This window comes from Piliocolobus tephrosceles, chromosome 13 (genome assembly GCF_002776525.5).
Source record: "Piliocolobus tephrosceles isolate RC106 chromosome 13, ASM277652v3, whole genome shotgun sequence".
Lineage (NCBI taxonomy): Eukaryota > Metazoa > Chordata > Mammalia > Primates > Cercopithecidae > Piliocolobus > Piliocolobus tephrosceles.
This window is the reverse complement of record NC_045446.1, coordinates 13,053,640-13,119,219: the sequence shown is the minus strand read 5'-3', so window position 1 is coordinate 13,119,219 and position 65,580 is coordinate 13,053,640. Positions and strand designations below refer to the sequence as shown.

General features: G+C 37.2%; 1 protein-coding gene across 1 annotated transcript; it reads left to right on the top strand.

Moving 5' to 3' along the window:
* Nucleotides 1–13,362: 13,362 nt before the first annotated feature.
* LOC111544957 (membrane-spanning 4-domains subfamily A member 5-like) lies at nt 13,363–46,443 on the top strand. Its single transcript, XM_023215836.2, has 5 exons — nt 13,363–13,410; nt 20,587–20,730; nt 31,574–31,630; nt 43,637–43,767; nt 46,404–46,443. Exons 1-5 carry the CDS (start codon nt 13,363–13,365, stop codon nt 46,441–46,443), a joined length of 420 nt encoding a protein of 139 aa, XP_023071604.1.
* Nucleotides 46,444–65,580: the final 19,137 nt, after the last annotated feature.

The following is a 65,580-nucleotide window of genomic DNA, read 5'->3' as shown; positions in this document are numbered from 1 at the left end:
TCTAGGCAGTGACTCTGAAAGGTGCACTGTGGCTCTGCTTCAGCCTTCCTTAGCTGAGGTCCCAGCTCAGAGCTACTCACACAAGAACCCCAAAGTGAGACTCACTCATCTCTTGTAACCCAGAATTCTGAGCCTCCCTGATGGCCTTGCCAACCTCTGTCCCACAGCAGATCCCAAGGGGGTCCACTCTCAGCTCCAGTGCCTCTCACTGCAGTGAGAAACTATCCCATCTGTGCTGAGAATCTGCTGGGAAATGAGTACTTGTCTGGGCCAACAAGATGAGTATTCCATCCTACATCACAAAGGAGACCCCAAGGGAGCACAGTCTCAGTTCCAGTCCCTTCTGCTGCAGTCAAGGAACCATCCCATGTTTGCAGGGTCCTCCTGGGAGACAGGTGCCCTCTGAGCCAACAAGACTGAGCTCTATAACCTTTATTCCACCGCAGATCCTGAGGGGCCCCAATCTCAGCTCTGGCCCCTCTCACTGCACTTGAGGAACTATCCTATCTGTGCAGGAACTTGCTGGGTGGCATGCACCCCTCTACACTGAAATTGACCTCCTCATCCTGTGTCTCACTGAAAATCTCAAGGGGGCCCAATTTCAGCTCAAAACCCTCCTGGTACAGTCAGGTAGCTATACCAGCACCCCACCCTCTGTTTCACAGCAGATCTTGAGGGGGGCCAATCTCAGCTCTGGCCCTTCCTGCAGCAGTCAAGAAACTTGCCCACTTGTGCAGGAATCTGCTGGATGATGCATGCTTATCTGAACTGACATGGGCCCACTAGCCTCCTTCTCACAGCAGTTCCCAAAAGGGCCCAGTCTCAACTCTAGCTACTCTTGCTGCACTTGGGGACACAGCCTATCTGTACAGAGACTTGCTAGGCAGTACGCCTATCTGGATCACTGGGTCGGTCATTCAGCATTTTCACACAATCCCAGTACCCTTCTTGAGTCTTTCCCAGGTCCATCTGGATCAGAAAGCTGTGTCAACCTTGAAGTCTTCAAGAGGTTCACAGTAAGCCTGGGCTTAAGGTGTCTTATAATGCTGAGATAGCTGCAGTGGTCACAGGCTCCGGTAAAACAACAGTAAGTCAGCTTAGAATCCCTGGAAATCCCTCTAAAAGACAGGCACAAACAAAGCCAGTCTGTGAAGAATGAAATGAATACCTAATCCCTCAATGCATAGAATAGAATGCTAAGGTGATTGTTAAATTGATATTGTAACTGTGGTGTTTAAACGATTTATATCTTTAGTAAGAAGACTAAAGCCAAAACTATTAAAAATAAGAACATTTAAACTACTAAAAATAAAAATATTGCCTATCTGAAATATCTAAAATATTTAATATTTATATTAAACAACTTGCTATAGTTATAAGATGCTTTATATAGGCATAATGGAAACCACAGAGTAAAAACCTATAATCGATATCCTAAAAATTAAAAACAATGAATTAAAACATGCTACCAGAGAAAACCACTTACACACAAAGGAAAACAGTAAGAAAGGAAGAGAAAAGTTACACAACAACTATAAAACAAGTAGCAAAATGGCAGTAGTAAGGCCTTACCTGTCAATAATAACACTGTTATTAAGTAAATTAAATTATCCAATTAAAAGACATACAGTGGCTGCATGAATTAAAAACAGAACCCAACTATATGCTGCATACAAGAAATTTCCTTCACTTATAAAGACACACACAGATTGAAAGTGAAGGATGGAAAAAGATATCCCATGCAAATGGAAACCAAACATGAACAGGAATAGCTATACTTAGATAATATAAAATACACTTTAAGTCAAAAATTATACAAAAAGGCAAAAAGGCCATTGTATAATGATAAAGGTGTCACTTCAACAATAGGAGATAACAACAGTAAATATGTATGCACCCAACACCAGAGCACCCAAATATATCAGCAAATACTAATAGATTTGAAATGAGAGATATACTGTAATACAATAATAGTAAGGGACTTCAACATCACATTTTTTGCAGTGGACAGATCATCCATGCAGAAAATCAACAAAGAAATATTGTAGTTAAACTACACATGAATTGGACCTAACAGACATTTAGGGAACACTTTGCCCAACTGCTGCAGAACACATATTCTTCTCATCAGCAAATGGAATAACCTCCAGGATAGACCACATTTTAGCCACAGAATAAGTCTCAACAAATTCAAAAAAGTAAAAATTGTATCAGGTATCTTTTCCGACCACAATGGAATAAAACTAGAAATCAAGAACAAGTGGAACTTGGGAAACTGTACAAATACATGAAAATTAAACAATATATTCTCAAACAACCAATGGGTCAAGCAAGAAATTAAGAAGGAATTTTAAATATCTTTGAAACAAATGAAAATGGAAACAAAAGACACCAGAATCTATGGGATGCAGAAAAAGTGTACTAAGAGGGAAGTTTATACTAATAAATAGCTATATTAAATAAATTTCAAATAAGCAAACTAACAGTGCACCTCAAGGAACTATAAAAGCAAGAATAAACCACCCTGAAATTAGTAGAAAGAAAGACATTTCTAAAAGATCAGAGCAGAAATAAGTGAAATGGAGACCAAAAAACAATACAAAAGATCAGCAAAATGAAAAGTTGAATTTTGAAAAGATAAAACAAAATTGGCAAACCTTTAGTTAGAATAAAGAGGAGAATAAAAAGAGAAGCCCCAAATGAATAAAATTGGAGAAGAAAAAGGAAACATTACAACTGAAACCAAAGAAATACAAAGGATCATTAGAGACTATTATGAACAACTATGTGCCAATAACTTGGATAATCTACAAGAAATGGATAAATTTCTGGACACAGAACTATGTGTCCTAACAAGATTGAACTATGAAGAAATAGAAAATCTGAACATGTCAATAATGAGTAACAAGATCAAAGCAGTTATAAGCAGTCTCCCATCAAAGAAAAGTCCAGGATCTGACAGATTGACTGTTAATGTCTACCAAACATTGGAAGAACTAATATCAACTCTACTCAAACTATTTCAAAAAATTAAAGAGGAGAGAATAGTACTCAACTCATTTATAAGGCTAGAATTACTCTGATACCAAAACCAAACAAGAACATAACAAAAACTACAGGCCAATATCCCCAATGAACATAGATGCAAAAATCCTCAACAAAATACTAGCAATCTGAACAACATACTAAGAGAGATTATTTATCATGATCTATTGGAATTCAACCTAGAGATACAAAAATGGTTCAACATGTACAAATCAGTAAACGTGGTAAATCATATCAACAATAAAGGACAAAAACTATATAATCATTTCAATACAGTCTGAAAAAGCATTCAATAAAATTCAACATCCCTTCATGATAAAAACCCTCAACAAACTGGCATAGAAGGAACATACATGCACATGATAAAGGCCATATTGACAAGCCCACAGCTAATATCATACTGAACAAAGAAAAACTGAAAGCCTTCCCACTGAGATCTGTAACAAGGCAAGGATGCCCAACTTTCACCACTTGTATTCAACATAGTACTGGAATTGCTAGCCAGAGCAATTAGGCAAGAGAAAGAAATAAAGGGCACCCAGATTGGAAAGGAAGAAGTCAAATTATCTTTTTTTCCAGATGGCATGATCCTATATTTAGAAAAATGTAAATACTCCATGAAAAAACTCACAGGACTGATACTGATACGAATTCAGTAAATTTGCAGGATATAAAATCAACACACACAAAAATCAATAGTTTTTCTACATGCAAACAACAATCAATCCAAAAAATAAATCAAGAAAGCAATCCCAAGATTACTCCAAGATGGCTGAATAGGAACAGCTCCAGTCTACAGCTCCCAGCATGAGTGATGCAGAAGACAGGTGATTTCTGCATTTCCAACTGAGGTACTGGGTTCATCTCATTGGGACTTGTTGGACAGTGGGTGTAGCCCACAGAGTGTGAGCCAAAGCAGGGCGGGGCATCACCTCACCCGGGAAGCATGAGGGGTCAGTGAAAGGGTACCAGTGCCCAAGCCACCAATGTCAGTACCACCTCAGATTCAGGATTCATAGACCCTCCACAAGTACCAGTGCTTCAGTGAGATATTGCACCTCACTGGAGGGCATTAGCTGTGGGGGGTCCACCCGCAGACCCTGACCCAAACGACGGATGAATAAAATCTACACTGATATACACAGACACTCTGTTTTGCCAGTCCTGCTGAGCGTCCAACCACCTGCACACCAAGAAGGGTTTGTCGCTGTGGCCAGCCCTGAGCAGTTCACACTCCAGGCATTTATTTAGTATACAATAAACAACAAAAGCTCTGAGTCAACACACTTGTGGATAATTAACATGGTTAAGAGAGTAGTTCCAGGAATAATTAAAGCTCAGATACTGCGATCTAAAGTAAACACCATTAGGGGACAATATTCCTGGTCGACCTCCCCCCAAGAGGGCCATCTGGCTCAAAAGTTAGTTAATGGAGGTAGGGTAAACAGACTTAACTGGGGAAGCCTCTATTGTCCCTAGTATTTACCCTATGACCTAATGCTCTCAGGTAAGAACCAGTTGCCTTGAGCCTGTTCAATTATTACAAGCTATGTAACCTTTCGGCCTTCCAACAAGTTTGTGACTATTTCTTGTAACTTTTCCTAATATTTCCCTTTAATATTTCTGCTACCATCCTGAGTGAATTCCAACACTTCAGGCTTCATGTCTATGACCACTCCACAGGTACCACTCAGCAGACTTCAGTGCCAATGCCATTTGGACTTGCAAGTAGGATCCAGTGTCAAGAGAACTCCCATCATTACAACATCAGGATCAAGAAGACCCTAACAGCTACAACCACCATAAACCCCAAAAACTCACACTGCTGCAACAAACATCCACACTATTGCATGCTGAGGATCCATGTAATCTTTGTCAATACCAAACCGAGCTGACAGAGCTGCAAAGAGACTGCACAGCTGTGCCCCTTAGTGATGCCAGAACTTCTGCTGCATCCCACCTAGCAAACACACTTGCACCTCCTTTTTACCCACAGGAAAAGGTGTTTATACACAAAAACTAGCCTGTAAATTCTAGTATAGGTGACTGCTCCACAAATGCAGAGAAATCAATATAAGGCAGTAAGGAACATGAACAACTAAGGAGACATACTACCAAAATAAGTCTCCCAGTAGCTGACCCCAAAGAAATAAAGATATACAAACTGCTTCACAGACCATTTAAAATAATTGCTTTAAGAAAGCTCAGCAAACTTCAAGAAAATATAAACAAGTCAATGAAATAAGGAAAATAATAAATGATCAAACAGATACACTTAACAGAGAGATTAAAATTATTTTAAAACAACAAATTTTGGAGCTGAAAAATATAACAAATGAAGTAAAAAATGCAACAGACTCAGTAATGTGATTGCTGAGTCAAATGGTATTTCTGCTTCTATATCTTTGAGGATTTGCCACACTGTCCTCCACAATGGTTGAACTAATTTATACTCCCACCAAAAGAGTAAAAGCATTCCTTTTCTCTGCATCCTCTCCAGCATCCGTTGTCTCTTGATTTTTTAATAACCGCCATTCTAACTGGCATGAGATGGTATCTCCCTGTGGTTTGGCTTGCATTTCTCTAATGATCAGTGAAGTTGAGCTTTTTTCATATGTTTGTTGGCCACATGAATGTCTTTTTTTGAGAACTGTCTGTTCTTGTCCTTTGCCCAGTTTTTAATGGGATTGCCTGTTTTTTTTTTTTCTTCTTATAAATTTAAGTTCATGGTAGACTCTGAATACTAGACCTTTGTCAGATAGGTAGATTGTAAAACTTTTCTCCCATTCTGTACGTTGTCTGTTCATTCTGATGATAGTTTCTTTTTTTTTTTTTTTTTTTTTTTTTAGATAGAGTCTCGCTCTCTCACCCAGGCTGTAGTGTAGTCCAGTGGTGCGATCTCAGCTAACTGCAACCTCTACCTCTCAGATTCAAGCAATTATCTGCCTCAGCCACCCAAGTAGCTGGGATTACAGGTGCCCACCACCCCACCACCACACCCGGCTAATTTTTGTATTTTTAGTAAAGACAGGGTCTCACCATCTTGGCCAGGCTGGTTTTGAACTCCTGACCTCATGATCCACCTGCCTCAGCCTCCCAAAGAGCTGGGATTACAGGCATGAGCCACCATGCCTGACCTGATGATAGTTTCTTTTGCCGTGCAGAAGTTATTTAGTTTAATTAGGTCCCTTTTGTCAATTTTTGCTTTCGTTGAAATTGCTTTTGGCATTTTCATCATACAATTTTTGCACTTGCCTATGTCCTGAATGGTATTGTCTACAGTCTCTTCTAGGGCCTTTGCAGCTTTGGATTTTACATTTATGCCTTTAATCCATCTTGAGTTAATTTTTCTATAAGGTGTAAGGAAGGGATCAGTTTTAATTTTCCACATATAGCTAGGCAGTTCTCCTAGCACCATTTATTAAAGAGGGAATCTTTTCTCCATTGCTTGTTTTTGTCAGGTTTGCTGAAGATCAGGTGGTTGTAGGTGTGTGGTCTTATTTCTGAGTTCTCTATTTTTGTCCATTGCTCTACGTGTCTGTTTTTGCACCAGTACCATGCTCTTTTGGCTACTGTAGCCTTGTAGTATACTTTGAAGGCAGGTACCATTATGTCTCCAGTTGTGTTCTTTTTGCTTAGCAAAAATTTTAAAATAGTTTTTTCTCTAATCCTGTGAAGAATGTCCATGGTAGTTTAACTGAAATAGCATTGAATCTATAAATAACTTTGAGCAGTATGATCATTTTCACAATATTGATTCTTCCTATCCATGAGCATCGAATGTTTTTTTCATTTGTTTGTGTCCTCTCTAACTTCCTTGAGCAGTAGTTTGTAGCTCCCCTTGAAGACGTTCTTCACTTCCTTTTTTAGTTGTATTCCTAGGTATTTTATTCTCTTTGTAGCAATTGCAAATGGAAGTTCATTCATGATTTGACTCTCTGTCCATGTTGGTGTATAGGAATGCTAGCAATTTTTTCTCACTGATTTTGTATCCTGAGACTTTGCTGAAATTGCTTATCAGCTGAGGAAGCTTTTGAGCTGAGAGGATGGAGTTTTCTAGATATAGGATCATGTCATCTGCAAATAAAGATAATTTGACTTCTTCCCTCCCTATTTGAATATACCCTTTTTTTCTTTCTCTTGCCTGATTGCCCTGGCCAGAACTCCCAATACTATGTTGAACAGTAGTGGTGAGAGAGGCCATCCTTGTCTTGTGCTGGTTTTCAAAGGGAATGCTTCCAGCTTTCGCCCATTCAGTATGATATTGGCTGTCAGTCTGTCATATATGGCTCTTATTATTTTGAGGCATGTTCCTTCAATACCTAGTTTGTTGAGATTTTTTAACATGAAGGGATGTTGAATTTTATCAAAGGCCTCTTCAGCATCTATTGAGATAATCATGTGGTTCTTGTCTTTAGTTCTATTTATGTGATGAATTACATTTATTGATTTGCATATATTGAACCAACCCTGCATCCCAGGGATGAAGCCAATTTGATCACGGTGGATAATCTTTTTGACGGGCTGCCGCTGGATACCATTACTGGGTATATACCCAAAGGAATATAAATCATTCTATTATAAAGATACATGCACACTTACTCAATAGCAAAAACATGGAACCAACCCAAATGCCCATCAATGATAGATTCGGTAATGAAAATATGGTACATATACACCATGGAATACTATGTAATCAAAAAAGGAAGGAGATCATGTCCTTTGCAGGGACATAGATGGTGCTGGAAGCCATTAACCTCAGTAAACAAACACAGAAACAGAAAACCAAACACTGCATGTTCCCACTTATAAGTAGGAGCTGAACAAGGAGAACATATGGACACATTGAGGGGAACAACACGCACTGCATGAAAAATGTCATGGGTGGGGTGGGAGAGCATCAGGAAGAATAGCTAATGGATCTTGGACTTAATACCTAGGGGATGGGTTGATCTGTGCAGTAAACCACCATGGCACATGTTTACCTCTAAAACAAACCTACAGACCAGGCACAGTGGTTCATGCCTCTACTCCTAGCATTTTGGGAGGCCGGGGTGGGCAGATCACGAGGTCAGGAGATCGAGACCATCCTGGCCAACATGGTGAAACCCCGTCTCTACTAAAAATACAAAAAATTAGCCGGGCATGGTGGCACACACCCGTGGTCCCAGCTAATCAGGATGCTGAGGCAGGAGAATTGCTTGAACCCGGGAAGCAGAGTTGCAGTGAGCCGAGGTCACGCCACTGCACTCCAGCCTGGCTAGAGAGCAAGACTCCATCTCAAAACACAAAACAAAACAAAAAAACCTACAAACCTGCACATGTAACCCAGAACTTAAAATAAAAGCTGAAAAAAAAAATTCAATAGAGAGCATCAACAGCAAAACTCATCAAACCCATCTGTGAAGTAAAAGATTACTTTAAAATATACTGATATGGCTTGGCTCTATGTCCCCACCCAAATCACATCTTGAATTGTAATCCCCATGTGTCAAGGGAGGGAGTTGGCTGGATCATGGAGGCAGTCTCCCCCATGGTATCCTCATGATAGTGAGTGAGTTCTCATGAGATCTGATGGTTTTATAAGCATCTGGCATTTCCCCGGCTTGCAGTTCCCTCCTGCCACCTTGTGAAGAAGATGCCTTGCTTCCCTTTCCCCTTCCACCATGATTGTAAGTTTCCTGAGGTCTCCCAAGCCATGCAGAACTGTGAGTCAATTAAACCTCCTTTGTTTATAAATTATCCAGTCTTGGATAGTATCTTTATGACAACGTGAAAACAAACTAATACATATACATTCAGAGGAGAAAAAAAGAATAAAGAGAAATAAAATTTATAGGATTTATGAAACGTACATAACATGTAATGTTATATAATAGAAAACCCAGAAATAAATCCACACATATACAGTCAACTAATCTTCTACAAAGGTGCAAGAATATGCAGTGAGGGAAGGATAGTCTCTTCAATAAATGATGTAACTTGCATAATAAATGGGAAATCTGAATATCCTCATACAGAAGAATGAGACAAAAACTGAAATAGAATATAGAAACCAGAAAAAGAACCACAAAGATTTTGACCTCTACCTTATACCATATAAAATCAATTTCAGATGGCTCAAAATGTAAACAGAACAATAAAGCATTTAGAATATAACATAGAAGTATATCTTTATTAACTTTCGATAGGAAAAAAACTTTTTAACAGGACACACTAAAGATTACCCAGAAAGATAACATTAATAAATTAGATTACATTCAAATTTGAAACTTATCATCAACAGACATCTTCAAATGAATGACAGAAGATAATTTGAATACGTATTCCTGGCAAAAGACTCACATCAAGATTTTTGCAATGGTAAATGAGCATTAAACAGCATTCAACTTAATTAAAAGTGGATACCCAAGTTATAGGTATATTTAAAAAGGCCTTTATGTTTTTCTTTTCTTGGATCTTGTTTTGCTGGAAAAAGGTTTTGTTCTCAGTTGCCTAAATTCTTTTTCTCCATTTTGTCTTGCCACTCGATACACACATGAGAGGCCTTAAGATAATTCCTGGGGTCATTGGACTCCTTGGGAAAAACAGTGAAGGCACCACTCACCCTGTTTTGGGAAGAAATCAGTTTTCGTCATGGAACCCCAGGAATTAAAAGTGGATGAATCTCTCTCAAAATCTGTTTTTGCCTCCCAGTCATGCCTGTTTATTAGAGTCGAAAAGCTGCATGTTTTCCTATATAAAGAAACCCTACTAAGTATTAAGAAATAGACTAATATAAAATTGGGTATAAAACGTGAATAGGTACTTCTCAAATGAGGATCACCAAGTATCCAATAGGCATATAAGAATGTGCTCAACATCATTACCATTAAAGGAAATGAAAAACCCTGAATACAACTCTACTACAAATATGCTAAAATATAAAATTACAAAAACTAAAAACATCAAGTATTAGCGATATGTGCAAGTCTCATATTGTGTATGAGGGAAGCATAAATTGATATTTTTAGGAAGCTGTTTAGCAGAATGAACTATAGCCAATTAAATGTATGCCCCATGATTCAGCAATCACATTCCTAGGTATATATTCCAAGGTATAACAGAAATTAGTCCATATTTGAACAAAAAAAGTTTAGAATGTTTCTAGTAACTTTATTCAAAAATAGCCCTCTACACAAATGATCTCACCTTTAACTTCGAAAATCACCTCTATATACCAAAAAGAACTAGGAAAAGCATCTTTTCTCAAGCCTCCAATTCCTCCACAAACATTTTTCCCTTTTTTACTTTAGGTGCTAATCTCCCTAACTTTGTATAGCTCCACATGTGGTCAGGAAAGAATTCAAAAAGACGTACTCCAAAATACATTCAATATTCACTCACACAGAGAAATGGCAAACAGCTCACTCTGCTTTGATCAGGGCAAGGTGTGGTGGCTCATGTCTGAAATTCCAGCACTTTGGGAGGCCGAGGCAGGCGGATCACAAGGTCAGGAGTTCGAGACCAGCCTGACCAACATGGTGAAACCCTGTCTCTACTAAAAATACAAAAATTAGCCAGGTATGGTGGCATGTGCCTGTAATCCCAGCTACTCAGGAGGCTGAGGCAGGAGAATCGGTCGAATCCGGGAGGCAGAGGTTGTAGTGAGCTGAGATCACGCCACCGCACTCAAGCCTGGGTGACAGAGTGAGACTTCGCCTCAAAAAAAAAAAAAAAAAAGGATTTTCAGTTCTGATACACCAAGTACTTTGTGACATATTTTTTAAGTTTAAATTGCATATAATATAGAGGGTCTATAAATAATATCAACTGACAAGTATATTAATAATTCATAAAATCATGCTATGATGGGTATTTTTCTCTTTTATAAACTTCCTGATATATAAAATACATGTACATAATAATTATAGATCATATCACATATTAAACGTTTTATTTTCAGGCTATGGAAAGGTATTTTATCTATATATAGCAACTTGAATTAAGCACAGAGTCTCACTGGGCATAAAATATTATCTCTGAAGAGTTTTCACAGGAAGCTGAAAAAGTCCGCAGTGACTGTGCACTTTGGTTTTGGTTTTTGGGTTTGTTGTTGTTGTTGTTGTTGTTATTTGTTTACTTGTCTTTTGACTGTTTGCCTGACATTTGGCAGGTCATCACCAGGCACAGGATTAAGGGCACATTGAAATCTGTGGTCTCTCTATTTTATAATTTACTTTACCCCAAAATGCACACCTTAACTATACAGAAAAACAACATAAAGAATAGGGAAGATCAATATTTTGCTCAAACAGGCAACTACCAAATAAAAGGGAGAGTTAAGGACCAGAGCCCAGGTTTATTGATTAGTACCCTTCCCTCTAGACTTTGTGGGGATTAAAAGTAAAAAGACTTGTTAATACTAACCTATTACAGAAGTGATGAAGAGGGCATTTGCTTGATAACGAAGTCTCAGTGGAGGCATCCAGAGAAGCGGCCTGCGGCTGGAGTCAGGCGCAGCGAGTATGACGCTAACATGCGCAGGAAAGCATTCATTGTTCTCACTGCCGTCCTGAGAGACAGCAGGCTCAGAACAGTTTCCAGGCCTGCAGGGTGCCTGTGTCGGCGCAGGTCTCCACGTGGAGTCCCCTGGCGGCAGCTCTAGACCATAACCGCTGCGTTGGAACCTCGCGAGAAGAGATGAGGGTCACTATCCAGGAAACATCTCCCACCAGGGAGGTGCTGCCTCCGCAACTCTGAAGCCGGAAGATCCAGAACTAAGGGCACCAACTGCAGGATCAACTGCAGGATCACACCCCTCTGGCCTTGTGATCAAGTCATTGTAGAGCATGGTCTGCTGTGGACCATAAGTTCCTCTTGTTCGAGTTTCAATTTTGTAAGTTTCTCTTGTTTGCTCCCCAATACAGTGCTATAGGAGGGAGGGTGGGTTTTTTTGTTTTTGTTTTTGTTTTTGCTTTTGTGTTTTTGGCGCTGAGGAAACAGACGTTGGAAGAGTAAATGATGTGAACAAGGTCACGTAAGGTAAGATTTGAACTCATAACTGGTAAGATACGAACTCAAGTTTGACTCTTTCCACTATAGCTTTCAATTTCAAGCTTAATGGGCCATCTCAAAGTTAAACCTTAAGAGTTCATGGTTTATATAAGTGAAAGGAAATGTTTATAAATGAAAAATGTAAAGACAAGATCTTAGACTTTGACAATCTTCCCTTGGAGATTGGGGAGACTGTCAAAACCACATGAGAAAATTTACAAGACAAAGCAATTTAAAAAATGTTGCAAGAAACAAAAGCTATCTCTTATTAGTTTTAGCAAAATGAAGATATATTTGTTATAATATATGAACAGGTATTTTACATAATGTAAGGACCAGAAATCAGCCAGGTTTCTGAAAGAAATTGGAACTAGAAAATGGAAAGCCATCATAATCTTGGGAAGTTCTGTTCTTCCATCTCTGCTTTTCTCTGGGTATCTTCTCTATCCTCTCATTCTCAAAACTTACTTTCTCTACAATTTTGTCCATTAGAGAAGAGCATGGCAATACCACTGCTACTAAATTTTTACATCTTCTCAACAAGAGACCGGCCTGAACAATCTTGGAAAGAGAATATCATGAACTTGCCTTGCTTTAGATGTTTACCTTTGACCCAGTCAGCTAGGATAAAATAATAATTATGGATACTAAATATGGATGCTAGGGAGAATAACACAGGTTATATACAATCTAATGATAGCTATCTGTGAGTTGTAATTTTCTTATCTATTGAACACCCTCTCTGTATTTTTATTGGTTCCTAACTTATGAAGCCCACCTTTCCAGAATATAACATATCACTCTATTTTCCAGCCTCCCCTGCATCTGGTGGAGGTATATGACATGGGTTCTTCCAGTCAGGTACCCCTGAACCAGGCTTTAATTTAGAGGGAAACAATGAGTAAGAGAATAAACCATGGCAACCAAAAGCCCAATTTTTCTGACCCTGTAAGATGTGGGGATATGAGTAATTTCTAGAGGGATTGATGTTATTGGGACAGTCACCATATTCTATTTACTAAAGCCTAATTTAAGGTTTGTAAGTGAACAAACAATTTGAGAGGTAACTAATGGATTTCTCAAGATGGTAATCTTGGTGGTTTCATGCAAAAAGCTCTCAGGGAACAACAAAGTCATGAAAAATAGGCAGCTATAGGTTGGATTTCCCTCTAAAGTTTAAATTTCTTACCCCCCAAAAAATTAACATTAATTGTTTTCATATTTTCCTACAGAAAAGGAACACATTTATTCTTTCATTTCTCTATTGTATCTTAGTGAAAAATGCCACGAACTCGTCTGTGGATAAGAGAGGAAACAAGAATGTTGGGGGTAAGAACTAAATGCCACTTGAGTGAATAAATGATTATAGTGTTGCGATTTCTAAATATAAAAGGGAAGAGACTGTAACCACTTCTATTATGAACTCCTCAAATGGAGGAATGTTAATAGAAGTGTCCTGAAATTGTTATGTAGCATCTGCATTTTTCCACATTCAGCCTCAACACGTAAGCTATTTATCAGGCTCACATTAAATAAAGCAGAAATTATGAATTTATCAGCTACATGTAAATGACCCAACAATGTCTAAACCCACTCATGCTCTCAGAAAACCCTGACTCTGGAAATGGGTAAAGAAATCTCTTTTTGGCATCTATAAATTATTTCAAGCTAAGCTAATGACATGGTTCTAAATGAGATGATCAAATTGTGGAAACTACATTCAGGAGAAGCTGCAGACCATAGAGCTTTATGGACAGTGGTCACAATAGCACTCGTTTCCCAGTCAACTTCATCAAATATGGCAGGTATTCACCCATATTGCTGGATGATTTTGCATTATCCATTCATTGTTGGATGATGGAACCAGATTAGGATTAAACAAGCAGGATTAAAGTTTGGTTCAGGAAAATTCCCAACATCACAAGTATATTATTACTCCCACTTATTTAAGATCTGCCTGATCCTTTGCCAGAATTATACTAAGAGCCTTACATAAAACAAGCAATGAACCCAATATTTTCTCTCCTCATTTTCAAGGTATGATATTAAAGATGTGGATTCCTAACCCCCTTATCCATTTATCTGGTCTTGGTATTGGGAAATAATTAGTTGAAATGTATTTGAAAATAAGTAAATCTGTTATTGTCTATATTACTGTCTTTCTAATGAGATCTACTGTTATCTAAGAAGACACAGAGCTTTGGTTTTATTTCATGCTTTAAGACATTCCAATGACCATTTCTCCCTATTCTTACCACTAACTATATCTAAAACTTTGGATAAATACAAGAAGATCCTGAGAAGTACAGATAAGGAAGAATAAGATTTAGGGAGCTTTGAACCCAGAGAATGATATGTTAGTGAGTTTCCTGGGTTTTCTTTTTATTTCATATATCTCAAAGTGGGTCCCCAGTTGAGATATACCTACTAATGTTTTGAAGCCTGCAATTTCAAAACATAAAATACCTAGGAATAAATTTAACCAAGAAAGTGAAAGGAAAACTATAAGTAAAACTACAGAAGACTGATAAAAGAAATTGAAGAGGGCACAAAAAAACAGAAAGACATCCCATGCTCATGGATTGGAAAAATGACGATCTAACCAAAGAAATCTACAATTTCAATGTATTCCAAATCCAAATACCAATGTCATTTTTCATAGAAATAGAAAAAAGAATCCTAAAATTTGTATGGAATCAAAAAAGTTTTCAAATAGCCAAAGCAATTCAAAATACCTAGAAGAGAGGAACTTGAGACATTTGCAACACATAGAAATATCCTAAATACCCTGGCTTGATCATTACACATTCAATAAATGTAGCAAAATATTACATGTACCCCACAAATATGTACAAATATTATATCACTAAAAAAAATTAATTTTAAAAATAAAAATTTGATTGATATAACTAAGAAAAACAAATATATTAACTCAACACCATCAACCAGTAAAATGTAATTAGTATTTATAGAATATCTAACATCAGAACATATACTCTTTTTTTTCTTTTTTCTTTTTTTTTTTTTTTTACTTTTAGGTTCAGGGGTGTATGTGTGGGTTTGTTATATAGTAAATGGTTATTATGGGGCTTATTGTACAGATTATTTAATCACCCAAGTCATAAGCATAGTACCTCATGGGTAGTTTTTCAATCCTCACCCTGTTCCAAACTTCTACCCTCAAGCAGGTCCTGATGTCTGTTGTTACCTTCTTTGTGTTCATGTGTGCTGGACATTTAGCTCCCACTTATAAGTCAGAACATGCAGTATTTAGTTTCCTGTTCATGTGTTAGTTTGCTTAGGATAATGGCCTCCAGCTCTATTCATGTTGCAGCAAAGGACATGATTTCATTCTTTTTTATGGCTTAGTGTATATGTACCACATTTTCTTTATCTAGTCTACCGTTGATGAGCATTTAGGTTGATTCCATGTCTTTGCTCTTAAGAATACACATTCTTTTTAAGTGTCCATGGACCATTAACCAAATAAACTATATTTTGGGCCATAAAACAAACTTTGAAATATTTAAAAGAATTGAAATCATATGGAATGTGTTCTTTCACCAAAATAGAATCATACTAGAAACCAATTAAGAGAAAGATAACAAAAAAGCTCTAAACTTGAAAATTAAGACACTTCTAAATAGTTAATGCTTTAAAGAGGACATTTCAATGAAAAATTTATAAAATTCAATTAAATTATAATGAAAATACATGATATCAAAATGTATAACACTAAATGCTTACAGAAAACAAGAAAATTGTCAAATAAATACTCTAAACTCTCACCTAAAAAAAAACTAGAAAAAAGAAGAGCAAAATAAACCCAAAGAAATCAGGAGAAAATAATACAGATAAGAAAATAAATCAATAAAATTTAAATTTAAAAAGTAGAGAAAATCAGTACAACAAATAGTTGATTCTTATAAAAGATCATCAAAATCAACAAACATCTAGCAATGCTGATCAAGAAAAAGAAGACAAAAATTATCAAACTCAGAAATAAAAGAGTATACTACAGATAATTTACATCTCAAAATGATATTAAGAGACTGCTATCAGTAACTATAGACACAAATTTGATAACTTTGATAAAATGAACAAATTTTCCCAAAAAGCACAAACTTCAGCTCAATATGAAATAGATCATTTTAATGGCCCTATAATTGTTAGAAAAATTAAATTTGTAATTTTAAAACTCGTGAAAAAGAAATCTCCAGGCCAGGCCTGATTTCACTGAAGAATTCTACCAGATGTTCTTAGAATATTCAACACCAGTTATTTTCAATATTTTTCAAAAAAAAAAACAGAAGAGAATGAAACATTTCCCAACTTATTTGAAGAGGCCAATATTATTCTGATACCAAAAACAAATAAGACAAAGATAGTACAAAAGAAGAAAACTATAGATCCATATCCTTCAGAATATAGACCCAAAAATCATTTATGAAGTATTAGCAAATATAGTTCAACAATATTTAAAAATAGTTTTCTACCATGACTAAGTGAGACTTATTCCAGATATACAAAGCTGGTTTAGTACTCAAAAAGCAATCGATGTAACCCATCATATTAATAGGCTAAAGAAGAAAAATCACATGGATCATGTCAGTTGATGCAAAATAAACCACATTTGACAAAATTTAACATCTATTCATGATATTTTAGAAAGCTCTTAGAATAACAGAAATGTAAGAGAACTTCCACAACCTGATAAAGAACACCCACAAAAAAACTTACAGCTAACATTATATGTCATGTTTAAAAATTGAATTGTTTTCACCTAAGATTGGTAACAGTGCAAAGATATCATGTCTCACCATGCTTACTAGCACAGTACTAGAAGTCTTAGCACAGATCAATACGATAAAAAAGAAAAATAAAAAGCATACAGATTGTAAAGGAAAAAATGAAAATATCCCTGCTTGCAGATGACATGATGATCTATGTAGAAAATCCCATGCAATTAAAAAAAAAAAAAAAAAAAAAGGACTCCTGGAACTAATAAGTGAGTTCAGTAAGGTCACAGGATACAAGATTAATGATCAACATACAAAATTGATTATATTTTTATATAATAGCAATGAACATATGGACAACAAAATTTAAAACACAATACTATTTAAAATCAGTCAAACAAATACTTAGGTATAAAGTTAGCAAGATATGTACAGGACTCATATTTTGAAAATTATACTAATAGAGACTCAGGCAGGTGGATCACCTGAGGTCAGGAGTTCAAGACAAACCTGACCAACATGGTAAAACCCCGTGTCTACTAAAAATACAAAAATTAGCCGGCTGCCGTGGCACATGCCTGTAATCCCAGCTACTCAGGAGGCTAAGGCAGGAGGATTGCTTGAACCTGGGAGGCAAAGGTTGCAGTGAGCCAAGATCATGCCACTGAATTCCAACCTGGTTGACAAGAGCAAAACTTCATCTCCAAAAAAAAAAATAAAATGAAATAAAAGAATTCCAAGTAGGTTATGTAAATGAAAAGACATTTATTGTGACTGAAAATCTCAACATAGTAAACATATTAATTGTCCCAAAATTGACATATAGATTTAGCACAATTCCTATCAAAATCCTGGAAACATTTTTTGTAGATTTAAATAAGATTATCAAAAATTTTTATGGAAAGGTTGAGAAGCTAGAATAGCTAAAACTTTTTAAAGAAGAATAAAGTGAAAGGAATCATACTACCTGATTTTAAGACATGTAACTACAGATATTAAGACTGTGTGGTATTGGTGTAGTAACAGATACACAGATAAATGGAACAGAATACACTATCCATAGGTAGACTCATACAGTTACGGTTGACTGACTTTTTATAAAAGTAATTCAATGGAGGAAGTATAGTCATCTCTAAAAATTGTGTTGGACTAACAGGATAACCACTGGCAAAAAATAAAAGAAAAGAACCTCAAACTAAAGTCTCTTACCTTATACAAAAATTAACTCATAATGAATAATATATTTAAATATAAAATATAAAACCGTAACACTTTTAGAAGAAAGCATAGGAGAAAATACTTAGTATCTAGGACTCTAGAGCTCTTTAACATGACCTTAAAAACATGATCCATCCATAAAAGACACAAATCAATAAATTTTACTTCACCAAAATTAAGTTTTGTTTTGTGAAATACCCTTGTTAGGAAGATGAAGTGACAAGCTACAGAGTAGGAGAAAATGCTTGCTCACCACATCTCTGACAAAGGATTTATATCTAAGAATATCCTTCTTAAAATCCTTAAGACTCAACTGCAGAAAAAACACAAATGATTCAACTTTAAAACCAGCAAAAGACATGAAAAGACATTTCACTGAAGAAGATATACAGATGGCATAAGCATATAGAAAGATGCTCAACAGCATTAGCCACGAGAGAAACGCAAATTAAGACCATAATGAGATATCACTACAAACCTATTAGAACAACTAAAATAAGAAATTGTGACAATACCAAATGCTGGAGATGATGCAGGGAAACTGGATCTCTCTTACATTGCCAGTGAGAATATAAAAATGATATAATCACTCTCAAAAATAGTTTGACATCTTACTTAAGTACTACACATACACTTACCATTAAATTTAGCAAGTGAGCTCCAGGGTATTTATCTTGGACAACTGAAAACTGATGTCTGCAGAATTTACATATGACTATTCATAGCATCTTTCTTTGTAATAGCTCCCAAACTGGAAACTGTCAAAATACCCCTTCAAGAGGTGAATAAACTCTAGTTGTTCATACCATAGACTACTACTCAGAAATTAAAAAGGAGTGAACTACATTGTTACACATAACAACTTGATGAATTTCAAAGGTATTTTGCTGGCCAACAACAAAAAAGCCAATCACAAAAGGAACATACTGAATTATTCCATTTATTTGACACTATCAAAATGATAATAGTGAGGATATGAAAAACAAATTAGTGACTACCAGAAGTTTAGCATTGTTGGGACAATAAAGATATAGCACGAGGGATATCTTCATGGGGATAGAATAGTTCTGTATCCTGATTATGGTTGTGATTATGCAAATATGCTTATGTGCTAAAATGACACATAACTATACACACACACTGTATCGAGGTTAATTTCCTAATTTTGATATTGTCATATAGTTATGTAAGATGTAACCATTCTGAGAATCTGGACTCAGGACACAAGGACCTGTCCATAGTTTTGAAAATTCCTATGAATTTATAATTACTTAAAAATAAAGGTTTTTTTTTTTAATTCCACATCCTTCACTAAACTCAGACTTCAGAGAAAGTCATTGTGTTCCATGTCAAGCAAGGAGATGAAATGTGCACAGCATGTCAGTCAGTGGGAAAAATCCTATCCATTCCAATTTCCCCTTGCTTCCTGCCACAGCCTGTCGGAAGTACCTCTAAATGCGTAGTTTTGTGTTGTCTAGGGGTTAATCTGTAAGTGAAAATAGTATTTTCATAAATTAGCCACTTCTTGGCTCTCCCCAGAATCACACACCAGAACAGAAGCTCATTGCAAACTTCAAGTAAAGGTGTCCATGTTTTAAGAAAATCTGTGAGAAAAATATGTCAGGAATCCACAGACATTGTGAAACTATGGTGGCAGTATGGCAAAAGATGCTAAGTTATGAACTCCAATCCTGCTCCTTCAGCTTTTTCAAACTTAACCCCTGTGCTTACCTGGGGATGTAGGTAGGAAGAGTCAGAATGTTGGTTCATTCAGCTGTGGCAAAAAAAAAAAGCACCCCTGAGAACTATCTACCTGAAAAGCAACTGAAAGGCCCTACAGTGATACGTTAGAGGGCTCTTCATACAACTTAGAATTGTCCTCCTACGGCTGAGAAACTGTCATAGCTGACCTATAACTTCAGTGGGTACGAATTATCTGAGACCTCCACATCAGGAAATAGCCCCTTGGAAGAGTGACAGAAAACCAAGGATCCCAAAGGCTAACTATCCTTTCAAAAGGACCCTCTTGTGAAGGACTCAAGACTATGAGTTATAGATGTTTTGGAGGTGGGAAGAACAAAAGGAACCGAAGTCCAAAACCCAGCTTTGGTAAGATAAGAGGAATCTAGGGAAGGTTAGAAATACCAAGTCTAGTTGCCTGTAGAACATAAGAGTTATATATGCCAGATAATATTGTTGATCTAGGTCAAGAAGTCTTGACCATACAGATCAAGGATTGTTGACCACACAGGGACTGATGACTCTTGAAAGAGATCAGTTCTTCTGGACTCCAGGACTAATGCTATGTAATCTCCTGAACCAATCAGATAAACAGATTCCTAGTATAATTTTGTTGGATATGTACATAGTCATTATATCTACAAACTGCTCTGAAATAATAAAGTCTCCTTATCTGATTTGAATGTTGAGAAATTTAAAATTCTGTTAGGTCATCATCTTCCATCTTCATCTTGGCTTTTTCTTGATGTATATTCCTTTCAAAGGTTGAACTAAAATAATAATTAATGGTAGTGTTATTTTCTTCCAGGCCATACAAATAATGACTGGCATACTTCTTGATTGCCTGGGACTGCTCTGGATGTATTTGTTATTCACACAAATTGTTGCATTTGGAGCCACATATACTCCTATTGCATTACTAACAGCATACCCATTTTGGTCATCCTGGCTTGTGAGTAAATAATCAAATTTCTGATTGTTATTCATTACATTTAATGACTGTGTATCAGTCAAGCAGTGCGCCAGAGACTGAAACTAAAAATGCACAATTTTTATTCTCAAGGAACTCATTTTATCTAGTTGAAAATAATATACCAATATGAAAAAACTTAGATTCTTATCAGTGATATTCTTTAATAATAAGAGTCTTTTGTTAAAAGGCTACCTTATACATTCTTCTAGGATATGAAGAAAAATGATAAGATGCACAAGGGGCATTTTGGGAAAACAGAAAATTGTTGGTGACTATTCAACTGCCCATATGGTATTTATTTTGCCAGTGGGGCAAATAAAAAATGAGAGAGCATAACTGCTGAGGAAATAGTGGGATATATACAATTTGTGTAGGGAAAGAAACATAAAATCTTTGTGTTGTATTCAAGAAGTATTTGGTAAAACTGAACAGAGATTTTAAAATTGAATTTTATTGTGTCTGATAGTATGATGAGTGATGTGCCATTGTCTTTAAAGGGAATATCATGAAGAAGGATATTATGGTGGTTGATGTGCCATGTTTCCCACAAAATCCTGAGTGAAGCTTATTATAATATCACATTTGGAGTCTGATCACTCAACTGGTACTTATTGAGTACCATGATGTGTCAGGCACTGTTTTAGGTGCCTGAGATACATTAGCAAACAAAACAAAGATCCAAGTTCTTATGGAGCTTTTATTTTAGCATGGCATAGTATATTAGAAGATGATAAGGCTATAGAAGCAAAAAGAAAAAGAGTAGGCTAAGGGGGACTGGAATTTTTGGGAAAGTGGCAAAGGGATATAGATTATCATCTAAAATTGGATGGTTGAGGTAGGGCTCATTGAAAAAGTGACTCTATTACTGATCTATTGTTATGCAATAAACCACCAAAAACCCAGTGGCATACAATTACAAGCATTTATTTTTTACTCGTGCAGACTTGGCAGAGATTCAGCTGCTCTTGGCCTGGTTTCAAGCTACAGGACAGGTCCAGATCCACTCCATATGTATCTTATTGCTTTTAGACTAGTGGCTACTAGAGGCATATTCTTCTCACAATGAAAAGTGAGAACACAAGAGGACAATCCTAATCACACAAGACCATTTCAAGCTTTGGTTTGGGTCATGTTTGTTAAAATCCCAGCTAAAACAAATAAAATGATCAAGTCCTAAATTAAAGAGCAGGGAAGCATAATCCAAGCACCATGAGATCATGGCAAGAGTATGAAAATATATTATTATTACCTAAAAGTAAAAAATTGTGACCAACAGTTCAAACTACCATAGTGATATTTGAGCAAGGACTTGAAAAAGTGATGGTTTTGACCACAAAGATACGTTGGGAAAGAACATTTTGGAGAGAAAACAGTCAGAATGAAGTCTTTGATGAAGAGTTCCTAGAAAAATGCAGTCAGTATTTCTGGAACATTTCTGGAACAGAGTGAGCAATCACAATAATAGTAGAAAACAAGCTAGAAAAAAGAATGAGGTGCATGACAATATAGGGCTATGTAAGCCATTGTAAATATTTTAGCTTTTACTGTAAGTGAATTGGAGTTATTATAGTGTTTCATAAATAGAAGTTAAATAATCTGGTTTAGGTTTTAAAAGAATCACTTTGGTTTCTGTGTTGAAAAGAGAATGAAGGGGTCCAAATAGACTTTTTAGAAAGCTACTTCAAAAGTCCAGGTGAGACTCAAACAAAGTTGTTAGTAGTGAAGGTGGTGAAAGTAATTTAGACATATGTTGATGTAGAGCCAACTTAATGTCTTGATGGATTGGGTATGGAGTGTGAAAGAAGTTAAAGACAATGCCAGGGTTTTTGTTCAAGCTAATAGAAGGAATGACTTGACATCAAGTGATACAGGTGAGACTGTACAGAACTGGTTTTCAGAGGAAGACAATGAGTTTGCTTTGACAATATTGAGTTTGAAATGTCAATAGCCTGTTGGATATGGAATGTAGAGTTCAGAAGACAGAATTAGAATAAAAGATACAGAATTGCAGAAAGGACAAGAATTCACCAATCAAGTATCTGCTGCCTTCAAGAGACTCACCTAACACATAAGGAATCACATAAACTTAAGGGAAAGGGGTAGAAAAGGATATTCCATGCAAATGGACACCAAAAGCTAGCAGGAGTAACTATCCCTGTATGAGACAAAACAAACTTTAAAGGAACAGCAGTTAAAAAAGACAAAGAGAGACCTTATATAATAATAAAAGGCCTTGTCCAACAAGAAAATATCACAGTCCTAAATATATATGCACCTAACACTGGAGCTCCCAAATTTATAAAATAATTACTACTAGACCTAAGAAATGAGATCGCAACACAATAATAGGGGGGACTTCAGTACTCTACTGGCAGCACTAGACAGGTCATCAAGACAGAAAATTGACAAAGAAATATGGATTTAAACTATACCCTGGAACAAATTGACTTAACAGATATTTACAAAACAATTCTACTTGACAACTGCAGAATATACATTCTATTCATCAGCACATGGAACTTTCTCCAAGATAGACCAAATGATAGGCCACAACACAAGTCACAATAAATTTAGAAAAATTGAAATAATATCAAGTACTCTCTTAGACCACAGTGGAATAAAATTGGAAATCAACTCCAAAAGGGACCTTTAAAACCAAGCAAATACATGGAAATTAAATAACCTGCTCCTGAATGATCATTGGGTCAACAATGAAATCACAATGGAAATTACAAAATTTTTTGAACTGAATAATAGTGACACAACCTGTCAAAACCTCTGGGATCCAGCAAAGGCAGTACTAAGAAAAAGTTTACATGCCTACATCAAAAAGTCTGAAAGAGCACAAATAGACAATCTAAGGTCACACCTCAAGGAACTAGAGAAACAAGAACAAACCAAACACAAACCCAACAGAAGAAAAGAAATAACAAAGATTAAAGCAGAATTAAATGAAATTGAGGGGGAAAGGCAATACAAAAGATAAATGAAACAAAAAGCTGGCTCTTTGAATAAGTAAATAAATTGATAGAACATTAGCAAGAGTAACCAAGAAAAGAGAGACAATCCAAATAAGCTCAATTAGAAATGAAATGGGAGATATTACAACTGAAACCACAGAAATACAAAAGATAACTCAAGGCTACTATGAACACCTTGTGCACATAAATTAGAAAACCTAGAGGAGATGGAAAAATTTCTGGAAATGTACTACCCTCCTAGATTAAACCAGGAAGATATAGAAGCTCTGAACATACCAAAAAAAAAAAACAAAAAACAAAAAAAAACAAAAGTAGTGAGCTTAAAATGGTAATAAAAAATTGCTAACAAAAAAAAAGCCCAGGACCAGATGGATTCACAGCAGAATTCTATCAGACCTTCAAAGAAGAATTGGTACCAATCCTACTGACACAACTCCAGAAAATAGAGAAAGAGGGAATCCTCCCTAAATCATTCTATGAGACCAGTATCACCCCAATGCCAAAACCAGGAAAAGGACATAACAAAAAAGAAAACTATAGACCAATATCCCTGATGAACATAAATGCAAAAATCCTTAACAAAATACTAGCTAACTGAATCCCACAGCACATCAAAAAAATAATCCACCATGATCGAGTGGGTTTCGCAGGGGATGCAGGGGTGTGTTAACATACTCAAGTCAATAAATGTGATACACCACATAAACAGAATTAAAAACAAAAATCACATCTCAATAGATGCAGAAAAAGCATTTGACAAAATCCAGCGTCATTTTATGATTAAAACCCTCAGCAAAATCAGCATACAAGAGACATACCTCAATGTAATAAAAGTCATCTATAACAAATCTGCAGCCAACATTACACTGAATGGGGAAAAGTTGAAAGCATTCCCTCTGAGAACTGGAACAAGCCAAGGATGCTCACTCTCACCACTTTTATTCAACATAGTGCTGGAAGTCCTAGCCAGAGCAATCAGACAAGAGAAAGAAATAAAAGACATCCAAATCAATAAAGAGGAAGTCAAACTCTTGATTTTTCCTAATGATACAGTTGTATATCTAGAAACCCCTAATGACTCATCCAAAAAACTCTTAGAACTGGTAAATGAATTCAGCAAAGTTTCAGGATATAAAATTAATGTACACAAATCAGTAGCTCTGCTATACACCAACAGCAACCAAGCTGAGAAACAAATCAAGAACTCAACCCCTTTTACAATAGCTGCAAAAAATAAAATAAAATATTTAGGAGTATACCTAACCAAGGAGTTGAAAGACCTCTGCAAGGAAAACTACAAAACACTGCTAAAAGCAATTGTAGATGACAGAAACAAATAGAAACACATCCCATGCTAATGGATAGGTAGAATCAGTATTGTGAAAATGACCATACTGCCAAAGCAATCTACAAATTCAGCACAATTCCCATCAAAATACTACCATCGTTCCTCACAGAACTGGAAAAAGCCAATCCTACAGTTCATATGGAACCAAAAAAAAAAAAAAAAAAAAAAAAAAGCCCACATAGCTAAAGCAATATTAAGCAAAAACAACAAATCTGGAGGCATCATATTACCCAACTTCAAACTATACTATAAAGCAATAGTCACCCAAACAGCATGGCACTGGTATAAAAATAGGCACATAGACCAATGGAACAGAATAGAGAACCCAGAAATAAAGCCAAATACTTACAGTTGGCATATCTTTGACAAAGCAAACAAAAACATAAAGTGGGGAAAGGACACCCTATTTAACAAATGGTACTGGGATAATTGGCAAGTCACATATAGGAGAATGAAACTGGACCGTCATCTCTCACCTTATTCAAAAATCAACTCAACATAGATCAAGGACTTAAATCTAAAAAAAAAATAAAATTAAATTAACATCGGAAGAACCCTTCTAGACATTGACTTGGGCAAAGACTTCATGACTGAGAACCCAAAAGCAAATGCAACAAAAACAAAGATAAATAGGTGGGACTTAATTAAACTAAAGAGCTTCTGTACAGCAAAAAGAACAGTCAGCAGAGTAAACAAACAACCCACAGAGCGGGAGAAAATCTTCACAATCTACACATCTGACACAGGACTAATATCCAGAATTTACAAGGAACTCAAACAAATTAGCAAGAGAAAATCAAACAGTCCCATCAAAAAGTGGGCTAAGGACATGAATAGACAATTCTCAAAAGAAGATATACAAATGGCCAATAAACATGTGAAAAAATGCTCAATATCACTAATGATCAGGGAAATGCAAATCAAAACCACAGTGTGATACCACCTTACTCCTGCAAGAATGGCCATAATCAAAAAATAAAAAAAAAAAAAAATAGATGTTGGCATGGATGCGGTGAAAAGGGAACACTTCTATGCTGGTGGGGGAATGTAAACTAATACAACTATTATGGAAACAGTGTGGAGAGTTCTTAAAGAACTAAAAGTAGAACTACCATTTGACCCAGCAATCTCACTGCTGGGTATCTACTCAGAGGAAAAAAAGTCACACAAAGAAGATACTTGCACCCACGTATTTATAGCAGCACAAGTTGCAATTGCAAAAATATGGAACCAGCCCAAATGTCCATCAATCTACGAATAGATAAAGAAGCTGTGGTATACATATACAATGGAATACTACTCAGCCATAAAAAGCAACAAATGAATGGCATTCACAACAACCTGGATGGAACTGGAGACTACTGATTTAAGTGAAGTAACTCAGGAATGGAAAACCATACATTGTATGTTCTCACTCATAAGTGGGAGCTAAGCTATGAGGCTGCAAAGGCATAAGAACAATACAGGGGACTTTGGGGACTCGGGGGAAAGGGTGGGAGGAGGTGAGGGATAAAAGACTACAAATTGGGTTCAGTGTATACTGCTAAGGAGATGGGTACACCAAAATCTCACAAATCACCACTAAAGATCATGTAACCAAATATGACCTGTTCCCAAAAACCTATGTAAATTAAAAAAAAATAAATGTAATGACAAAAAAGAAGCTTAAGAAAGAAATCTTAAAAAAGTAGAATGAAGAGTCACTGGTATCTAGTAATGAGACTAGATGAGATCACCAAGGAAATGAATAAACATAGAAAAGAGGAGATAACTAAGGACTAGAGCTGCACTGTCCAATACAATAGTCACATATACCTACTGAACCTGGAAAATGCAACTAAAATGCACTGAGAAGTGCTGTAAAGATAAAATACATATAAGATTTCAAAACTTAGTATACATTTTAAAATGTAAAATATATAATTATTTTATATTGATTCTATGTTGAAATAATTTTGGGTATGTGAACTTATAGAAAATATTATTAAAATAAGTTATATATATTTCTTTTTAGTTTTCTTAATATGGCACTTGAAAACTTATAATTACATATGTTGCTTGCATTATATTTCTATTGGACAGCCCTAGACAATATTCTGATTCAGTACAGTGCTATGATTAGGTTTGTTTTAATACCATTACTCTATGAGTAATAAGAGATTAGATTTGAGAATGTTAGGGAAGTTAGAAGAGGCTACTGCAGTGATTCAGATAAGAAAAATGGGGCCTTAATTCAATTCAGAGGTGCCAAAAATATACGTTCTGTCTTAGTCCATTTTGTGTTGCTGTGATAGAACATCACAGGCTAAGTAATTTATAAAAGAAAACAAATGTATTTCTCACAGTTCTTGGTGCTGGGAATTCTAATATCAAGATGCTGGCATCTTGTGAGGACCTTCATGCTACGTCATCTCATGATAGAAAGTGTAAGGGCAGGCCGGGGACAGTGGCTCACGCCTGTAATCCCAGCACTTTTGGAGGCTGAGGCGGGCAGATCATGAGGTCAGGGGATCGAGACCATCCTGGCTTACACGGTGAAACCCTGTCTCTACTAAAAATACAAAAGATTAGCCAGGCATGGTGAGGTGGGTGCCTGTAGTCCCAGCTACTCGGGAGGCTGAGGCAGGAGAATGGTGTGAACCCAGGAGGCGGAGCTTGCAGTGAGCCGAGATTGCACCACTGCACTCCAGCCTGGGCAACAGAGTGAGACTCTGTCTCGGGGAGAAAAAAAATCAGTGAAACAGGTAGTTGATATTTTGCAAAGTTAAACAAATTTGACAAATGTTTAGCCAGACTAACCAGGAAAAAAAGAGAGATTCAAATAAATAAAATCTGGAATTAAAAAAGAGACATTACAACTGATGTTGCAGAAATTCAAAAGATCATTAGTGGCTACTATGAGCAACTATATGCCAATAAATTGGAAAATCTAGACAAAATGAACAAATTCCAAGATACATACAACCTACCAAGATTGAACCATAAAGAAAGCCAAAACCTGAACAGACCAATAACAAGGAATGAGGTCAAAGCCATAGTCAAAAGTCTCTCAGTAAAGAAAAACTTGGGACCTGATAGCTTAACTGATGAATTCTACCCAACATTTAAAGAACTAGTATCAATTCTACTCAAACTGTTTCAAAAAAAAATAGAGGAGAAGGGAATACTTCCAAAGTCATTCTACAAGGCTAGTAAAACCCTAATATCAAAACCAGACAAGGACCCATCCGAAAAAAAAAGAAACAAAAAAAAGAAAACTACAGGTCAATCTGATGAATATTGATGCAAAAATCCTCAACAAAATAATAGCAAACCAAATTCAACAATGCATCAGACAGATCATTCATCATGACCAAGTGGGATTTACTCCTGGGATGCAAGGATGAATCAACATACCAAGTAAATCAATGTAGTACATTATATCAACAAAATGAAAAATAAAAACCATAAGATCACTTCAAATGATACTGAAAAGTCATATGATAAAACCCAACATCTCTTCATGTTAAAAACCCTCAAAAAACTGAGGATATAAGGAACATACCTCAATATAATAAAAGTCACTTATGACAGACCCACAGCTAGTATCATACTGAATGGGGAAAAATGGAAAGCCTTTCCTCTAAGATCTGGAACACAACGATGCCTACTGCCACCACTGTTATTTAACATAGTACTGGAAGTCCTAGCTAGAGCAATCAGACGAGAAAAAGCTATGAAGGGCATCCAAATTGAAAAGGAAAAAGTCAAATTATTCTTGTTTGCACATGATATTGCCTTATATTTGGAAAAACCTGAAGACTCCACTAGAAAACTATTAAAACTGATAAACTCAGTAAAGTTGCAGGATGCAACATCAACATACAAAAATCAGTAGTGTTTCTATATGCCAACAGTGAGCAATCTGAAAAAGAAATAAAAAGATTAATCTCATTTACAACAGTCACACATAAAATTAAATACCTAGAAATTAACTAGGGAACCAGGAAACAAATCCACACACCTAGAGTGAACACATATTCAACAAAGGTACCAAGAACATATACTGGGGAAAAGACAGTCTCTTCAATAAATGGTGATGGGAAAACTGAATATCCATATGCAGAAGAATTAATATCTCTCACCATACACAAAAATCAAATCAAAATGGATTAAAGACAAATCTAAGACCTCAAACTATGAAACTACTACAAGAAAACATGAGGAAAATCTCCAGGACATTGGTTTGGGCAAAAATTTCTTGAGCAATACCTCAGAAGCACAGGCAATCAGAGCAAACATGGACAAATGGAATCACATCCAGTTTGAAAGTTTCTGCACAGCAAGAACACAATCAACAAAGTGAAGAGACAATCCGCAGAATGGGAGAAAATGTTTGCAAACTACCCATCTGACAAGGGATTCATAGCTAGAATATATAAGAAGCTCAAACAACTCTATAAGGAAAAAATCTAGTCATCCGATTAAAAAATAGGCAAAAGATTTCAGTGGACATTTCTCGAAATAAGACATACAAATGACAAACAGGTATATGAAAAGGTGCTCAACATCACTGATCTTTGGAGAAATGCAAATCAAAACTACAATGAGATATCATCTCACCCCAGTTAAAATGGCTTATATCCAAAAGACAGGCACTAACAAATGCTGGTGACGATGTGGAGGAAACGGAACCTTTGTACACTGTTCATGGGAATGTAAATTAATACACCCACTATGCAGAATAGTTTGGAGGTTCCTTGGATAACTAAAAATTCAGCTACTATATGATCCAGCAGTCCCACTGCTACATATATACCCAAAGGAAGGGAAATCAGTGTATCGAAGAAATATCTGCACTCCTACATTTATTGCAGCACTGTTTACAATAGCTAAGACTTGGAAGCAACCTAAGTGTACATAAAAGGATGAATAAAGAAAATGTGGTACATATACACAATGGAGTACTATTCAACCATACAAAAGAATGAGATCCACAACTGTAGCAGCTCTGCTCCCACCTCAGGCCTGCAACGCAGGAGAGCACAATTCCAGTGCTCACTGCTCAGACACTTTCCACAGTTCTAGCTGTGGAGGCTCTTAGCCCACACCAGGGCAAGAACTCCAATCTCTGGCCCAAGACTATAATCCTTACGTGGCCATGCTGCAGGCTCACCATAGAATGACTGACTTTGTGTGCACCCAGATTAAAAATGATGTCCTGCTATTGGTCCTGGGTTTGGGAAAATGTCTGCAGCTTTTCCCAGTGCCTTTCCCTCTCAGTGTCTCCCAGCTTCTCCCTAAGTTAGCTCCAGAGCTTGGGAGAAATAAAATGCTCCCCCACAGCCTGGGTTCCTTGGATTTCCCATGCAAAGATGAGTCACAGAGGGAGGCTCTCTGCTTCTCTCACACAGTGGGACTTCACTCACTTCTATCAGCCAGACATCATCATGGGGACTGTTCGCCCATGCTCTCTTCTCCAGGATCTGGGGGTCCTTAACAACATCCGTGAGTTTCTGTTTTCCTTTTTGAATTAAAGCCCACAGAGTTGATCTTTATGCACTATTCTTTTATTTCCAAGTTGCTAAAGTATGCTAAAAGCCCCCTAATCTGCCATCTTGGAAAAAAAATCGAAACATTATATGTAACTATTACAACACTACCACAATAACACGGTGTAACAGATTATCCTCATGTTACCAATGAAAAAAGCAAAACTAAGTTATAGGTTAAGTAATTTTCCTGAGTCACAGAGAAAGCAAAGAGCAAAGAACTCAACCTCAGATCCTTCTTACTTCAAAATTCTATTTAGCATTGACATATGAGTTTCCAGCTTTTTTCTGGGAAAAGAACATCCCTCTCCCATACTACTAACTGACCTGTTCATTTCTTAACGCTGTGGAAAGTTTTATAAGTTCATAAATGTTGCATCTGTGAGTAAAATAAATTTCTGATACACCATAATTGCCATCTTTCTAACAAGTGTCACGAAATGATGGAAGATCTCAGAACAAGCTTCTCATGGAAGACATTGTATAATTCTTCTATTTAAGTATGTAAACTGAAGCACCAATATTTTATGAATGATATTTTCTATTAATAAAATATATAAGCAATATATTAAAAGTATTTTCATATGAAGTCACCAAGATACAACATTTCCCAGTAGTAAATTCATTAATTGTGTGCATTTTCCTGTAATTTACATATTGGCTTTAATAAATTATAATTGACAAAAACTAAGGAAACATTGAGACTCCTTTTTCCATAAAGTCACTTCAGAATGCCCTTAGATTCTATTTCCAATACATATATTAAATTAGTAGCCAGAGATTTCATGGCTTTCTCCCATCTTCACAAATAAAAAAAAAAAAAAACCCTTGAATTATATCCTGAATGATTTTCTCAATGGTCCCATATTCTTTATGTTAAAACATTCCAGAATTCTCTTACTTTTTAAGTTTATACATAAGCATAATGACTGGGTATTAACAAATGTAATCTTTGTTTCCAGTTTATCTTCTCGGGAGCCTTTACAGTATTGTTAGAAAAGAGACGTTCACCATTCTTGGTAAGTCAGAATGCTTATAGCAGCTCTAGAGTTTCATTTGCCAAAAGAAGGAAAGTCAGTGGGTAGACAGCATTGTCTGTGTGTCACTAGCAACCTATATATAATTGAAGAATAGATTTTTAAAATATAAGAAATGTAAGTTTCCATTGCATTTTCAAACAAAAACAGAATACATGCCAGTTACTGAAGTCATTGTTATATTTCATCAGTTATAAAAATGACTCAGATGTATGAAGTTAATCAAGAAGCTAAATTTCTACATGATAAATCATTTAGTGCAAATAAAAATTCAATGAAGACATAAATATAGCTATCTTGAAATGACCCAGTTTCTGTTATTACCTTCTTTTTCTCTTGCTTCTTTCTTCACATGTCTAGGAACTTTTAATTGTATGGGGGCTACTGTGTATGTGGTGTTTTAAAGAGTCTGGATCGTGTTGATTTCCTTTAGTGAATATTGCATTTTGTATTGATAGGAAGTGAGGTGAAAGAATAAGAAATTAGAATAATTATGTATATGTAAATGCTAGAAGATTGACTTCTGGAATGGCAGACTGAGAACAAAAGCAGGGAAATCACTGGCAAAACAACCAAAAGTAATGATTTCAGAGCATTGGAAATTAATCAAAGCCACAGCTAAAACAGAAAATTATCTAAGAGATGCTAGTAAACCTCAGAAAAATAGAGAGATCTATAATGTTTTAATTTGAGGCTAATTTCTATCCCCTCTCCCTTCAAGCTCATTGGCAGAGTATGTATGAAAAGCCAGCAGTAGAGCAACCAGCTTAGAGGACCGACATCTTGTGATGCTCTATTAAAAGTGCCATCATCTGAGCAGAGTCAATATTTTGTCTGAAATTGCACCTCTGTTCCCAGGATGTTTTGGCTATTTTTTGTATGAAGATTTCAGCTCAGTGAAAACAAACTCCTACCACTAGATGGCGTAAACACCATCAATCCGCTAACAATAGCACAACTTAGTAAGGCTATGAATGCAGGTAAATAAGGGTTTGGTCAGAAATTTAAAAGACAATCCTGAATAACTAGATAATCATAAGGAGCTTTGAAAAGCTCTGACATATTCTTGGAGATCTAAAGTCCCTCACAAATATGGAAAGCTATGTGCATGCCCAGGAAACAACTAAGAAAGAAGAAAGGCCCACCACTCATTTACCTCTGGCTGACTATGAGGCCCTAAGCAAGGAAGAAGTGAAAGCTGAAGCTGTCTTATAAACTAAGTGAAGTGTTAAGCATATATTCTCATACATACTCTCCTTGGCAAAGGATTATGGACTGACATTAAATTACACTGGGCCAGGGATAGCTCCCAGGAAGCAGATAACCCATGGGCCACATTGAGGGAATAAAATATTTACAGAATTAATCCAGGAAATTTAACAAAGAAGAAGAAATAAGAAAAACAAAAACAAAAATAGCAAAAATAGCAAAAACAACAACCAACAGAAAAATATTACTGTGGGGGACAAAATTTGGTACTTACTACTCAAAGACTTTAAATTAGATCTTTTAAGTATGGTCAGAGAACCAAAAAAAAAAAAAAAATTGTTTAAAGAATTAAAAGAAAGCATGAACATGATATGTCACCAAATACAGAATATCAATAAAGAGATAGAAATTATAGATTTTTAAAAATTAACACGCTAATTGGAATTCCCATAGAAATCACTTTAAAACATGACTGAAAATATACACAACAAGAAATAAGGCCATCTCCAGTGATACCAGGCACAAGTTCAACTCAAACCATCCTAGACTCCAGACTAGTCCTACGGACCCAGACTCTACACCTGCCCTAGCACCAGGCCAACCCTAAGCTGCAGGCCAGTTCCTATAAGCCCAAATCTCCAGAGGACCCAGCAGACCCAAGGTCCAGGCCCACCCCAGTGGACCCCATTGCCAAAATGAGCCACATGGACTGAGGCACCATGACCACCCTTGCAGACCCATTCCAATGCCCATGGACTCAGGACCCAGACTCATCCCTACAGACTTGGTTTAGACTTGCCCCAGCACCAGACCAGCCCCATGGACTCAGAATGCAGACCCATGTCAGTGGTCCCAGGTGCCAGGCCCATCACAACATCTGAGTGACCCCTAAAGACTCAGGCTCAAGGTTCACACTAGTATCAGCTCAGCTCTTGTAGACTCAGGCTTCAGGCTGGCCCCCATGGATACAGGCTCCTGGCCCATACCCATATGCCAATCAACAAGTCCACCATGGTAGATCAGGGCTACAGGCACAACTCCACAGAACCAGGATTCAGGCCCACCTACCTGCTAACCTGGTATCAGGCCAGCTTGCCTGAGGACTCCAGCAACAAGCCAGCCATACCAGATGCTCTGCTCAGAATCTCTGAATCTGGTGAAAGTCTTTTCTAGACAAAGCCAGTATGAAAAAAACTGGAATAAGGCTCCTACTTCAAATGGACAGATATCAATATAAGGCACAAAAATGAGAAAACAAGAAGACATACCACCAAAACAACATAGTATGCTCCCGGTAGCTGACCCCAAAGAAATGGAAATATATGAACTTCATCATCAATAATTCAAAGTAATTGTCATTGAAAGGCTCAAGGAACTTCAAGAAAATGCAGATAATTTTATAAAATCAGGAAAACAATAACTGACCAAAATGAGAAATTTAACAGAGTGAATAAAATTATTTTTGAAAATTAAAAAGAAATTCTGAAGCTGAAAAATAAATGAAGTTTAAAATGCAACAGAGAGCAGCAACAACAGAATTCATCAAGCAGAAGAAATACTGTGACACTGAAGACAAGGCATTTGAATATATACAGTCATAGGAGAAAAAAATGAAAAGGACAAAAAAACTATAGGATTTGTGGGACAAGATCAAAAGAGGAAATATTCAAAATATAGGAGTTCAAGAAGAAGAAGACAAAGACAAATGGCGTTGGAAATATTATTAAAATAACATAAGAAAGCTTTCTAAATCTGGGAAAAGATATAAATATCCAGGTACAGGAAGGACCAAAGGTCTCCAATTAGATCAATCCAAGCAAGATTATACCAACATATAATCAAACTGTCAAAAATCAAAGACAAAGAGAGGCTCCTGAAAACAATAAGAAAAAAGAAGTAACTAATATATAAGAAAGTTTCAACAAGGCTAGTAGGAGATTTCTCAGCACAAATGTAACAGGCCTGGACAGAATAGGATGATATAATCAAAGTGGTGAAAGAAAAATACTATCAACAAATGACCCAGGAAAGCTGTTCTTCAAAAATTAAGAATGAAGACTTTCTCAGACAAACAAAAGCTGAGAGAGTGTATTATCCTCTAATGGAAGGGTCAAAGCTTACAAAATTTTAGTTAGATAGGAGTAATAAGTTCAAGAGACCTTATGGTGCAACATGATGACTATAGTTAAAAACACCAGATGTGACAGAGGTGTTGAAATTATCACACTGTGACTTCAAAAAGCTATGATTAATATGCTGAGAAATCTAATGGAATAAAGTGGGCAACATGCAAGAACAGATAAGTAGTGTAATCAGAGAAACAGAAATTCTAAGATGTAATAAAAAGGAAATGCTAGAAATAAAAAAACATTGTAACAGAAATGAATAATGCCTTTGATGGGCTCATTAGTAGTCTGGACATGTCTGAGGAAAGAATTAGTGAGTTTAAGGATCAGTAAATATAGAAGCATCCACAACTAAAAAGTAAAGGGAAAAAAAAAACTGAAAAAAAACAGGACAAAAAATCCAAGAACTGTGAGATAAAGACAAAAGAAGTAACATGTGCATAATGGAACTGCCAAAAAAAGAACAAGAGGGAGCGGAAGAAATATTTGTAGCAATAATGACTGATAATTAATATCAGACCAAACCACAGATCCAGAAACTTAAAGGGCACTAAGCAGAATAAATGCCAAAAAATATACACTTAGGAAAATTATACTTAAACCACAGAAAATCAAATATTTTTTTAAAAATCTTGAAAGAAGTTGTATTAGTTTGTTCTGCTATATAGAAATACCTAAGACTGGGTATTTATAAAGGAAAGAGATTTAATTGACTCACAGTTCCTCAGGCTGTATAGGAAGCAGGACAGCATCTGCTTGGCTTCTAGGGAGGCCTCAGGAAACTTAAAATCATGGCAGAAGGTGAAAGGGAAACAGGTACATCTTACATGACAGGAGCACGACCAAGGTGGGAGGAGGTGCCACACATTTTTTAACAATCAGATCTCATGATAACTCATTCACTATCATGAGAACAGAGGGGGAAATCCACCCTTTTGATCTAATCACCTCCCACCAGGCCCTACCTCCAACATGAGAGATTATAATTCAACATGAGATTTGGGCAGTGACACAGATTCAAACCGTATCAGAAGCCCAAAAAAAAATTACCTATAGAGGATCAAGGATAAAAATTACATAGGACTCCTCCTCATACACCACACAAGTAAAAAGAGTGGAGTTAAATATTTAAAGTATTGGAGAAATGCCAACCTAGAATTCTGCACTCTGAAATTATTCTTCAGAAGTGAAGGAGAAATAAATATTTTCTCAGACAAGCAAAATTGAAGAAGTTTGTTGAGAGTAAACCTGCTTTGCAAGAAATGTTAAAGTTAAGATTTTTCAGGAACCAAAAGAAATTATATTTGTCAGACTTAGAACTTAATAAAGAAAAAAAGAGAAATAAAAAGTGAAGGAAAAAATTAAAACTTTCATTTTTCTTATATTTAATCTAACAGTTTATTCAAAATGATGATAGCAGCAATGTATTCAATGATCACACCCTATAATTAGGTTTAATGAAAGAAAGCAATGATACAAACGATGAGAGGAAGGAATTAGAACTACTTTGTTAACATAAGATACTTGTACTATCTGTGAAGTAGTATATTGTTATTTGACAAATAGAGTTGGATTAGTTGTAAATGTATATTGAAAACACTGTGGTAACCACTTGAAGAAGTTTATTTAAATATTTGATTTGCTAATAAAAAAGAGAAAACAGAATCACATAAAATGTTCATTTAAGCCAAAAAAGGTAGAAAAACAGCATAATCTGAAAAAACAAGCAAGAACAAGGGAAATGAATAAAGACCAGTAATAAATATATGACAGATATTAATCCACCTCTATCAATAATCACTATAAACACCAGTGATCTAAATGCACCTATCAAAAGACAGAGATTTTTGAAGAGTGGAACAAAAAACAATATTCAACAATATGTTGTCTAGAGGAAACCTGCTCTAAATATAAAGACACATATAGATTGGAAGTAAAAGGATGGAAAAAGATATCACATGTTAAAGCTAATTGAAAGAAAGTAGGAGTAACTATATTAACTTCAGACAGGGCAGACATCAGGGCAAGGAAAATTATCAGGAATAAAGAGAGGCATTACATAATGATAAAAGGGTCAATGTATGTGACCAAGAAAAAAGTAATAAAATACATGAGGCAACAGCTGGTAGAACTGCAAGGAAACATATATGGATCCACTATTAGAGTTGAAGATTTTAACTCCTATAAGTAATAAAGACATTCTGCAAGCAGAAAATCAGTATGTACAGAGTTGAACTCAACAACACCATCAGTCACTTGGATATAATTGACATCAATACAATACTCATACAATAAAAGAACACATTTTTCTGGAGGACACTTATAACAGCCCCTAAGATAGACCATGCTCTGAGTCATAAAATACATGTTAATTGCTAATCAATTTTTTAAAATAAACATTGTACAATGTATGCTCTCAGATCACACTGTGATGAAAATAGAAGCTACATTAGAAAGGTAAGAGAAATGCTTTCACTTTGACTCTGTCACCTCTCCACGACAATGGCATAGCACCCACCACACAGAAAGAATTTCCTTGGGCCCAAGATTTCTACAAGGGAATGAAAAGGGAGCCCATGGTGGACATCCAGCTTCCCCAGCATTCTTGGGTATTCTGCAGGAGGCCCACTTCTGTCTTGCCAAATGGGGAACATTGGAAGTATCATCAGGGATAGACTATGTGGTGTCAGCTAGAAATAGAAAGGCGGGGCCCACAGCAACCAGCACGTGAATCTTGGCTGCGGCTCTGTATTCTGGTCAGCAGAGGCACCCAACCAGAGAGATTAGCCAAAAGCATCTCTCTGCAGGAAGCACAGTTGAGAGATTTGCCAGGCTCAAGCCTTTGTCTAGCTTTGACACCCAGCATCAGAGCTCTGCATAAGGCTCTCCCAGGCTGAGAAGCAAGTCTGCATTTGGACATTGCTGCAGAGTGTACCTTCTTGCCCAGCTCAACATGATTAGCTAAGCAGTAACCCAGCCTCAGAGACCTGCAAAAGGATGTATCAGGCTGGGAGGCAAGCCAATATATGAGCATATCTATGAAGCAGAACATCTGGCTCTGCCTGACACTAGCAGTTGAGCAGAGGCCCCATCAATCTTCAGAGCCCAGTCGGAGGTTCTGTCCAGACCCCACCAGGGAGGGAATCCTATGACTACACATACCTGTGGAATATAGTCTCTGACCCTGACCATTTCAAATAACATTTTCATAATTGAATTTATAGAAGGAAAAGAGAGAAAGGAAGAGCAAGCATATTTAAAAAACTAATGGCTGAAAACGTTTCAAATCTGGAAAAAGATGGCAACATACAGATACAGGAGGCTCAGAAGTCTTCAATCAAATTAAACCCAAAGAAGGGTTAACCAAGACATATCATGTTCAAACTATCAAAAATCAAAGACAAAGAATTCTCAAAGTAGCAAGAGATAAGAAACATATCATATTCGAGAGGGTTGCAATACAGCTATCAGCAGACTTCTCAGCAGATATCATGTGGGCCAGGGAGGAGTGGAATAATGTACTCAAAGTGCTGTAAACAACAACAACAACAAAAGGTCAACCAGGAATATTTTACCTTGCAAAGCTATTATTTTTATTATTTGTTTTTCTTGACACAAAGTCTTGCTCTTGTTGCCCAGGCTGGAGTGCAATGGCGTGATCTCGGCTCACTGCAACCTCCACCTCCCGGGTTCAAGTGATTCTCCTGCCTCAGCCTCCTGAGTAGCTGGGATTACAGGCACCTGCCATCACGCCTGGCCAATTTTTGTATTTTCAGTAGAGACAGGTTTCACCATGTTGGCCAGTTTGGTCTCAAACTCCTGATCTCAGGCTATCCACCCGCCTCAGCCTGCCAAAGTGCTGGGATTACAGGCGTGAGCCACCGCGCCCGGCCCTTGCAAAGCTATTCTAGAAATAAGGGAAAAATTAAAACTTTCCCAGACAAAAAACAAAAAAAAGCTAAGGGGTCTCATCATCACTACACCTGCCTTACAGGAATCATGAAAGGGAGCTATTTAAGCTGAAAACAAAAACACAATGACACAAATTAACAACATAAAACATATAAAAGTATAAAACTTGGTGATATAAATAATACACAGTCATATTCAGAATATTCTAGTACTATAATGGTGGTACATAAAGCAATTTTATCTCTAATATAAGTGTTAGAAGAAAAACACCTATAACTACAATAAACTAAGGTATACAAATTACAAAATTACAAAAGATACACATTTTGACATCCAAATAACAAATAGGGGAAAAAGTAAAATGCAGACATTTTGTATTGAAAGTTAAGTTGTTATCAGCTTTCAAAGCCTGGTACAACTACAAAATATTTTATTTGTGCCTCATGGTAACCACAATACAAAAACTTATAATAGTTGCACAAAATATAAAAACTAAGAAATCAAATCATACAACCACAGAAAATCATCAAATTACAAAAGACAGTAAGAGAGGAGCAAAGAAACAAAGGATAGTTTAAAAAGAAAATAAACCACAAAACAGCAATAAGAATTCTTATATATTAATAATTACCGGGAATGTAAATTGACTACATTCTCCAATAAAAAAATTAAGTAACTAAATAGACTAGAAAACAAAATGCAACTATTTGCTGCCTACAAGACACTCGCTTCACCTTTAAGGACACATATAGACTGAAAGTGAAGGAATGAAGAAAGATATTTCCTGAAAATAGAAGCCAAAAAGAGAAGAAATAGCATACTTAACAACAAATGTTAACAGGTATGTGGAGAAAACAAGCCCTTCATATTGTCATTGGAAGTGTAAAATGACACCATGAGCTTATAAAAATATGTGGTCATTCATTCAAAATTTAAATATACACCTGCCATATGATCCAGCAATTCATTGCTAGGCACTTAACTCTGAGAAATAAACACATATGTCAAAAACAAAAAACAGAAACTTGCCCACATGTTTATAGGAGTTTATTCACAATAGCCAAAACCTGAAATTGAACTAGGCAAGAAAACTTTTATCTGAAATGTTTCAGTTATTTTAGAAACAAAGCCGGGGTTTTTTTAAATAAAGATTAATAATTTATTATTTTCTGTGGCTGCAATAAAAGTATAAGTGTTTCTTAAAATATTCTTTATACCATCTTGCTGGGTGCAGTGGCTCATGCCTGTAATCCCAACACTTTAGGAGACCAAGATGGGCAGATCACTTGAGGTCAGGAGATCAAGACCAGCCTGGCCAACAGGGTGAAACCCGGTCTCTACTAAAAATACAAAAATCAGCCGGGCATGATGGCGTGTGACTGTAGTCCCAGCTACTTGGGAGGCTGAGGCATGAGAATTGCTTGAACCTGGGAGGTGGAGGTTGCAGTGAGCCGAGATCCCACTACTGCACTCCAGCCTGGGCGACAGAGTGAGACTCTGTCTCAAAAAAAAAAAAAAAAAAATTGATTATATGGTCTCTATTTTCAAAAATTACTAAGAAGTAACAAACAAAACAAAACTTCATAGTAGATGGCAGGGTCATAGAGGGTAGCTTATCCCATGCCTCACACTCTTTTACTGCATCTGGTTCTCACACAGTGCCCCTTCATGCTCTTTCTTAATTTTTGATAGCTTTATTGAGGCATAATTGACATACAATAAACAATAAACTGTATGTATTTAAAGTACACAATTTGGTAAGCCATTAATACAATAAGATAGTGCGTGTCACTCCCAACAGTTTTCCCGTGCCCCTTTGTCATCCCTCTTGCTTATCCCTCCTCAAAACCCTCCTTCCCCCAGGCATCTACTGATCTGCTTTTTATCACTACAGATTAATTTGCATTCTCCAGAGTTTTATACACATGGAATAATACAGTATATATGCTTTCTTGTTTGACTTATTTCATTCAGCATAATTATCCTGAGATTCATCCATGTATATAAGTTATCAATCCCTTTTTTATTTCTAAATTATATTCAATTTTATGGATATATCACAATTCATTTATCCATTCACCTATTGATGGAACTTGCAGTTTCCAGTTTTGAGCTTTTACAAATAAAGCTACTATGAACATTTACATATAAGTCTTCGTACAGACATATGCCTTCATTTGTCTTTAGTAAATACGTGAATCGTAGAGTATATGCATGTTTCACTTTTCAAGAAACTGCTAACCTGTTTTCCAAAGTGGTTGTAGCATATTACATTTCCACCCACAGGCTGAGTATTCCAGTTCCTCCATACTTTCACTCTCTTCTTACAGTGCACTTACTGTATATCTTTCTGTATTAATGATTTCTCAAATTGTATACTTTAAATATGGCCAGTACCATCCCAACGGAGAGCAGGAATCAAAACAAGTGTTTCTGCTTGTTTTATTCAGATAAGTTTTTCCCAGAAAAACTTCACGCTCCAGAGAAGAACATCTGCTCCACAGGGCCTTATTGATGTATTTCCTCAACAAGGTGGCTCTTTTCTAAATAAAACCAGATTATTTTGACATAACTATTGTCTGTATAGTTGAGAAAATGAAATATTTACCAAATATACTTCATTTTAAAGACTGAATTATGTCAACATACCAAAATTTACTAAGCAATACAGTTGTATGTTGAGGTTATAAAATGAAATAATAAACACTTTATTTTCATTTGTATTTCTTTAAGGGAGATTTGTTCCAAAAGAATAAATTAGTTGAGATCCCTATACAACATACAACAGCAACTTCGATAAACACATCCTTTATCCAGTGAAGTTGGTTTCAGAATTAAGTAGTTTAAGCTTTAGTAATTATTATCTAATTCATATTAGATAGAAGGAAATATACATATCTTTTTAAATTTAACTTTTATTTTAAGTTCCGGGGTACATGTGCAGGTTTGTTATATAGGTAAACCTGTGTCATGGGGGTTTGTTTTACAGATTATTTCGTCACCCAGGTATTAAGCCTAGTACCCATTAGTTATTTTTTCTCATCCTCTCCCTTCTCTAACCCTCACCCTCCAATAGGCTCCAGTGTGTTGTTTCCCTCTATGTGTTCATGTGTTCTCATCATTTAGCTCCCATTTACAAGTGAGAACAGGCAGTATTTGGTTTTCTGTTCCTGCATTAGTTTCTAAGGATAATGGCCTCCAGCTCCTTCCGTGTTCCTGCAAAGAAAATGATCTTCTCTTTTTTATGGCTGCATAGTATTCCATGGTGTATATGTACCACATTTTATTTATCCAGTCTACTATTGATGGGCATTTAGGTGGATTCCATGTCTTTGTTATTGTGAATCATGCTGCAGTGAACATATACATGCATGTGTCTTTATGACAGAATGATTTATATTCCCTTGGATATATTTCCAGTAATGGGACTGCTGGGTCAAATTGTAGTTTGTTTTTATGTCTTTGAGGAATCACCACACTGTCTTCCACACTAATTGAACTAATTTACACTCCCACCCACAGTGTATAAGTGTTACTTTTTCTCTAAAACCTTATCAGCATCTGTCATTTTTTTATTTCTTAGTAATAGCCATTCTAACTGGTGTGAGATGGTATCTCGTGTTTGATTTGCATTTCTCTAATGACCAGTGATGTTGAGTTTTTTTATCATATGCTGGTTGGCCACATGTATGTCTTCTTTTGAAAAATGTCTGTTCCTGTTCTTTGTCTGCTTTTTAATGGGGATGTTTGGTTTTATCTTTGTAAATTTGTTTAAGTTTCCTACAGATGCTGGATATTAGACCTTTGTCAGATGCATAGTTTGCAAAAATTTTCTCTCATTCTGGAGGTTGTCTGTTCACTCTGTTGATTGTTTCTTTTGCTGTGCACGGAAGTTGCTTGGTTTAATTAGATCCCATTTTTCAATTTTTGTTTTTGTTGCAATTGCTTTTGGTGTCTTTGTCATGAAATCTTTGCCGATTTCTATATCCAGAATGGTATTATCTAGTTTGTACAGGAGATACATAGATACAGACATAGATATTCAAATGTAGACAAAGAAATAAATATAATAAATAAGGATCTTCTTAATGTCATGTCACCTCTCTGATCGTATACATGGACAAAGTGCAATTATGCAGCAACGTTATACGTATGCATGCCGTTCTCTACCATCTTCAAGATAAAATCCTAAATATCTAGCTAGATAGCACCTATCTTTCCAACAAAATTTTCTGCAGCTCTCCTTCTTCCACTCCAAAATGAACCATAACAAACTCCTGAAATGTTAGCTCTCTGATATTCTGAAACTGTATGGCACTATGAATTTGCCTACATTATTAATAATTTTTTTACATTCTATTCACATTTAACATGCACTTCTTTGTCTTCCTCAATAACCTGAAAATTCCTTGAGTGCAGAGATCATTTCTTTTCTGTCTTTTTATCTATTAATGCAGAGCATAGATTACAGAGTATAGAATAGGCATTCAATAAATGGTCAGTGAAGAAATAAACTTGTTTATTATATCAAAAATTGTATCATCTCCAGAATGGTTTATTCCTATTGGGATCCTGACAGATCTGCAGTTCTGACTGTCTTTGTAATGATCCTACTATGCTGAAAATATCAACATTTATATAAACCTTTTACTTTTAAAAACAATGTTTTACTTTAATATACTTGTCAATGATGCATATGGATAATTTCCAATGACCAAATGATTATTTTTCTCTCTTGCAGGTGTCTTATGCTTTAGTAGTAAACATCATAAGTGCCTGTATTTCAGTGATTGGTCTGCTTTTACTATCAATTGAGTTTATAAAATATAGTAAAAGTTCAAAAAATCCTCTTTGGCCACATGTAAGTACCAGGTTTCTGTGAGAATCTCATCACAATTTTAGAATCATGTGTTAAATATTTACTAAGTGATCAGAGTACTTAAGTACAAGTCATGGAGGTAACCCTCACCATTAGTTTACCTCATGGTATATGCATCTATTAATAATGTGAATCAAACTATGAGCTGTATTTCTAAACCCAAGACCACCCAAAACCTCAAGTAAACAAATGAAAGGTATTATAAATATTAATAGATGCATTTTGAGTGACTAAGCATTGTATTCAATTCTGGACCCACCTGATAGCCACAATATTTTTATGATGGGCAGCTCAGTTCATTCCAGGTTCCTGCATCTCTGAGGTCAGTTCTCCCAGGCCTTAAAAGATCAAGTTTGTTATAGCAAGACTTGGTCTTCCAAGAAGGAACTGGCATACTCATGTACCTGTGATACCCAGGGGTTTATGTTCAATGTCAGGGCTGTAGTTTATAAAAAGGATAAAGCTGAACTCTGTACACGTATGTCATTTTGAATGCATGAGTACTCAGTTCTATATCGTTCATGGGACATTTTTGCACTGTCTGCTTTGAGTCTGTCCGTTGTTCAGCAGGTCTGTGGGAGTCTAAGTGTGTTCACATTTGCATTTCAGTATCTGTGTATATCTGTGTTCCCATTCATGTGGAACTGTGGACATATGTGCATTTATCCATACACGTTTGTTGGTGTATAGAGAAGGGGCTAGGAGGGCAAGAAGGTAGAAGTCAGTGCTAAGCAAGTTGTATAGAAATTGAAGCGTAAGGGGCCAAAGTCTTCTCTAGGATTTCTGTCCTTCTGCTCTATCCCATCTTCCCAGGGCTTGATGAAGGGCAACATAGTGGGGACTTTTACCAATACTTAGAAATCAACTTTTCTGAATTGAACCCATTAGATATTGCCTATATTTAAATTCCTAACTCATTAAGTAAACTCTCCTTACTTCAACATCCAAACCTCTTGGTTAATTATCTAGTTGCAAAGAATACACCAGTTTGTATTTTGCTGGATTTGTCTTATTTCTATGTAGCTTTGAAAGTGATTTTACAGTGAGTGCAACTGTAAACCTCCTTAGGGGACCATTTATGTCTCTGATTCAATAAAGAAATGAGTTTAGAAATTTTAAACTACTTGCTCAGAGTCACATGGCTAGTCACTTACAGAATTTTTTCTAATGCAGAATGGTTTTAAATTCTAAATTATCTTACCCCACAAAATTGAGCTTTTACAAAAATCAATTCAGTGGCACATCAAAGAATCATTTTGCTGCTGCAGAGAATGCTAATATTTTATGACACATACCCTGATGGATACCTTAAAGTGGTATCTTAAATAAACAGAAACATAAAGATGTTGCTTAAGAACAAGAATGACTCATTTTATCGGATTGATCTTTTTTTTTTTTTTTTTTTTTTTTTTTTTTTTTTTTTTTTGAGACGGAGTCTCGCTCTGTCGCCCAGGCTGGAGTGCAGTGGCGCCATCTCGGCTCACTGCAAGCTCCGCCTCCCGGGTTCCCGCCATTCTCCTGCCTCGCCTCCCGAGTAGCTGGGACTACAGGCGCCCGCCACCTCGCCTGGCTAGTTTTTTGTATTTTTTAGTAGAGACGGGGTTTCACCGTGTTAGCCAGGATGGTCTCGATCTCCTGACCTCGTGATCCGCCCGTCTCGGCTTCCCAAAGTGCTGGGATTACAGGCTTGAGCCACCGCGCCCGGCCGGATTGATTTTTAATTATGATCTTAACTCTTTCATTTTTCTAATTTATCTCTTAAACTATCAATATTCATATTAGTAGGAAATCTAGAATCTTCCTTCTGAGGACTCCTCCCTGTTGACCCTCTCAAGTTATTCAAAACCACTGGGATCCAAACGTTCAATATTGGCTCCAAACCCTTAGTTAACAGAGTCATGGAGTATCTCATCAGTCCACCAGCATGCCCTTAATTTCCCTGCCATGGTTCAGTTACTACTAAATGATGTCATTATTTAACACTGATCTGAGTAGCCCGTGGTGACCTTATCATAAAAGTGCATTGAGTACTGAAGAGGCTTGGGCTTCCAATATTACAGATTCTGTATTATTGTTTCCAACCCAGCTATCCTGTCAGGATATGGATCTATTGGGGCTTATAGACAGAGGCACAATCCCAGGAGGAAATTCCTACCCCCGGGCCACATAAGCCCTTGTGTTGAGTCCAGGTTACAAGTCCAAACATTCTTTTCTTTCATTGTTTCTCTTTAGCGTCCTTTCCTATCAACAGGGCAGATTTGTATATGTTTCTCTATTAAATAAGTTCTACAACACTAAACCTCAAGGGTGTCACAATTCCATCTTCCCCAGAGATTTATTGGCCTCAGTGAAAATTTCCTGTTATTATCCACAACAATAAACAAGAAAACACAATCAATGATTCTCATCATCCACTTGGCAGAAATGTATCAGTTTATCATCATCCTCAATAATTATCAGTTGTAATTACGATTAAAAAATATTTAAAATTCTCTTGTTGAAGGTGGAGGATATGGTGGGTCGTTTTTCTCTTCTGTTTTTCTTCTTCAATTTTAAGATACCTTTATCAATTCTAAAGCGTTCACACAGAAAGACCTGTAATGAATGTACATTTTCTTTTTGGGTACAGAAAACTGGTAAACTCCTTTCGGAATATCTGTTCATATTAACCATCTTGGAGTTGTTTGTCGCAAGTATAGTCATCCACTGGGCATTCCAAGCAAAACATACAGGAAGATAAAGATGCAGTGAGTATCCCATTTCTCCCTTAGTAAATCAAAGGATGTTGTCTTCTGTTATGAACAGTATTTGAATAACTAAGGTTTTGATATGAATTAAGTATAAATAATGCCACCACTAAGCTCTGATTGTAGATAACTGAGAACACTCGGCGCTAACTGTCGTGCACTTACATGGGTCCCTCCACAGCTGAATAATCTTCCCTTTTATAAAAGTGTTTTGCATTACAGGATACTTTTATGTCCACACCATATGAGAGAATAAGGTAGAAGACATGTGATTTTCTGGCTCAGGTCTGTTTAATTCAACAGATATTACCCTGGGAACAAAAAACTTTGTAGAAGTTGTTACCAGGCACGGGGATATGGGACTACTGAAGTCTGAAGCCTTTATTTCTCAAAATTTGGGAGAACAAGTCGACTATCTAAGTGTAGAAATTTAGTGTCTCCAGAAACGAAGATGTGGGAGTAATGGAGACGTTGAAAAAGATGGTAAAAACCTTTTCTCAATAAAGCCATTTTCCTGCTTTCTCCATTCCAACTACTTCATGTCTAAAGGAAAACTTAACCTCCATTTGACCTCAATCTCACTGAATCAGAGAACTTCAGTGAAAGATATTCCCACCCTTTTTCCCCAGTACCCAATCAACAGGCTGAGGCTTAGGGATCTGTGAGATCATAAAAACAACTGAGAAGGAGACCAAAGTTAACACAAAGAAGAAAATGAGTTGTCCATATATCCTAGACCACACGTGTAGAAAGGTTTAGGAAATTTAAGCTTCCTCCCCATTGTACCACTTTCTAATCTCATCTGTTTGACCCTTTGACCTGCCTTCTTACCTAGGTCTTAATCTCTTCAGGTTGCTATTCTGTGCCTTGACTTTTCCAACTGTACCTCTATAGCTTTTTTATAGGCAACACCATATATACCTACAGCTTGGTAGATGTATACCATCTATAAATTGATAATAATCCAAATGTTGAATCTCCACCCTAGACCTTTCTACTGAGCTCTAGGCTCATTTTGCCAACTTCAAATGATTCCAAAGCACCTCAAATAAAACACATCTAAAACTGAACTAATCATCTCACCCACAAAGTGATTACCTTGTCTTTTCCATTTAAGAGCACCACCATCTACTTGGCTGCCCTGGCCAGGGAGCTGAGAAATACTCTCAAATTGAAACTATCTGAGAATCCTTTTTATATGATCCCCTAAATGTACTTCAATTCTGTCCTCGGTTTCTTCATCTCCCCAAATGAAAGTTTAAACAGGCAATACTCACCACATGAAAGCCTGATATTCTAGCACAACATTCATTTCTGCAATAAATTAGCCCAATCTACTTTCTTGACTTCATTTCCTACCATTCACTCCTATAAACACTGTGCTTCACCTCACCAATTTACTTATCATTCCATATAGTCGCCTTGTTAAGTTTACCATCTTAATTTACAAATAGCTTTGTTCAGGAATCTCTATTTTGAATTAACCTGATAAAATGAATTAGGAGTGAGAGGAATTTATCATATAGATTTATTTTCTCATATTTCCCACTTTCTCTTGACACTCAGAGGCTACATCTTCATTTGTACTGCAAAAGTCATTTGCTTTTCAAAACATGTGAATTAGCTATAATTAGAGTATTGAATTAGGGTATTGAAAACCTGTTATCTGGATCACTGACTGCCTTTCAATGAATTTTCTTTAAGTAAGGTATTAAAATGGGGAGCTGAAGTTCCATCTAAAGGTATTCAAACTCAAAATCTCAAAAAAATATGGCTCTACCTAAAAGCAAAGTAAACAGAAACACACCACACACACACACACACACACACACACACACACAGGTCTTATTCTTAATTCTTCTCTGAATAAAGTGAAAAGAGAACAAACATAGATTGGGTATATGAAAACATATAGATTTCTACTCCAACTAAATAGAATTTAAACTGATAGGTATTCAATGCTATACTTAATGCAATCAAGTTTGAGTAGAAAACCATATGTCCTTTATGATCAGTCATTGTCTTGGGGACTGTCTTGTCATATGGCATTGTCTTTGGCTTTCAATATATAGAAACAAAAAAGAAGGGAGGATGGAAAACAGGGAGAAAGGGAGAGAGGACAAAGAAAGAAACTAAAAAGTATCAAAAGCACGTGGTTTAATTTAAAAATCTCGCCTGGTGGGGTGGTTCACACCCATAATTCCAGCACTTTGAGAGGCTAAGGCAGGGGAATTGCTTGAGCTCAGGATTTTGAGACCAGCCTGGGCAACACGGTGAGACCCCATCTCAAATAAAATAAAATAAAATAAATAAAATAAAATAGAAAAAATTACCCAGGAGTGGTGGCACATACCTGCAGTCCTATAGCTAGTTAGGAGGGGAAGGTGGAAGGAGGGCTTGAGCCCAGGAATTCAGGGTTACAGTGAGCGATGATAGTGCCACTGCACTCCAGGCTGGGTGACAGAGACCTCATCTCTAAAAAATAAGTAAATAAAATAAAAATCTCAATGATGAGAATACTTCTATTAGAATTATTTCCAAAATTCTACCCCAAATTTTATAGTTCTTTATTTTAGAGTGCATTAATGATCACTGTACTGATATCTGACTTAACCTCAGGTTCATGGCAGAAGGAGATCCTTTTTCTACATATTAAAGATACCATCGGTGAGCTCAGTCAAGGACAAAAGTTTAGTGACAAATGAAGAACTTCATTCTGTTCAAGAGGCTTCTTGGAAAATGTAATTTCATTAAATCCATCTCAGTATTCTCTTTCCCCTATTTCATTAATAAAAATTAAAATTGATGAATGTGGTTATTTTTGTCTATGTGGGGAACTGTGCATGAATTTATCTCAGTTTGAATATGGTCAGCCTGAGTTAAGAGATTCTTCCATATCAGAGAAATTCTATGAATGGACACATGTTTCTAGAGTAGAATCTATACCTAAAATTGAAAATGATGTAATAAATGCTAACTCGAGAAAATTATTTCATTGTGAGAAGGAGACTTCACATAAATGATAAATAATCCCATTGCTTGTGAAGGCTTCTTTGCTGATTAGCTCTAAATACTACTTCTAATTATTTCTTTCTCACTGGATATTACTAAAACAGGCATAGCTTACATACAGTGAAGAAGGTATATTACAATTAGCCATATCTTTATGTTATTGAGACTACATGAATTAATAGCTACTGGATTTATTTTGTTTAGAAAGTCCAGCTCCCAAAACGTTATGTATTTTTGCCTATAATTTTACACTGTGGCTTATCACACTCAAATTTTAAGTAAATTATCTTAGAAATGTTTTGTTGTGTCTATAAGGATGCTTCCTATTTTTAAAATTTTCTTTGATGTCCATACTCCAGTCCCCCTTCCCTCCCTCCATGAGCAATTGTTCCACTTTATAAAACATGGCTATTTTATTTGTCAGTATCTCCCCAAAAATGTATGGCATTCTATTGTGGGAATGTATTTGGAATCCATGAAGATCATACACACTGATAAATTACATGCACAAATTTTGCTCCTCCCAACAGTAAGTGTTAAAGATCTATCCATGTTGCTATCAGTACCTCTATCAGTTGATTTTAAATGCTGCCTAAAAGTCTGTGCCATGCACCCAGCACATTTATACATTCGCTGTCCCAGGAATGGGTAACTGGGTCCTCCCATCTTGCCCCTTAGGTAATTTGGGGGGATATAAATTCAAGACTAGAGTATCTATGTTATTTATGTATATGCCATTTGTTTATGAAATGCAAAAATTCCCACCATTTAGAACTGTCTTCTGTTGCAGGTCCTTTATTATTGTGTACTTTTTCTTCAGTCTAGTCTGCATACTTTTGGTCTCTCCGGAATTCACGATTCTGGCTCACCAAGAGAGTTGCTTCTTATTTTTCAATGTGGCAATGGAATTTTTTTTGTAGGGGTGCTCCTTGGAATTGGAGTCCATATGAGGAATAAGTAGCATCTGTTTGGTCTACCTTCATGAACTAGAAACCACAACTGTGAGAGAGACTTGTATAAATGTATGGGTTGAGAAGAAATACGAAGCAGGGAGTAATATTTGAATATACTGGGGAGAAAGAGATAATTGATGGATTAAGGTTTGTAAGCCCTTTGAAGGAAATGCGATTAGTAGCACAGGAACAGATTACACTTTAGAACACAGGAAAGATACCTAATTCTAATCAAGTAAGAAAATAGTGAATCAATAGCTTTAATGTAAATGTTCTTTGTCCATTTCTCCATATGAGGAGGATAAGAAAGAACATGAGAGCCTTTGTCTTTCCTTTGAAAATATTGACAAGGAAGTCATCTAGGAGTGAGGGGTGGTAATGAATAAAGTACTTGTTTGGATTAAGAGTTGCCAGGAATCAGAGGAAAAATTGGCCAAATTATACTCAACAATTTAATTAGAAGCACAGATGAAGACACTGGACTTTCAAATGACATCTTTGTTGGGTGTCTATCCATGCCATTGTGAGTTTCCCTAAAATATCCTACACAGAAAAGGTGGCATTACAAGGTGGTAAACTTGCATTTGTGGGTTTTAATAAGAAGATAATTAGTTGGATCTGTGGGATCCAGGCTGAAAGAGGAAGGATATGATGCCAGAAATTTTGAAAGAAATGTAGAGATCGGGGGCCACTAATCTGAAAAGGGGCTACTAACACGTAAGATGCCATTGTGCAAACTAGACACAAGTACCCTGTTCAAAAGGACAGACTGCTCAATAACAGCTCCTCTGGGAAAATGAAATAGATGATGAAATAGATGTTCCTACTATGTGTTGAGGATACTGTACTCTGAACAGTACAATTAGAAATTGAGGCCCCTTCCTCCTAACTGATCAACCCAGCGCCAAGGAAGTCTGCCCTGCAAGTGGAGATCAGGTGCAATTGCAGCGCCAATATTTAACTCCATTCACATGCATCCTTGAACAAGGTCCCAGCTTTAGAGCCTGAACTAGTTTAACACAAAGAATAGCTCTAGATAGGAATGCCATGTCAGATCTGAAAGATATTTGTTTTTTATCACAGAGCAGGATATCACCATTGAGATACTGGAAAGAATGAGCTGTTAATGTAAATATAGGGTAGCTCCTCCGTTCATCCATACATTCATCATAAACTACTTTTTGACAATCTACTTTGCACCAGGCATAATGCTTGCTTCTGGGAACAGATTTAAACAAAAGAGACAAGATCCTGCCTTCAGGGAGCTTATATTCTAGGGAAAGGAAGTCAGTGACACTATATGGATCACACACTGGTCAACAAAGCAAATACATAAAAATTTAAAAGACCAATCTCTCCCTCCCCCATAAAAAAAGAAAAAGGATCATAGTCACCCTTGTAGGGTGTTCATTATTTCAAAATTTCATAAGTAAAGAGATAAAACATACATCTTGCCTTTCATTTTTATAACAGTTTCATTGAGATATAATTCAAATATTATAAAATTTGTCCATCTAAAGTGTATAGTTTAGTGGCTTTTAGTATATTCACAGAGTTGTGTAAATAACACCACCTAATTTTGGACCCAAACCCATTGAGAGTAATTCTTATTCTCTACCACTTACCTCAGTATTAGCAAACCACTGGTCTACTTTTTGTCTCTGTGGATTTGCCTACTGGGGCTATTTTATATGAATGTCTTTTGTGACTTGCTTCTTTCACTTACCATAATGATTTCAAGGCTTATTCATGCTGTAGCACAAACTAGAACTTTGTTGTGTTTCATTGTCAAATAATACATTATATGGATATACCAAATATTATTTGTTCATTCATTAGTTGATAGGGATTTGGGTTGTTTTCATTTTTGGCTATTAGGAATATATAAGAATGCTCCTATGAACATTTGTGTGCAAGTTTTTTTATAATGAAGACTATCCTGACACCCCTCATTGACGTTTCCATTGATCCCACCTCCCTTTCATACTTTATTATTCTCCTTAGCGCTCATTATTCTTAACATGCTATAAATTTTCCTTATGAATCTTATTTATTATTAGCTTATTAGAATTTCATGCTTTATTCACTGCTGTATCCCCAGCCTTGTGAACAATGCCTAGCACATACTGGCACCAAGTGGAAATTTGCTGAATTAATTTATCATAAAAACGCCAAACATAAGAGTTCAACAAACATGACTGTCATCTATTACTCATAATTAGCCAGCGATGCTAACACTTTAGTTTGTTAGACAAAACCTTGCGGTCATTCATCTGTTCCTACTATGTGTCGAGGATAGTTGTTAAACACTGAGAATACAACTTAACCTGTCAGGTTCAGCATGAAGGACATACATGCACCCTGCTTATCACAGTGGAATATGTTTGTAATCGCAGTGGAATATATTTGTAAAACATCTTTGGTTTTCAAAGTTCTGCAGCATGAGCATATGAGGTACCTGAGCGGGTATCATCTCCACTCTACCAAAGAATAAACTGAGGCCTGAAGGAGTTAAGTGCAGTGCTGTATCTACCACATTTTGCAGAGGATTCTTAGCGGCAAGGAGCTTCTGACAATGTTGCTACTTCTAAGCAGGGGTGTGTCTGGGGTTAGCAGTGGGGCCGCCACGTGATCAGCCCACCGACACATCAAGCACAGCCTCTTCCCCCCTGGCGTGCCAGGCCCAAGGACAGAGGATAAAGCCCACACAGCCAGGAAAGGGCGGCATCGTCGTCAGCCCCTACCTCACCCTCGTCTTGGCAACCTGCAGGCTCCGCGGAGCCACAGGAGCCCCACTGAGCCTCAGGTGTCCGCGCGGGTCTCTCGCACAGCCGCGCTCTTGGACGTTAGAACCCCGCGAGGCAAGGTGAGGGGCGCCACCGAGGAAGCACCCACCGGGCTCCCGGGGCTGCCAGGCCCCGCACTGAGGAAGTTGAATGCCAGATCACACTCTCTGGGCCCAGGCGTGAGTGGAGGGATCCCTGGTTGGTTTTGACTGGCGCTGGGAATAAAACTAGCACCTGCTGAGGGTCAGGTGTTCCCCACCACCCCATAGTCATAGTGTTTTCCAAACCATTTCCGGTTGGAAAGAGCCTCAATTAATACATTGTGGCACTTTTCACGTATTTCTTTCAATATCTTTTCTTCCAATGTGTGTTTTCAGTGAGTGATCTGTTTGACACACCCAGCATCCTCTCATGTAAAATAAATTGGCTAATTGACAGGAGGAGAATATGGAGATAGTGTAGTGAACTGGGGATCCCAGGGTCATGGTTGTGGCGAGAATGGCTCTTACTTTCCATCTTTTACCGTATTTCTATATTCTTTTTAGCTTAGGAGATGTGCCTTGGGTTTTGCACTGGAGATTAAACAGAAACTCATATTTTGGATGATAGGAATGGTGGATTTCTAAGAGCAGTGACTCAAGAGTTTCCCTGATTGTGTATTCCCTTTCCTGGCTGGCCTACAAAGCTTCAGGAGAGAAAACCCTTAACCAGGATTCTGGTATAAGTAGATTCCGCTGCTGCTCCTCTGGAGCAGGCCACAGAGTCCTCGTGTGAAAAGTGGCTCTTCTGAGAATCACCTCCTGAAATTCATATTGTCTGCACGTATAAATTCAATTTGATCCTTAACACTGAAACCGAAGTTTATTTTCTCAAGACTGTTTAGTACCTGCCGCATGTCTCAGTCACGTCTGTTCTATCTCCTTGGGTTCATCTGCTATGGAGAAAGACAGTATGTGTCTTTGGGGTAACCTTCCAAGGCTGCCCAAAACTAATTCAATAAATGCCAGAGAACCTATGCTCTAAGGCTGAACTTCCCAAACATGTTTCACAACTGGCATAAACAAATCTACCCATCTATACCTAATGTGGTAATGCGTCATGCATTTCCTGGTAACGCATCAGCCAGGAAAGGGAATACACAATCAGGAAACTCTTAAATCACTGTTCTTGGAAATCAACCTTTCTTATCATCCAAAATATGAGTTTCTGTTTATATAATCTCTAGTGCAAAACCCAAGGGACAAGATACCCAAAATGGGTAGAAAGGATTCTCCCAGCAATTAGTGTATTCCAACAATGTGCAAACTCATTGCTAGAGCCAGATACTGTGACACTGTGAGATTTTGCAGCAGCAATGATGTATATGGGAAGGCACTTAAAAACCATAAGGTGCTTAAATATCACACAGCAGTGGAAATGTCAGAGGTCAGGAATGGATGGCGTGCTGTGTGGGAAAAAGAAGTGTAGGCCAAATATACCTGGCTCCAATGTGCCACACAAAGAAATGTGTACTGTGACCTGAAGAGAACGAGGAGTCATTGAAAGATTTTTTTTCCTTTCCAACTTTTGTTTTAAGTTCAAGGGGTACATGTCCAGGTTTGTTACATGGATAAACTGCATGTCACAGGGGTTTAGTGTACAGATCATTTTATTACCCAACTAATAAGCATAGTACTTGTAGTACTTGAAAGGTAGATTTCTTTCCTTTTTTTTTTTTTTTTTTTTTTTCAGACACTGTCACCCCAGCTGGAGTGCAGTGGTGCAATCTCAGCTCACCACAACCTTCGCCTCCCAGGTTCAAACGATTCTCCGGCCTCAGCCTCCCAAGTGCTGGGATTATAGGTGCCTGTCACCATGCCCAACTAATTTTTTGTATTTTTAGTAGAGGCAGGGTTTCACCATGTTGGCCAAGCTGGTCTTGAACTCCTGTCCTCGTGGTTTCCCTGCCTCAGTCGCCCAAAGTGCTGGGATTACAGGAGTGACCCACCGCCCCCAGCGTAATAGGTAGATTTCCTATCTTCACCTCCTCCCACCATCCACCATCACATAAGGCCTAGTGTCTACTGTTCCCTTCTTCATGTTCATGTGTACTTAATGTTTAGCTCACATAAGTAAGAACATGCAGTATTTGGTTTTCTGTTCCTGGATTAATTTACTTAGGATAATGACTTCCAGCTCCATTCATGTTGCTGCAAAGGACATGATTTGGTTCTTTTTTATGGCCATGTAGTATTCCACAGTGCATATATGTCACATTTTCTTTATCTAGTCCACTTTGATGGGTATTTAGGTTGATTCCATGTCTTTGCCGTTGTGAATAGCATGGCAATGAACGTACAAGTGCATGTATCGTTGTGGTAGAATGATTTAAGCAAGTGATTTCTACACGTGATTTCTGTTTTGGAAATGCCACTGGTCATATTATAGAGGCTGGATTTAAGCTTTTAGGTTCCTTTGCTGTGGTGATTGAGTTGTTTCATATTTTGCTACTTTGTAGCAAATTGTAACTCAAGGGAATAATTCAAAGGAATGGTGTGAAATAACAGTAGGGTCCAGCCCTACAGGGCCTGTGGGTTTTTCTCTTCATGTGCGGAGACAAGAGATTGTAGAAATAAAGACACAAAGAGATAGAAGAAAAGACAGCTGGGCCCCGGGGACCACTAAGACCAAGGCGCGGAGACTGGTAGTGGCCCCGAACGCCGGACCGCGCTGCTAGTTACTGTATACAAGGCAAAAGGGGCAGGGTAAGGAGTGTGAGTCATCTCCAGGGATGGATAAGGTCACGTGAGTCATGTGTCCACCAGACAGGTGGCCTGTCCCTTTTAGGCAGCCAAGGCAGAGAGAGAGGGGACAGCTTACGTCATTATTTCTTCTATGCTCTTCTCGGAAAGATCAAAGACTTTAATACTTCCACTAATTCTGCTACTGCTCTCTAGAAGGCGGAGCCAGGTGTACAGGGCGGAACATGAAAGTGGACCAGGAGCGTGACGGCTAAAGCACAGCATCACAGGGAGACGGTTAGGCCTCCGCATGGCGGCAGGCGGGTCTGACTGATGATACGGGCGGGCCTTCCACAAGAGGTGGTGGAGCAGAGTCTTCTCTAACTCCCCCGGGGAAAGGGAGATTCCCTTTCCTGGTCTGCTAAGTAACGGGTGCCTTCAGAGGCACTGGCGCTACCTCTAGACCAAGGTCTGCTAAGTCATGGGTGCCTGCCCAGGCACTGGCATTACCGCTAGTCCAGGGAGCCCTCTAGTGGCCCTATTCGGGCATGACAGAGGGCTCACACTCCTGGTCACTTCTCACCGTGTACCTTCAGCTCCTGTCGCTGTATAGCCTGGTTTTTCCTAGGTTATAATTGTAGAACAAATATTATTACGATATTAGAATAAAGAATAATGCTATAAACTAATGATTAGGAATATTCATAGATAATCATATCTATATTCTATGTCTAATATAACTATTCTTATTTTAAGTATTTTGTTGATTATATTGGAACAGCTTGTGCCTTCAGTCTCTTGCCTCGGCACCTGAGTGGCTTGCCGCTCACAAATAACCAGTGAGGTTGTTTCTAATACAATCTGGAAAAGAAACCAAAAGTAGTGTCCAAAACTATAGGGGAATCGGGAATCTGATACAAGTAACTGGAGAGAGGTTGAAGGGAAACAGGAAAAAAGCATTATTGGCATTTGACTTTGTGCCAGTTCCTATTATTTGCTTCCCAAAACAACTCTGTGGGAATAGAAAACTAATTCTCTGAAATATTATGTAGAACTTAACATTAGTAATTAATATAGACGACTGTTATTAGTCTAAAAGCAGTTGTACCAATTATACAATTAGCAGTCAATCTAGACAAGATTTGAACTCAAGTCTATATCTGCTTGTTTCACGATACTATGCTCCATTTTCTCGGTTTCATGTGTCATTGGTACATCTATTTGGTAACTGATCCTTAAGAATTAATGGTTGATGTAAATCAGAAAGAAAAATAACATAAGTAAAGATTTTGAAACCAAGATCTTAGACTTCAGAGTTGGCTATTGGCAAAATGTTGAGAAAAAAATCTAAACTAGGTAAAGAACAAAGATCCATCAGATATTGTAAAATCTAAAGAGTAAATTCTCAAAGCCATAGGGCAAGAGTTATAAGAAAGACAAAGCAATAATTTAAAAACACTTTGACTGCAAGTAACAGAAAACAGCTGTTGCTAGCTTAAGCAAAACAAAGACACATGTATTTTCCAAGAGCAGGAAGACATCTCAGTTTCAGAAAAGGACTATAACTAGGAAATAGAAAGTTATTAGGAACTTCAGTAGTTCTCTTGGTCTATTTTTTATTTTTTATTTTTCTGGATGTCTTCTCAGCTCATATGGTAGAACACATTAATGTTCTTCATTTCAAGAGTTTATATAATCTTATCTAGAGGCAAACCCAGACTAACATTATAATATCTAAGTTCTAAATACACAATTCCTGGGAAAGTGACACTGATGGATCCAACCTGAGACAGACTCCCCACCTCTCTTCCAGTTAATACAATAAGGGAATAATTCCTACAGATGACAAACATGAAACTGAGGTGAGTTGGCCACATACCCAGAATGGTGTCCACAATAGCAACATCATAGAGATAATGTATGGCTGCCATCTTTTAAACATTCATGGCTGCCATGTGTCAAACATCTTCCCGACCTTTTTTTGGTCACTAAGTTGTAGAAGCTGCCTTTGCCAAAATGGAATCCAAAAAATGATATTCCCTTGCCTCCCTTGAAATCAAAGTGCAGGCATTTGATCTAGGTTCTGCCAATTACATATTCTTGCACTAAAGTTTGATTTAGGGGAGAACAACAAAAGAGACCCTACAGTAGTCATCAATTGGACAGACAATGGCCCAGGAGACAGGGAAGGTTTTATCATGATGCCAGTTCTACAACAGAGTTCTGGGACAGGAAATGGTAAGAGCACTTCCTCCTCAGTTTAGATCAGCGAGTTGTCTCTGGGCGTTGTTTGACAAGCCTGCCCTTCCCAGTGATTGTGTGAGCTCACTCGTGTTCTATTTTGCTTAAACAAGCCACATTAAATTATGATGTCTGCATCTTAGAATCCTAAGGACCCGCAGGGTGTCATTTAAAATTGGTAAAACTGTATAAAATCTAATAGGATAATTAGAATTGCCAAGAGGTTAGCTATGTCCAAGAGAGCTTATCAATTGATTAATTTTTAAATACCTATTTCAGGGACGTGTTTCATTATTTAAAAATTAAAGACAACAATGATAGGTTTCTCAATGATTTTTAAGTGCTTATTTGAGATCACCGTTTTTAAAATCACTATGTTTATTTTTTCTATGTTGCCTTCAGAGATAGATTCCATTCATCCTTTCTAATGTCTACACCATATTTTGGATAACATGCCATCATCTCACATTGTGTTGAAAGAAGACATCAGAATGTTGGGGGTAAGATTCAGTGCTACTTGAGTGGATAAATGATTTTGGTGTTGCAGATCCCAAATATTTAAGGAAAGAGACATCAATTCCTCTATCTCAGTTACCCAATGGGAGAGAGTTGATAAACTGAGTCCCAGCAATCCTACTGCTGTGATTTTCCCTTTGTCTGTGTGTATCTATAAAGAGTTTGAAATAAAGCTGAGACTGGTTCCTAAAGGAGATGACAAGGTCAGGGTCATAGTCAAGAGATAACCATATGGCTTTGTGGACATTGGGCTTTTACGTCCATAGGGCTTTGTGGACATTGATCATCTCATAGCATGATGCTCTCGATGCTCTTTCTCTACATTTATCTCAAGGAAGTTGATATTTTGGACCACTATCTACTCTTTTTCCCCAACCAAACCTAGTATGCTACATATTTTTTCATAATACAGCTTAATTATTGGGGATTTGAGTGAGCTCAAAAACCAAACTATGAGATTGTATGGTTCAAGAAAGTGCCTAAGATCACAGGGGCCAGAATCTTAGGATTCAGCAGGACTGATTGCAAGTGTTCCTCCCACCCCATGGTGTTAAAAATCAAAATTGCTATCACAAGAAAACCATTTTTGTATTAACTGATTGATAGGTATGGTAAAAAAACACATCAGGGAAAGGAGCTGGATCCATGTATTTTGCTGACCTGGCCCATAAACAAGCCACTAGAACATCTTCATTTGCCTGAAAGCAACCATACATCCACTAGTTGCTAAAAACCCTCATGCATGATTCCTGTGTGAACTAAATGTAGCAATTCTAAGCACTTTTATGGCTGCTACCTTCTTCTGTCACCTTGGCTTCTCCCCAGTTTTTGGATAATTTTGAGGGCTGATCAAGAGTAGTAGCAAAGACTCCTGAGATTCAGAAACAGGGAAGGTATACTCCCTCCCTTCCCTTTCCATCACCTAATTTGTAACTCTCTTAAAACATGTGTATCATATCATTGATTCTGACATTCTTTTCTTATAGGCTGCTCAAATAATTATTGGTCTGATCCACTGTGCTCTGGGAAAAATCTGGATATATTTATGTCTTCATCAATCTGCTTCATTTTCAGCAATCTACTTGCCTATAGGCTTGATATCAGGATTCCCATTTTTGTCATTCTTAATTGTGAGTGAATTATTTTTCTGATGAGCATTTAGTTATTCATTCAATATATTTAATGACTGCTTCTGTGGCCAAGCAATGTGCTAGAGATGCCATCTGTGAAAATGTATAATCCTTGCTGTCGAAGAATTCAGTCTTGTATCTTTGAAGATATTTTAAAGTGGTAAATTTACTTATAAAATTGTTTCATACAAAGAGTTTATTTAGTTGAGTAAACATTGGGGGTCAAAGAATGGTAAGGTTCCAAACGACAAATAGTAAGTGGTTAATGAGTGCTCAGCTTACTTATAAAGCTCAGGTTTCCCAATAATGTAGGCAATCTGAGAGCCAGAACTTCATTTCTGGGGCAATAGAAGGAACTATTAAAAGTAGTTCCACAAAGAAGAAGAGAGATCAGGGCATTACTGGCCCAAGAGGAATTTGAAAGAATTCAACAGGGATTTCCTTTTTTTGTTTGTTTGTTTTTTGTTTTTTGAGATGGAGTCTCACTTTGTTGCTCAGGCTGGAGTGCAATGGTGCAATCTCAGCTCGCTGCAACATCCACTTCCCGGGTTCAAACAATTCTCTTCCCTAGCCTCTCGAGTAGCTGGGATTACAGGCGCATGACACCACACCTGGTTAATTTTTTCTATTTTTACTAGAGATGGGATTTCACCAAGTTGGTCAGGCTGGTCTCAAACTCCTGACCTTGTGATCCGCTCACCTCGGCCTCCCAAAGTGCTGGGATTACAGGTGTGAGCCACCACACCCAGACTCAACAGAGATTTCTAAGGAATTTATATTATGTCTTACAGCACAGAGTAAAATATTCCTCCTTCCATTTTCCCACACACTTCTCAGTAATATCTATCTCCCAAAAATATTTTAGTTCATTCACTCAGCAAAAATTTACTAAATACCTACTATAGACCAGGCTTTCTTCTAAGTGCCTCACTTACAGCAGTGGATACAATAGACCAAGATTAGAAACATATAACCTACCAACACTGATTCTTGAAGAAATAGAAAATCTGAACAGAACAATATTAGTAAAGATTGAATCAATAATCAAAACCCTCCCAAGTGAGACTGGCCTTTAGGACTGTGGGCTGCATGAGAGCAAGGTGAGGCCTGTGACTCCCAGCTTTCCCCTACTTCTCTGGTGACCTATATGACTCAGCAGAGGCAGCCATAATCCCCCTGGGAATATAACTCCATTAGATTGGGAGCCATGCCCCCAGCCCACATAGCAGCCACAGCAAACCCTGCCCAAAAAGAGGCTGAACTCAGACACTCTTATGCCTGCTCCCACCTGATGGTCTTTCTCTACCTGCCATGGTAGCCAAAGATAAAGGTCATAATCTCTTGGGAGCTCTATGACCCTGCCCACTGCCTGAAAAAACTGAATACTTTATCACATGTTCCTAGGGCAAGTTTGCATCCTCCCTATAAGACCACCGCTGATACACTCTTGTAAGTATCACCTCCTGGCTAGAGACCAACCAAAACAAAACCAGTGCACTAAACAAAAATACAACAAGGACCCTCACAGAGTCCACTTCACTCCTCTGCTACCTCCACCAGAGCAGGTGCTGGTACCCATGGCTGCAAGACCTGAAGACAGATCACATCACAGGACTCTTTGCAGACACTCCCCAGTACCAGCCTGGAGCCTAGTAGTTCTGCTGGATGGCTGGACCCAGAAGAGCAAAAACAATCGATAAAGTTTGGCTCTTAGGAAGCCCCATTCCTAGAGAAAACCACATCAAGGGAGCACCCCGTGGGACACAAGAATCTGAACAGCAGCACTTGAATCCCAGATCTTCCCTTTGACAGAGTCTACCCAAATGAGAAGGAACCAGAAAAACAATTCTGGTAATATGACAAAACAACGTTCTTTAACATCCCCAAAAGATCATACCAGTTCACCAACAACGGATCCAAACCAAGATGAAAGATCCAGGCCGGGCGCGGTGGCTCACGCCTGTAATCCCAGCACTTTGGGAGGCCGAGGCGGGCGGATCACAAGGTCAGGAGATCGAGACCACGGTGAAACCCCGTCTCTACTAAAAATACAAAAAATTAGCCGGGCGCGGTTGCGGGCGCCTGTAGTCCTAGCTACTCGGGAGGCTGAGGCAGGAGAATGGCGTAAACCCGGGAGGCGGAGCTTGCAGTGAGCCGAGATTGCACCACTGCACTCCAGCCTGGGCGACAGAGCGAGACTCCATCTCAAAAAAAAAAAAAAGAAAGAAAGATCCAAATTGCCAGAAAAATAATTCAGAAAGTCAGCTATTAAGCTAATCAAGGAGGCACCAGAGAAAGGTGAAGTTCCACTTAAGGAAGTCAAAAACATGATACAGAATATGAAAGGAAATTTCTTCAGTGAAATAGATAGCATAAATGAAAAACAATCACAACTTCTGGAAATCAAGGACACACTTAGAGAAATGCAACATGCACTGGAAAGTCTCTGCAATAGAATTGAAAAAGCAGAAGAAAGAACTTCAGAGCTTAAAGACAAGGCTTTCAAATTAACCCAATCCATCAAAGACAAGGAAAAGAATTTTAAAAAATGAACAAAGCCTCTAAGAAGTTTGGAACTATGTTAAATCTTCAAAGCTAAGAATAATTGGTATTCTTAAGGAAGAAGAGAAATCTAAAGGTTTGGAAAACATATTTGAGGGAATAATCAAGGAAAACTTCCCCAGCCTTGCTAGAGATCTAGACATCCAATATAAGTACCTCAAAGAACACCTGAGAAATTCATTGCAAAAAGATCATTGCCTAGGCACATAGTCATCAGGTTATCTAAAGTCAAGAAAAAGGGAAGAATTTTAAACTGTGAGGAAAATGCATCAGGTAACCTATAAAGGAAAACCTATCAGATTGATAGCAAATTTTTCAGCAGAAACTCTACCAGCTAGAAGGGATTGGGGTCCTATTTTTAGCCTCCTTAAACAAAACAATTATTAGCCAAGAATTTTGTATCCAGCAAAGCTAAGCTTCATAAATGAGGGAAAGATATAGCCTTTTCCAGACAAACAAATGCTGAGAGAATTCACCGCTACCAAGCCAGCACCACAAGAACAGCTAAGAGGAGCTCTAAATATTGAAACAAATCTTCAAAATCACAAAAATAGAACCTCCTTGAAGCATGAATCTTACAGGACCTAGATAACAGTAACACAATGAAAAAAACAAAGTTTTCAGGCAACTAATAGCAACATGAATGGAATAGTACCTCACACCTCAATACTAACATTGAATGTAAATGGTCTAAATGCTCCACTTAAAAGATGTAGGATGGCAATATGTATAAGAATTCACCAACCAAGTTTCTGCCGTCTTCAGGAGACCCACCTGACACATAGGACTCACATAAGCTTAAGGTAAAGGGGTAGAATAAGATATTCCATGCAAACGGACACCAAAAGTGAGTAGGAGTAGTTATTCTTTTAGCAGACAAAACAGACTTTAAGGCAACAGCAGTTAACAAAGACAAAGAGGGACATTATACAATGATAAAAGAACCAGTCCAATGGGAAAATATCATAATCCTAAATATATAGGCACCTAACAATGGAGCTCCCAAACTTATAAAACAATTACTACTGGACCTAAGAAATGAGATGGACAGCAACACAATAAGAGTGGGGTACTTCAATACTCCACTGACAGCACTAGACAGGTCATCAAGACAGAAAGTCAACAAAGAAACAATAGATTTAAACTATACCCTGGACAAAGAGGTTTAACAGATATTTGCAGAGCAATTCTACCCAACAACTGCAAAATATAGCTTCTACTCATCAGCTTACGAAACTTTCTCCAAGATAGACCATATGATAGGCCACTAAACAAGTCTCCATAAATTTAAGAAAATTGAGGCCGGGTGCGGTGGTTCACACCTGTAATCCCAGCACTTTGGGAGGCCAAGGCAGGCAGATTACAAGGTCAGGAGATCAAGACCATCTTGGCTAACGTGGTGAAACCCCATCTCTACTAAAAATACAAAAAATTAGCCGGGCACGGTGGCGCACACCTGTAGTTCCAGCTACTTGGGAGGCTGAGGCAGGAGAATGGCGTGAACCTGGGAGGCAGAGCTTGCAGTGAGCCGAGATCATGCCACTGCACTCCAGCCTGGGTGACAGAGCAAGACTCCATCTCAAAAAAAGAAAAAGAAAAAGAAAGTTGAAATAATATCAAGTACTCTCTCAGACCACAGTAGAATAAAATTGGAAATCAACTCCAAAAGGAACCCTCAAAGCCATGCAAATCCCTGAAAGTTAAATAACCTGCTTCTGAATGATCATTGAGTCAACAATGAAATCAAGATTGAAATGTAAAAATTCTTTAAACTGAACAATAATAGTGACACGACCTATCAAAACCTCTGGAATACAGCAAAGACAGTGCTAAAAAAAATTCGTAGCCTTAAATGCCTACATTAAAAAGTCTGAAACAGCACATATAGACAACCTAAGGTCACACTTCAGGGAACTGGAGAAACAAGAACAATCCAAACCCAAACCCAGCAGAAGAAAAAAATGATAAAGATCAGAGCAGAACTAAATGAAATTGAAACAAAAAAATACAAAAAAAAAAAGCTGATTCTTTGAAAAGAATAATAAAATTGAAGAACATTAGCCAAATTAACCAAGAAAAGAAGACAGACGACCCAAATAAGCTCAATTAGAAACAAAAAGGGAGAAATTACAACTGATACCACAGAAATGCAAAAGATTAGTCAAGGCTAATATGAACACCTTTACGTGCATAAACTAGAAAACCTAAAGGAGATGGATAAATTCCTGGAAACATAGAGCCCTCCTAGATTAAACCAGGAAGATATAGAATCGTTGAACATACCAATAACAAGCAACAAGATTGGAAATGATAATTTGTAAAAACTGCCAACAAAATAAAGTCCAGAACCAGACGAATTCACAGCTTAATTCTGTCAGACATTCAAAGAAGAATTGGTACCAATCCTATTGACACGATCCCAAAAGACAGAGAAAGAAGGAATCCTCCCTAAATTATTTTATGAAGCCAGTATCACCCTAATATCAAAACCAGAGAAGAATATAACAAAAAAAGAAAACTACAGACCAATATCCTTGATGAACATAGATTTTAAAATCCTCAAAAAAATACTAGCAAAAAATACTAACAAACTAGAATCCAACAGCATATCAAAAAGATAATCCACCATAATCAAGTGGGTTTTATATCAGGGAGGCAGGGATAGTTTAACATGCACAAGTCAATAAATGGAATATATCACATAAACAGAATTAAAAACAAAAGTCACATGACAATCTCAATAGATTCATAAGAAGAATTTGACAAAATTCCGCATCTGTTTATGATTAAAACCCTCAGCAAAATTGGCATAGAAGGGATATAAAGGTAATAAAGCCATCTACAACAAACCCACAGTCAACATTATACTGAAAGTGTAAAACTTGAAATTCTTCCCCCTGAGAACTGGAACAAGACAGGGATGCCCACTTTTACTACTTGTATTGAATATAGTACTGGAAGTCCTAGCCAGAGCAATCAGACAAGAGAGAGAAATAAAGGGCATCCAAATCAGTAAAGAGGAAGTCAAACTGTTGCTGTTTGCTGATGACATGAATGTATACCTAGAGAACCCTAAAGACTCTTCCAAAAAGCTCCTAGAACTGGTAAATGAATTCAGCAAAGTTTCATGATATAAAAT

Excerpts from the sequence above, each read along its gene's own strand:
- LOC111544957 (XM_023215836.2), top strand. The coding sequence starts at position 13,363 with ATGCCACGAACTCGTCTGTGGATAAGAGAGGAAACAAGAATGTTGGGG. Across the intron at positions 13,411-20,586 it reads AGGAAACAAGAATGTTGGGG|GCCATACAAATAATGACTGG; the intron begins GTAAGAACTAAA and ends ATTTTCTTCCAG. Across the intron at positions 43,768-46,403 it reads TGGCCACATGTAAGTACCAG|AAAACTGGTAAACTCCTTTC; the intron begins GTTTCTGTGAGA and ends TTTTGGGTACAG.